This window comes from Agelaius phoeniceus, chromosome 24, assembly GCF_051311805.1.
Source record: "Agelaius phoeniceus isolate bAgePho1 chromosome 24, bAgePho1.hap1, whole genome shotgun sequence".
NCBI lineage: Eukaryota > Metazoa > Chordata > Aves > Passeriformes > Icteridae > Agelaius > Agelaius phoeniceus.
The window spans coordinates 280,655-348,175 of record NC_135288.1 but is presented as its reverse complement, the minus strand read 5'-3'; the positions used below and the strand labels follow the sequence as shown (position 1 = coordinate 348,175).

Here is a 67,521-nt window from a genome sequence, read left to right as displayed (position 1 = left end):
TCTGATGCTGGGACTGGAAGAGGCTGCTGGAGGGCAGAACTTTATTTCCCATCAGCCCATGAGATGATGGGCATGTGTAGGTCACCCCAAACACCTCAGAGTGAGGGATGCATTGAGGTGACTCTCCAGTCTAGGTGCGAGCTTTGTTACCAGCACCTGAGACAGCTTGTCCTGCCCTTGTCTTAGTGGCCCTCATTTCTGATGTGGGGACAGTGGGGTGGTGGTGCTGATGGCTGCCGCATGCCCAGGGTGGAGCGGGAGACTGCAGCACGCATCTCTGAGGAAATCGGCAACCTCATGAAGGAGATTGAGACACTGGTGGAGGAGAAGGCCAAAGAGTCTGCCGACATGAGCAAGTTCATCCGAGAAGGTGGAGAAGGCCTGGAGGGGAGGTGGGATGGAGATGGAGACCTTTGTGACCCCTGCTGCCAGTTCACAGTCCCTCTACACATGGGTGGCAGCAGGAGCAGGTGGAGGGACCACAGCTTCCCCCAGCCACACCAGAGCTGGTGGCATCTCTCCCCACATCCACCAATCCCATTTGTGCCACAGGTGGCCCTTTGGTCTACGAAGGAGCCAGTGTCACCATGAACTCCAAAGCCCTGAATGGTTCCCAGCGTGTCGTGGTGGATGGAGTCCTTTCTGCTGAAGAGTGCCGAGAACTGCAGAGACTCACTAACGTGAGTGCAAGAACAGGTGGAGAAGGCAGGGATGGATAGAGGATGCCAAGGGGTCCCATCCTGCAGCTCACACATCAGACCAGTAACACAAATCGGGTTTTACAGGCAGCTGCCTCGGCTGGAGATGGCTATCGGGGGAAGACCTCTCCTCACACTCCCAGTGAGACCTTCTATGGCGTGACTGTCCTCAAGGCCCTCAAGGTTGGGGTGGCTGTGTGGAGAAACAGGCTGTGGGGACAAGGGAGGGTAGTTTTGGGGGAGATGGTTGCCCATGCCCATATGGGGCTGAGCCCCTGTCCTGTCTGTCCTCCACAGCTGGGGCAGGAGGGGAAGGTGCCCCTGCACAGTGCCTACTTGTACTACAACGTGACAGAGAAGGTGCGGCACATGATTGAGTCCTACTTCCGCCTGGAGGTCCCACTCCACTTCTCCTACTCCCACCTAGTGTGCCGCACAGCCATTGATGGTGAGTGTGGCCCAGAGGAACAAGTCTTTTGTCTTTTCCTGTCTGGATCTCCTCTAACAGCTGGAGTGTTGTAGTCTTGGACCTTTCTTTGGAGACCTCCTTGCTGCTCCCTAACCCACTCCTTCCCAGGAGGGTGTAGGAAGCTTGTCCCTAAGCCCAGTTTGGGAAGATGAGCAGCAGCTCTGCTTGTTGCCTCTAACAGGGCAGATGGCCTCATGCCATACAGGATTTCATCATTCTGAGGCATTTTGGGATGGGCGCTGAGGGAGGTTTTACCTGGAGGGCCATGGAAATGCCATGGGACAAGTGAACAGCGTTTTATGCCACCCAAATGGCCTTGCACAGTCCACACTCCAGCAAGTGGAAGTGCTTTAGGCTAATGCATGATTTTCTTGTCACCTGCAAGCACGGGATACTTGGGGATGGACCCTGTTCTTGCACAGAGGGCTCCTGACATGCCCTGTTCTACCCTAGAGAAGCAAGAAGGCCGGAGTGACAACAGCCATGAGGTGCATGTGGACAACTGCATTCTCAATGCAGAGGCACTGTTGTGCGTGAAGGAACCCCCAGCCTACACTTTCCGGGATTACAGGTACTGGTGGTGGCTGTCAGCTAAGGGTACCATGATTTGGTGGCACCTGAGTTGGGAGGAGCAAGGTAGGAGGTACACCAAACCTGGGCTTTCTTGCCTCTGGCTCTTGCCATGGTGTTGGAGAGCTCTGGTGATGGTTACTTGTCACCTCCACTTGTCCCCTGCTCCCATTAGTGCAATCCTCTACCTCAATGGGGACTTTGAAGGAGGAGCTTTCTACTTCACCGAGCTGGATGCCAAGACTGAGACCGTGAGTAGCTCAGCTCCAAGGATCCATGTGCAGCACCAAATCTAGCTCCTGCCTGTTGGCCCTCTGCCCTGGGAACATCCCCTGAGCCACTGCAAAAGATGAACTTGGACTGAGGGGAACCAACTCACCCCTGACTGGGGTCTTCTGGTCTCCCACCCTTGACAGGCAGAGGTCCAGCCGCAGTGTGGCCGTGCTGTGGGCTTCTCCTCTGGCTCAGAGAACCCCCACGGGGTGAAAGCTGTGACCAAGGGTCAGCGCTGCGCTATTGCCCTCTGGTTCACCCTGGACCCTCGGCACAGTGAGCGGGTAAGCTCCCTCCCAGCAGTGCGTAGGGGTTTTGGGTGGGACAGTGGCTATGCTTACCACTATGGGTCTGCCCACAGGAGCGTGTGCAGGCAGATGACCTGGTGAAGATGCTTTTCAGCATGGAAGAGGGGGATTTGGAGCCAGAGCCAGAGAAGGAATCACCAGCTGCCATTGTGGTCGGGAAGGATGAGCTGTGACATCCTACGGGGACCAGGACATCTCTGCTGGGACTAGTCATGTCAGCATTGTGGGTTCAGGCTGCATAGTCATAAGGGTAACATACAGGATCCCCTCTGTCCCCAACCCAGTTGGAGTGGGGTTTTGGGGAATGCTGTGTACTACCCCTGCAGCATCCAGTGTTCCCCTGTGGAGCTGATCTGGGGTGTGTGATGGAGGCTCAGGGGTGGGTGACATGGGGAAAAGGGAGGGATGCTTTGTTAGGGGTGGGGCCCTGGTGCCAATGGGTGCAAATGTGTGCCTTTCCTGAACTTGGAGTTATATAAGTGCCTTCTGCAGAAAATGGGTGAATAAAGGTATTTTTTTTCTAAGCTGTTGCTTTCCAGGTGGGGCCTGAAGGCTGGTGTCACCCTTTTGCTGTTGTCAGTGTTGGGGTGCAACCTTCCCTCCTGGCAAGCATCTACCCAGGAGTATTGTAGCCCTGTAAGCCTCACAAAGGTGTTTATGGGAGACAAAGTGTCCCAGGGGCAGTAGCAGCAATGCAATCTCTGGCTGAGCATCCCCTGGACCTCGCTCCCATAACGTGGGAAGGAACCCACCATTCCAGTGAGGAGGGAACTGTCCTTGAACAAGAAGGACATTGAGCACCCTGGCACTCCCAGACAGGGCATTGAATTGTTCCTACATATGTCTGGCCATTACCATAACCATCCCGGGAATGTGGGCAAATAAATCCTGCCCCATGTGCAGCCACCCAGCACCCCTATTTCACTTGGAGGGCCATTCAGCATTGGGGTGGGCAAGGGGGGATCTGGAGGATGTTTTCTCCAGGATGAACATACAGTCCCAGTGGAGGCTGCCCACCATCCCAGTGTCCACCCCCAGCTGCCTGAGTTCGTGAGCAGACTGCTGATGAGGCCATGGCAGTTAACGATTGCCAGGTCCTGGGGCAGCAATGTGCTTGGTGTCACCAGGGTGGTGACACATGTTCCCCACACCCCCGCAGGTATACACCACTGACAGTGGCTTCTCTTGTTGGTGCCATGGTGGCATGGTGTGTCTGAATTCCCTCACTGAATGAACTGTTTCCCTGCTCCCTGCTGAATTCCTGGAGTGACCCCTGGGGCCCCTGGGGGCTCCCAGTCCACGGCAGGGGGTCAAGGATGGTAACTTCCCACTAACCCACTCCCTCCTCCTGTCGGGGAGCCCCATTTTCACATATCCCCCCACTGTCGTTGAGTGGTTTCCATCTCTCTCAAGACCCAAATCTCTTGTAGGACCCAAATTCCTTCCATGCCCCAAATCTTTCCCTTAAGACCACATTCTTCCCTCTAGAATTCAAATCCCTTGCCTCCAACCCCAAATCACTCTCCTCAGATTCAAATCTCTCCCCCTCAGACCTAATGCTCTTCCCTGGGCCCCAGTGCCCCCCCCCCCCCCCCCCCCCCCAGGCCTCTAATTGCCGCTTCCCGGTACCCAATTCCCCCTAAGCTCCAGGTAACCCACCCCTTTGGCCCCAACTCTCCCACTCGAGACTCAAAAAATCCCCTCTGGGACCTAAATCTCCCCGCACAAGACCCATGTCTCTCCCTTCACCTTAAATCCTCCCCCGACATTGCCCTCCTCCCCCCGCCCCGACCCGTCTTCCCCCTCAGAGCCCCCCCTCCGGCCTTGTCCCTCCTCCCACGGCCGTCTCCGTCCGCCGGGGCGGGCCTGGACGCGGCGGCGGCGGCGGCGATGGGCGGCGGGGCGCGGGAGCTGGCCGGGTACCTGGCGGCGCTGGCCGGCTGGGTGGCGGGGCTGGCAGTAGCCGTGTTGCCGCAGTGGCGGCAGAGCTCGTACGCCGGGGACGCCATCATCACGGCCGTGGGGCTCCACGAGGGGCTGTGGATGAGTTGCGCCGCCCAGAGCACCGGGCAGGTGCAGTGCCGCCTGCACGACTCGCTGCTCTCCCTCGAAGGTGGGTACGGGGGCCCGGGGCCTCGTAGGATGAGCCCCGCTTCCTTTCCTGGATGCAGTCCGCCCCTCCCCGTCTCCTCCTTGGTCTGAGCTCCCCTGGGATCCTGAGATGCCCTTGCCCCTTTGTAAGTCTGAGTCCCGCTGTGGGTTTGACCCTCCCCATATGGCTCTGAGCCCTTCTCTGTGTTTGAACCCACCTCTATGAGTTTGAATACACATCCTGAACAGGTCTGTATCCTCTTCATGTCTGGATGCCTCCTTCCCCTATGCATCTGAGCTCCCCTGGCTCTTCCTGGAGCCTGAGTCACCTTCAGGTCCAAGTCCTTCTTGACTCCACCCCTATTGTAGATCTGACCCCCCCTCAGAAGGGTCTGAGTCCACTCATCCACTGAACTGAGCCTTGATGTGGGTCCAAGCTTCCCTCTCTATCCGTGAATCTTGGGCCCCCATCCCAGGACTGAGCCTCTCTTGACCCTGTGGGTTTGAGCCCATTTGTGTGGCTGGGATGCTCCTGGCCCCAGCAGGTTTGAGCTCCAATGTGGGCATCACATTTAGATACCAACAGTGCCCCATGGGGACATCAAACACTCCCCCCGCCCCAGCAGGTTTGAGCTCCAATGTGGGCATCACATTTAGATACCAACAGTACCCCATGGGGACATCAAACACTCCCCCCGCCCCTGCTCCATGACGTGCATCACCCTTTTGGCATTTGGTGACTGTGGTGCCACTCCTGGCAAGGTGTTTCCTAGCCCCGCACAGTCATGACCAGGATGAGGGTGGAAGGGAGGAAGGTCAGGGAAGGCATTGGGAGCAGTGCCTTGAGCAGAGCTGAGGTCCCCATATCTACCAAATGGGGAGGATATGACATGGCAGCTACACAGCAAGGACAGGGTTAAGGACAGATCCATCACCAGCATGGGACACAGTGACCTTGCTTCCAGTGCCCAGCTGTGGTCAAAGGCACCTGCTGGGAGCAGTTTTTCTTCCCCTCTTGCAGTTCACATCCAGACATGCCGGGCTCTCATGGTCATTTCTCTCCTCCTGGGCTTCTTTGGCATCATCGTGAGCGTGGTGGGCATGAAATGCACTAAAGTTGGGGAGGAGGATCCTGTCACCAAAAGCCGCATAGCTGTTGCTGGAGGTGTTCTCTTCATTCTCTCTGGTAAGGCAGCTCTAGCCTTCATACATCACTGGTGCAGGAATCCTCAAACACCTTTCAACACTGATAGAGGAAGGGGAGCAGTTTGGTGAGGGCTGGATGTCACTGACAGCCAACATTTGATGTCTAGTGGAACAGCTAGGCAACCATCTCACTGCAGGGGCTTTGAACTAGGTGATCTTTAAAGGTCCCTTCCAACCCAAAACATTCTGTGATTCCACGATTCTGTGCCCAGGTCTGTGCACACTGGCTGCCGTGTCGTTGTATGCAACACAGGTGACCTATGAGTTCTTCAGAGAGAGCACCATCCCCATCAACGCTAGGTAAGAGCCTGGCTCAGGGGGTGCCCTTCTGAATCCTGTCTTGTCCCTGCACTTCCCATTGGACCTTTCCTTTCTGGTTTTGGTGAGGTACAGCATTGTGGGCCAATGTGCCCCACGGGTGGGACCTCTGCCAGCCCTCACTGGCACCTTGCAGAAGATGTCCCTGATGCTAAAGCTTTAGCTGTTACTAGCTGGGACTGGGTAGTGGTGCACATGTGGAATTTCAGCCCAGGGGAGGATTATAAGCTGGGGACATGTGGTAGCTGGATACAGCCAACAGGAAAGATGAGGATGGAGAGGGAAGAACTAAAATCTGCCTTGACATCACCTTGATCACCTAATCAGAGCTTCAAGCATCCTGTTGCCCATCTCAGTTTGCACCTGTGCCTCTCTGCCCCTCCCTGATGCTCCCTTACCCCTTTCATCACAGGTACGAATTCGGCTCTGCTCTCTTCGTGGGCTGGGGGGCTGCCAGCCTCTCCATGTTGGGGGGGTCCCTCCTGTGCTGTTCCTGCCCTGCCAAGGAGCGCCGAGGACAGCAGTACCATCAGCAGTCACGGCCCTCCACAGCCCGGGAGTATGTCTGAGCCCTCACCCTACGCTCCTGCTGCCCAGTGCCTCCCTTCCCTCCCAAAAAGAGGCAAGACCCTGGTGTTCCCACCCTGCTTGGACCCTGAATGCCCCGTGAGACCTTTCTCCTTCTTCCAGGTTTCAGCACCATTTTCAGTGCCAGCCTCTAAAGTGGAGGTTTTAAGTGTCACACCTCTCATATCCATCACTGCTGTGTTCTCCTCAGCTGGGTGGGGCGGTACCCCCAGCCCCACATTGTGGCCATGCCATCTCTGTCTATCACAGGCATTCTGTGGGGATGATGCAGGGAGGCTGATGCCAGTGGCAAAGGGGCACAGAGCCAATTGGCCAATCCCACAGGGGTGTGCCACACGGAAGGGGTTTCTACCATGGCCACCCCTCTCTCACATCCTGTTTCCAGGAGCAAGTGGGGAGGAAAGCCAGTGTTTGATTTTCCTTGGATGAGGTCTTTACTTCTAACAGCACCAGCCCAACTTGGGGTTCAAGCATCCCTACACCCCGTTCTTGGCAGAGGGATGCTTTTAGGATGCAGCATTACCCTTCCTCATTGCTACTGAAAAGCAACAGTTTAAAATTATTATTAATTATTATTGATTCCTTCCTGGAGGCCAGTTGCTCCAGCTGAGCTCTGCCAGCCCAAACCTGCCTTGGACTCATTCCTGTCCAGGACCAGGCTGTGCCTTGTTAAACAATAAATGGGTTTGGGCAAATTAAAGCAGCAAAAAGGGGGTCTGAACATAAATTATTTGGTTTTGGTTGCAGATGGACAGAGCCCTGAATTGAATTTTGGTGCCTCCCTGCTGGGTCCAAATCCCTCTTCCCCTGCCAAGATCCCCTAGAGCAGACAGTGGAGGTTCCAAATACAACCTGCTAATTGTCTACACCACTTTGTACCTCTATTCTACCGTTACTAATTGTTTTGCAACTGCCAAAGCTCCAATTTCATCTGTAAATCCTCCAAACTCTCTGTACTCCATCCCTCCAGCCCTGCTGCAGGTGTTGCGCCAGCCAACCCACAGGGAAGGACGCTGAAAATTATCCAAATAGCTTCATTATCTATTTTTTAATTTTATTTTTAAACCCAAATATGAAGAGAAAGCTGATTTTTTAAAAATTTTGAGTTGCTTTATTTTATTTTGCTTTATTTTATTTTATTTTGCTCTATTGTGTTTTATTCTACTTTTCTCATTTTTATTTTCTTTCCTTCTGTTTCATTTCCTTTCCCTCTATTTGATGATATGCCCATGCCCGTGTCTGGGTCCCTGGCTGCGCTGGAGGATAAACAATGCTATTTTTTCCCCGAAGGGGGGCGTGATTTCTCTCTTTCTCCCTGGCATGAACTGCCTTTATCTCTGTTAAGTTGCAGTCCCCCTGTAAAACTGTCCTGCACACCTCATGGGAGAGCAGTGCTTGTAGGCTGGCATCACCCACCCATCAGGTGCTGAACGCAGATTTTGGGGTTCGAAAAACAACCAAAGCCACTGCAGTAAGGATTGAAAAGGAATCTTATGCTTTAAAACAAACAAAAACAACCCCCCCCCCAAAAAAAAAAAAAAAACCACCAAAAAAAACCCCACACACTAAAAAGGCCTTTTTATATTTCAGTGTAAATAATGATTTTTATTCTATTAATATAAATTTCATTAACTTTTCCTTGGGATGTATGGCCTTGGAATTTTTTGTACTTAAAATTGTGACTTGGTGGTATTACCAAATTATAATATTTTAAATCATGGGCATCTTTCTGGAACTGTCTCTGATTTCCCCTCACTCCCCATCTGGACTGGAGCCACTTCTGCAGTGTGGCAGGAGCCTTTCCCCCATCCTCAACGGTTCTTGCCCTCCTGTAAATATATTGCATCTTTTGCCGCGTGTTGCTCTTAAAGGTGGGGATGTGGTGTTACAAATTTCTTCAGATTAAATCCTTGGGAATCCAGCTTGACCCCTCCACAAGTCTCTTCCCAAGGCTGAAATGCCACCAGCATCTTCCACTTATGGGCCCTCTTATGAACCCTCATAGCTGAAGTCTCCCTGTTTTCTCCCATTTCCCATTAATTCAGAGCTGACTTGTGCCTAATTGGGTAGTTACTAATTTAAGCCGATTTTTACTCCACTATGCAGGGACGTGGCCCCTGCTGTGCATGTTTTTCTTTAGAGGTCATGTTTTCCATCCAGGTTTTTGCATGTCTGCTGTGTCGTCTTAGCCTCCTGCATCTAGTCCAGAAATACATCCCATCCCACCTCAAACCCAGGGATTTGCTGTCCTTGGTGGCTGCTGTGACATCTCCAATAGTCACCTGAAGGCTCCCTGGGGGTGGACATCCAGTCTGGAAGCACATCAGAGAGGGGGATCTGCCTTTGTTCACAGCACAGGCAGGCTGAAACTGTTTCCCCCCCTCCAACCGCTTAGTCATTAAACCAGTTGTTGGGAGTTGGGGTTTTTTTCCTTTTTCTTTTACTCACAGATTTTTCTTTTTCCCATAAATTGCTAGGAAACTAACTACTGGGGACTTATGGATACTTACGGGTACTTAAGAAAGACAAAAGACTGTGTCTGAAGTCGGGAGAGGAATGGAGCATCTGGCTATACCTTTTTTCCCTCGGGGAGTTTCTCTCGGGGGGACAGAGATACCGCCAGAAAGGGGGCAGGTAAAAAAGACGGGGTTGGAGGCAGCTGGGTGCTCTCTGCTCGTTAGCATCAGAGGAGGACAGCCAGGCTGTCGCTTACTGCAAGAGAGAATTCACCGGCACCGCCACAGTTCAGCTCTGAGGGACCGATCACCATCTGCTCGTGTGCCCTGGGAATCCTGAACCTCGCCTCTCGCTGCCCTGCTCGGAGCCGGGCCCCCGCTGCCCTGGCCCCGCTGTTTTTTCGGTCCGGCCTCTGGGTTTCTCCACGCTGTGGCCGGCGCCGTCCCTGAGTTCCAGCTACCACTGTGGAATTCTTAATACATCTAGTCCACCACCCCGGGATTTTTTTTGCTTATTTCTGCCAGCTGTGACAGTAACTGCACCAAAGGGGAAAGTGCCAGCAGTCCAGAAGGCTTTTACTGGGTCCCTGCTTCTGTTTCTTGTTAATGTTATTGTTTTGTTTGCCTTGTTATACATACTAGTAAAGAATTGTTATTCTTCTCCTCATATCTGCCTGAGAGCCTCTTGATTTCAAAATTATAATAATCCAGGGGTAGGGGGTTTACATTCTCCATTCCAAGGGAGGCTCCTGCCTTCCCTGGCAGACACCTGTCTTTCAAACAAACACACCAGATTAATGAGCAGTATTGAGGTTTTGGGTCATACCTCTTGCTTTCAGCCAAAGCCCTGTGAAATAACAGTCATTTTTTAAATAGGCAGAAATGAGGGAAAAGGGAAAATTACCCCCACACATAGGCATGCAGAAGGGCTTTTCTCACACATCTGAGATATGGCTGTTTGAATTTGGTGGTGATTTTAATAATTCTTATTCACTGTCCTGCCCCTACAGCATCTGCTGAGTCCTCTCTAGTTCTCTGAGATGATCCCATCTCAGAAAACATCTTTCTTTTTTTTTCCCTTCCAGCCACAGCAGGTTTTTTTAGTAAAATATTTGCTGAAGTTCAAGGTTTGGGTCTTGCCAGCACTTTTTTAACACATGGTTGTGACAAACCTCATAGTTTTGACAAACCAAAATTTTTTTGGCAAACCCAAGATCCAATTTTCACTGTCATTAACCCGGGAAAGGAGCTTAATCATTTGACCACTGTTATGTGGAGTCGTGGGTGGGAGACAGACACACCAACACAGAGTCACCAGCAAAGAGCATTGAGCTGAATGCAGCTGCCCTCTTTATAGGGCGTTTGAATCTCCCAGCTTAGATAGCTGATTGGATGGGACCTCTCTCCCCCAGCTCTCTGGCCAGTGGTATATCTGCATCTAAGCTTGAACAGGGTTGGCTGAGGTTTTTGTTACCTCTTTTCTAGAATGAGCCAGGGCAGACGAATGGGATTTGTTATGGCCAGATTTACCTTGTTCAGCTACAGACTAGCTGTGCTGTGACAGACTGCTCCTAGTTCTGCTCCTCTACCTGCCTCTTTTTACCCCCAAAAAGGTTTCAGTTGGGGATTAACAAAGCGGATTAGTTTGATATATCATAAACTGAGTGTTTAGACAGAGCAGAAAATATAAATACACCTATTCTATATGTGTTGCCAAGACCATGGAGGTACAGTTTTGTATCACTTGTGGTCACACAGTATTTCATGCGTCATAGATGTCCAAGAACGATTCTTGATCTATAAGGGTTAGAAAATGAAGGTTAGCAAACCCTTCTGAACATTTTTGGCCTTAATTCACTGCTGCATTCCAAAGCATTAGGCTTGCCATGTGCCAGAATTCTGGGAAAATAGAATAACTCAAAGCCCCAGGAATCACACATCAGGCACCTCGGCATCTCTGCAGGGCTGAAGGATTTGCCAAGATTGGTGTTTTGCCAAAATGCCCACAGTAAAATGCTGCAGAGGATTATCTAGAGGAAAAAAAAACCCAAAAAAACAAAACACAACAAAAGCAAAACCCACCCTAAAAACCCAAGTGCACCTCAACTATGACCCACGAATGGAAATGAGAGATGAGGGTGAGCGGTGGCAGAGCCATGAGGCACAGCTGAGCCCAGGGATGCTCAGAGGATGCTGTAACACAGATCCTGTGTAATCCAAACAGTAGGGGATTAGAGAACAAACCTGAAGCTTTTAGGGCAGCTTCAAGTGCCAGACAGCTGGGATGCTGCTACTCAGGTTCAGAGGCACATCCTTGGGGGCTGACCAGACAGGTACCTGAGCTATCACTGCTGCAGGAGTTTTCACTTGTTTTCTGCTTAATGGGAAAAAAAGAAAGGTCTTAATTACCAGTCAAAGAGGTTCATTACCACCGTGGCATTCCAGCTCCTTTCTTTGGCCCCTTCCAACCCTCTGAACTCAGGTATCACTCCTGGATCTTACTCCATTCCAGCGTCTTAGGCCACTCAGTTTTAGGCAGTAATTGAAAGGTCTAATAAAAAAACGATTATTTGTCTAGCACACATAGTCCCCCACCTGGGGAGAGTTCCCAGCAGGTTTCCACTGGTTTCCTCATGTGACATTTTTGGGAAGGCTCCATTCCCAGCCTATGACTGCTCTAACTGCAGGGATGCCCATCATGTCTCAGAGCACAAAACCCAGCTGACATACCTTGGACAAACCCTAAATAGCCCAGCACAAGCTCCAGCTGTTGCTGCCTATCCCTGACTCCATTAGATGAGTCAGGATCCAATCCCATCAGCACCTAAAAGCCTTCCAGACTTACATCCCTTATCTCAAATCATCAGCAACAAAGAGATTCTGTCATCACTCCCTCTGCAACAAGGATGAGCCTGCAGTGAAGGTAAATAGTTCATGCTCTCCATGAACACCTTTTATTATTAACAAGGTTTAGAGCTGATTTTTCCCAGCATTAAGATTTTCTTTCTCTTCCTTTTTCTTGATTGTATAACTGAAGTGGTTGAACAGATTTTCTTCAAAGGCTCCAAAACAGCTGGGCTCTAGCAGAAACAAATAATGCTCTGGGGAATTAGCTCAGAAGAGAGCATGGGGAATTAAAAAAACTTACTGTAAATTGGGGTCTAAGAGACTGCCCACTTGGAGTGAAGCTGATGGAAGTGCTCAGACATGATGGGAGAGTGATGCATTTACTACCAGTGAGATCTCAAGAGGGGATGTGGGGGGACATGGGGCACATTGGGTGTGGGGACAACCCTCCTTTCTGTCTTTGCCCCACAGGAAGCCTGTGTCATGCCAGGGTGGGCGGCCTCTGGCTGGAGGTACTAAACAAGGATCATGATGAGTTATCATTTCGGTAATTAACTCATGTAGCTCAGAAACTCATCTGGTGCTGCTAATTAACTCATTTGTATGAATCCCTGTCCAAAGGGTTGTTGCAGTGGTTGCAACTTCAGGCAGTAAAATATTTGGCTTTTGGGGTTGAAAAACATGACAAAATAGGGTTCCTGTCCAGGGTTTGCAGACACAATGTCCCCAGCTCATACCTTGGGCACAGCTCCCCTCTCTCCAGAGTCCCTTCATCTAGGCATGGAAAACATCCATCTAGGATGGAAAACAAATGGTGCCCTCCCTTCTCCTCTGTGGAAAGCCTTGGCAGCTCCTCAGGGCACCCACATCATGCCCCAGCAGCCTTTGTTCCCCTTGGAATGGGAGATGTGTCTTTGGGCTTGTGCTTAAGATTAGGACGTCTCCATGGGACACTTGTTTGTACTCCAACCTGGACGTTCAACACCTCATAGCTTTTCTTGGAGTGAAAAGCTAAAGTAAGAAAAGGCAGAGAATGTATCCACCAAGTCATATGGCAGGGATGGAGGTGTCTAGCGGTTCTCTGGAGACATATTTAGGTCACAGGTTTTCCTAGCAGCAGTTATTTGACAGTGGTTTCCAGCATCTATTGATTGCCAAAGGGCAAGTACTGATGGTTGGCATTTTCTATTTGGAAGAGAGGGAACCAATGTGGGAATGTATCCACTACAAAATTACTGTGTGTCTAAAAGCTCTCTCTACATGTAAACCTTGTGGCCCAACCTTGGCTGAGGATATTAGAGCATTTTGACAGCAAGTGAGCACTGTGAGACAGGACCCAGATGACTTCTAAGTATCCATAGGATGTCTGGCCCCGGTGGCACCTTGTCCTTGTAAGATTGGGTGTCTGGAAGTACCCAGAGCAGAGTTGGTGAACATCTCTGTGCCCTTGCAGGTCTCCCCATGAGTGCAGCCCTACAGGTGACAGCATTCGGGCTTGCTCTTCTCTCAACACTCTTCCTACTCCTGGCCACGTGCACGGACTGCTGGATGGTCAATGCTGATGACAGCTTGGAGGTGAGCAGAGTAGCCACCTTTAAGGTGAGCAAAGCAACCATCATCCTCAAGGTGAGCAGCTGAGAGCAAGATGGGTGCCTTGCCATCCATGAGGTTGGCTCCACAGGCTTAGAAAAGGGACATGGTGGGGCAAAGCCACTGCTTTTTAAGTTGAAGGATTAGATGATTATGGAGGTAGAGGGATGGAGCAGGAGAAAACAGAGAGCAGGTATGGGCAGAGAGTCACCAGGACATATCCAAGTGTAGTAGTGGGAGCCTGAAATCTGCCTTGCTGGGCTGGGAGATCCATGGGAAGCTGGGGAGACCCTGGTGCTTTTTGCATGAGTGCCTTTCTCCTGCTTCCAGGTAAGTCACAAGTGCCGGGGCCTTTGGAGGGAGTGTGTCACCAACATGCAGGATGGGGTCAGGACCTGCGACCAATATGACTCAATTCTGGCTGACCACCCAGGTGAGCTGACCTGGCCTGGAGGCACTTATTAAGTTCACAGCTCAGAGTCTTCTTGAAAGGCAAGAGGGAAAGTGATTTTCATTGTGCCAAGCTGCCCTTTGTCAGTCAGCCACAGCAGCCTAGGGCTGCTCTTGATCTCCTCCACAATAGCCTGGTCTTGGCAGAAACTTGGCAGTTAGACCTGCCATGGGGTCATCAGGCAGGAAAGATGCTGTGAAGCTGTGCCACCACACGACAAACATGCTCCAGCATGTAAAGCCTAGGATTTGCAACCCACTATGCTGCAGGCAGAGCAAGGACCATTCCCACTGGCCAAGGACTCATGCCCACAGCTCAGGGACAGTCACATCAGGGTAGGGACATTTCTTCTGGCCTGCACAGGGCATACCAAGCCCTGCAGAGAGAACCTTTGTGTTGGGTCATGACATGGAACAACACAGATTCAGGCAGTGGAGAAGGAAAGTAGTTGGTATGGACTAAGGGGGGACTGCCACCTTGCTCTGGGGGAGAAGCAAGCTTTGCAGGGCAGTCCCATCACAGCTAGTGAAATGATCCATGGCAGCTCTAGTTTTTCACTGGTATATTGACATTTGCTGTTTAAAACACCTGCTACACAACTTGAAGGAAAAAACAGTGTGAGCAGCAGTGTCCTCTGCTCAAGAATGGCTTGAGCAGGCAACGACGTACCAGGTGCTGATGGGTATACCTTGAGTTGTTTGGTTTCTTGAGCTGGTATAATCATGGGTTAAAGTCCTCATTAAGTTTCTGATGAGCTTTTTGAGCACCTTCCCTTGGCCCATGGCAGGGATGGAGTTGGTGGATTCCAATGTGATGGCCACTGGTGAGCTGGGTGAGTCAAAAAGAACATGGGCAGAAATCTGGAGACCCCTGTTCCTCTGGTAATTCCTCATTCCTGTTTCTGGTTGTTTTTAACGTTTCTGCCCAGTGAAGATCGTGGTGACACGGACCCTGATGATCACGGCAGATCTCCTGGCTGGCCTGGCTTTGGCCACACTGGTCCTTGGGCTTGACTGCATCACCTTCTTCAAGGAAGATCCTTGTGTCAAACTGAAGATGTGCTATGGAGCTGGAGTCATACTCTGCGCTGGGAGTGCGTGACCGGGAGAGCTTTGGAGCAAACAGACTTCATGTCCCACAGGGAGCTGGGGAGCATGTTGGGAGCTAGTGGCACCCCCTCAGCAGGGCTTGGGGAGCATGGGGTGTTGTATGGTTGTTTCTAACAAGCCCCTTTTCTCCTAGGCATCCTGGGTCTCATAGGCTCTGTGTGGTATGCAGTGGATGTCTACGTGGAGAGGGCCATGCTGGTGTCACACAATATATTCCTGGGAGTCCACTATGACTTTGGGTGGTCGTGCTGGCTGGGGATGGCTGGCTCCATGGGCTGCTTTGTGGCATCTGTCCTGCTGACCTGCTGCCTCTATGCCTGCACAGGTCAGTCTGTCTCATTCCACCCCATCTTATCTCAAGTAGCTTTTTGCCCTGCAGATATAAGGGGTAAAGGACCAGCTCAGAGGGCACACAGGCTTCTTGCAGGGCCCAGCCTAACCAAGGGGGACCCCTCTGTGCCCAACCTGTGCCCCTTGGCTGGGCTACACAAGGCAGAACAGGGCTGAGTGAGGGGCCTGATAAACCCTATAAGGGCATGAAGAGGGTGCAGGGATCCATCCACTCTGTGGGCCTCCAGGTCCTGATGAAGGTGTGCTGATGTTTACTCAAAGCAGTAGCTGTGCTGAAGTTGAATCCCTGTCATCAGCCAAAGCCTGAGACAGTGGCTACAGGGATGTGCTGGTTGAAATGCAGCCCTCCCACCAGGGACATTGGGCAGATGATGCTTCTCCAGACATCATCTCCAATCTTTATGCCTGGTCCCATGGGGTGGAAGTTAACCCTGCTGGCTGTCTCAGTTAATTTCTCCTGCCGTGTCCCCATGCTGTGGCAGTCCCAAGTCACCCTGCAACTGCCAGCCATGACACAACCCCAACTCTTTTCTGGTAGCCCCCAGCAGCCGCTGTCAACCCCAGAGGCATCCCCAGCCCCGGGGCCGAACAGCCACCCGGACAGCCACCAGCAAGATGTACGCCATGGATTCCCGTGTGTGATGGCCACCGCACCTCCTGCACCCTGCCCTGATATGGGACACTCTCCATGCCAGTCCAACCCCATTAAAGCTCTAGCACCTGTACTGAGACATTTCTGCAGCTGCTTCCAGGTTCTGATGTAGCCAGCTGACTGCTAAAAGCAAAAGTACTGCAGCAGTCAGCCAGGGAAGGGTGTTTTCCCCACTTCCAGCCAGGTTTAATGAAAATAAATCCCAGAAAAGTATTTCTTTAAGGAAAGATGCCCCTGTTCTCTGGAAAAGCTGTCAGGACACTGAGGGCAGAGTAATTCCTCTGACATTGCTCAGCCCATGCTTTGGGAGAATTCAGTGGGAAGTCTTTTCCACACAGAGCAGCACTGACTCCATGTGGCTGGTAGCCCTCCCACACCAGCCCCACTGGAAACCTTCCCTGGGCTCAGACTCAGGGCGGTACGAGGCTTGTGCTCAAAAACTGGGTAAAACCAAGAGTCTGGAATACTTAGTTATCCATGTTTTCATAGGGGATCATGAAGGAAGACCGAAGCCATACACAGAAGGAGGTGAGTCAGTCTGAAGCCTGATGGAGATGCTCTACTAAGAGTGTGGTTTTTAAGTTCACACAAAATGGGAATTCTGTTTTCCAAATGAATTATTATCTTTCAGCATTTGTAAACCATTATGAAAACAAACCAGAACCTGAAACCCACCAACTCAATCCCCACCACCCTCAATTACTGAATACTGGTTGTGGCCTCATTCCCTTACTTCTCACCCCAAGCTAAGCACACAGACACTGTTGCAGCACAGGGAAACCAAGCAGAATCTCCCTGGCACTGTCACCCTGAGAGGAGGAAAGTCAAGCTCCAGGCCCAAGCAGATGGTGCTGCAGGGGCAGTCAGTCCCCAAAACAGACAGGTGTGAAGACTCACAGTCCCACTCCTGCAGCCCAGCTAGGCTGCAAAGCACCTGCATCCAAAACCTAGAGGAGCTGTAAGGGTCTTCTTGAGCCATCTGCCCCCTCACATGCAGTCAAAAGGCAGCAAAGCTGCTTTTTAGCACTGCTTCTCACACTTCTGCAAGATGGAATGTCTAGGGCAAGTCTGTCCTGTTTCCCAGGACCCCAGGAATCTGGGAAAGGAGAAAATCCAAACACTGAGTGGTAGGAAGGAGCAGAGATGAGATTGTGCTGTCAAACAGCAGTGTCTGGAGGGCAGGATGCTCACAAATGGCACAGCCAGGGGATGAGCACGTGTGAGCATTAGCAGGCGTAGAGACCAAAGCCTGGAGCACTAGGATTGTTGGGACACCTGGGATGACTGGGACACTGGAGCCCACAGGAAAATTCTTAAGGAGTACAGAGCTCACTAGTATGCAGAAGGGTCCCAAAAACTGCCATTGGACAGCGACCCCCTCCTGCAGGTGCTCTGCAGTGGTTCTAACGGGTGTTGTCAGACATGGCACAGCTGTGAGCTCCATGCTGAGGGAGCAGCCCCCACTCACCAGGTTCTCACCATGGCAGTGGGGTGCAGGCAAAGCCAGTTTTGTCATAAGGCACAGCCCCATCTCCATGCTTATGCACCCAGCTGGCTCTGCAGTGCATTCATGGAGCAATTGTGCTATAGCACAGCCCCAATGGCAAGTTTGGGACTTTTTTGGTATCTAGAACCTGGCACAGGCTGCCCAGAGAAACCATGGCTGCCCCATCCTGGAAGTATTCAAGGCCAGCCCGGACAGGGATTGGAGCAACCCAATCTGCAAGCTGCAAGTACGAAGGTGTCCCTGCCCCACTGACAGGGGATGGGATGAGGTGAGCTTTAAGGTTCCACATTCCTCCAACCCAAACCAATGTGTGATTTTACCATTTTTGGGGGAGGGTTCCCCCCTTTTTTTTTAAGCACCATCACACCAAGTCAGGTCTGCAAGTGCTGTATTCCAGCAAGGACACAACCAGCAAACAGCTGGAAACGCACTGGGCTAGCACTAGAAACTCCCACCCCTCTGTGGCTGCCCATCATTCTCCAATGTGACTCAATTGCACCTCCAATGGTTTTTTTACTTCAACTTTTCTGCTTTACCCCACCAGCCTGTATGCCTAAAGAGTAAAGCAGTCATTTTTTTCCCCAAACCTTCTATGAATACTGAAAACCTTTAAAACACCCAAGCACACATGGTAACTCTTTAAGACCTTTATTAACAGATGCTTGCAGTTTGACTTGAAAAAATCAGGCGTATATTTCATACAAATTAAAAATGAGGTTCTTAAAAATCTCAACGTGACCAGATATGAAACAATTTACAAACTTTTAAAGGTATATTGAGAAAAACCAGGCTTTTAAAAAACGCGTTTATCATTTCCAAAAAGAGAATTCTTTAGGTAAAAATAATAAAAACCCCATGCTGCATAGATAATGCAGATAGTTCTAGTAATCTGGTCAACAGCAAAAAGCAAGCACTTAAGGTCTTCAGTTCCAATTCTTTTGTTCATTTCTTATTGCTGGAATTTCATTTTCTTCTTCATTTCTTGAAGTCTTTTCTTTGATGACTAAACTGAAAAAGAGGGAAAAAAAGGCTGATCAGACAGGTGTCAAAGGGTTACGGGGTGCTTTGTGTACCAAGGCTCACCCACAACTCAAAAATTGACCCTAAGCTGCCTGTCACAAGCTCACAGCGCAACCCTCACCAGACACTTCTCCTTGTCCACCCCACCCCCCACAACCACACCAGCCACCTTTGCAAAGGAACAATGCCAAGGACTCCAAAGAGTCAGTCAACTTAAACCCACAGGGATCCCTCCCGTCATGGGGAAGGCTGCTTCCACCAGGCTTTGCTAACATTCAGCCACTGCTCAAAGCACAGAAACTAAACCCAGTATTTTCCAATGCTACCAGACAGCAAGAGGAACCAAGGTGACTTTGTCATATTCTTCTGAAGCCTATGTTCTAAGAATTCATCCAGGAGGTGCTGACCACAAAGATGAATACTAGGATACAGCAGATGTTCACCAAAAGTGCACAGAGATCACTGCAGCACAGTCTGGACAGTGAGTGAATGATCCATCTGCAAGTGGAACATGAAGCAGTAGAGCCCATGCAGATGAAGTCCCCAAGCTCCCATAGTTGGGAGAGGCTGCAGCTGCTGCCAACATTGAGCCGTCTCCCAGCCCAACTCCTCCAGCCCCTGTCCATCCCATCAGTGTGACCACACAGACTGCTCCCACTACAGCCTAAATGCTTCTTTCACTTTCCTGCCCTCCAAGTAATAAGGAACAAAATGAACCGGATACACACATGGGTGACAAGAAATGCAGAACAAGTAGAGTTTTGGCAATGAAAATATTCCCAAATTAGCAGAACTGTCTCTCAGGAGTCAGCACCAAACAAGCTTCAATCACAAACAGGTTCCCTTGCAACTAACCCAGCCTCTGGCCCCTGCCCTGCACACAACCCTTCCAGAATCCACATCTTAGCACTGCAACACAACTCCCACATGCTCTGATAAAGCCACAATTTCTACCAGTTTTTCCAGCACTTTGATTAGATAAAAAGCTGCCCCTGAGACACTCCTGCTAATTCTGCATCACCTTTGTAGAAATGGATGCCAAGGTCTCAATGCCATCCACCTCCCTGTAGGGATTTAGCACAGGCACTGATGGAGCTAGGTAAATCCCAGCATGTAATTCCCAGCTTCTCCTGACTACTTTCAAGTCTTTACATTTGCACTGCTTGAATTTCTGGGTGAGCAGAGACTGCTGTGCACCTGAACTACTGCACACAGCCAAGATTTTAGGTGTAACAGTACTCCATCAATGACAATTGAAGCTTGTAACTAAGTCCTCCCAATCAGTCAGCATTGATGCAACAAAGCCTCACAATTCAGTTCTGCAGACACAATCACAGATCAGTTACAGCATGTGTGAGCAAGAAGAGTCCAAACATTGTAAGGCACAAACAAAAAGCAACAAAAGAAAGTCAACAAATGGCATCCCCAGGCTCCTGTCACGCACCCGGATGATGGTAGAGATGTTAAGCCGGTATTTACTCAGCCCCGCCCTGCTCAGCCTCGGGAGCGGACGTGTTCTCAGCTGGTGGTTCGGCTGTCTTCGTCTCTTTGCCATCTTGTGGTTTAGGGTTCTCTGGGCGTCTGCGTCGGTAGTTGAAATTACGGCGGTACCGACGTTGAGGTGGCTGCTGACTTTGGGTTTCATCCCCTTGGTTCTCTTTATCTTCTTCATTTCCATCCTCTCTAGGCTGTCTTTGACGAGGAGGACCCCTGAAAGTCAAGCTAGGCTTTAACTATGCAGCACCTGAGCATCACCATGTCCCGGCTCTGTTGCTGAACAAGGCTAAAACCAGCAGCTGATCTGCAGCATACCTGCGAAATCTTGGTCTGTAACCCCGGTACATGTTTTGCCTGACTGGTCTGCCATCTCCTGCACCCTGGTTGTCAGCACCCTGCAAGACATCAGGCCACAGACCTCCTCAGCCCCAACCAGAAATGTGCTAACTCCACAGCTTGTCACACTGTGAGAAAGCAGCTGGAAGGTCATCAGTTCAGTCAAGGTGGACAGCAGTTCTAGGGAAGAGGTGCACACATGATGGAGAATCCTCCACTTAATCATACAAACTGGAACACTCTGGTTTTTAGAAGCTATAACATGAAGACCTTCAGCTACTTCATCTCACGCTACTGCCAAACCTTTCCAAAATCAGCTGGAGTACCTACAAGAAGTGTCAAAAGGTGCATCCCATCACCCTGCTCCAAAGCAACCAAGCCCGTTTAGCATCATATGTCAGGCAAATGTTACCTCCACTATCTCTCCCTGTACGGGAGGGTTGGTGTATTGTGGACGACGCCCGTAGGGCCTACGCATATAGTAAGGTGGGTACCGCCGCCTGCGATAGGGACGGCGTTGCTGGGCTTGGCCTTCTGGTATGTTCTCTCCTCCTTCATTCTTTTCCCCACTCTCACTGTTCTGGTAGTTCTGCTGATAGTTGCGTGGAGGACCCCTACGACGTGGATATCGTCTGTAATGGTTACGATCTGCTGCGTATTTACTGCCCTGCACTGGAACTCCACCAGGTCCTGTGACATTGGCTGCCTCCGCACCCTAGAGTGGAAATAGCATTAGGGAAACAGTCACCATCCCACCAGCTACAGCATAAGTCTAGTACTGAGCAAACATTTACATCCACATTGTGAAGAAATGAAAAACCATTCACCTCCTTGGATGTCATCAGGCATCAACTCAAACCACAGGCACCACACCAAAGCCTGCAACCTGAGTTTTCCATGTGCGCTCTGACACCCGAGAGATGTGTTTACCTTTTCTCCCTCAACCACATCAAACTCCACGGTCTCTCCATCTCCTACGCTGCGGAGGTACTTCCTGGGGTTATTCTTCTTTATGGCAGTCTAACAACACAACAGTGCAGGCACAGCATAAGAATACAAAGGAAGACTTTTTTTTTTTTTTAAGATTACTAAATACTCAAGTTTCTTTATCTGAGGAGAAAGACCTGTACTTCTGAGAAAGCAATTGAATAATTGGGAAAATCCAGGAAGTCATAAAATGTACGTGTATTATGCTCTTGACTATTTGAAATGCGCAACAGCTTTACCATTAACTGGAAGCACCTGTCAACATGCTGTCTGCTGGCTAAAAAGGCAGTTTGAAAACAAAGAGGAAAACTCTCACACCATACACTGGCTAAAGCACTCCTATAATCAGAGTTTAAAATTCAACATCACTATGATAGTTATACATTCCTCTGATGCCTATACATCAATATATCACAGCCTTTCCAATCACCCTCTTGGATTTCCAGCCCTCCTTATTTCCCACACACCACAGGACACAGAAGCTTCTGTGTTCCATACTCTGTAAACATAAAAATGGCCAGGTATCAAGAGATCTCCTCCTCCAAGGCTTCCAACACCATAGTTTCTACTCCAGGTCTAACCAATTAATCCTAAATCTACTCCAGTTGTGTATTGCACAACAAGGATTGGTCTTTTCCAGGCATCAGCACCAGACAATCCTCTGTATCAGTGGCCCACCTGTCAAACAACATTACTAGAACAGACTCAGTTTTCAGTGCTCTGCTGTACTGGATGACATCTTCAGCAGAGAAGTTAATACTCAATACACACCGTCCTCAGGCATGTCCTGCTTATCGAACACTTTAAATGAAGGGCAGTAACAGTGTAACAACTTTAATATAAATTCCTGCCACACAATTTGATTGGATTTCTTCTGCCTAAATTGTACAAAATCAATGGAAAACATGCCCACAAGTCTCAGTAACCTTAAGGAAAGCCTTATTACAACAAGCAGCCAGTCCAACAGCTTTTTGTGACACCTGAGGTATATAACAGGAATGGAGAAAAGCATACACAGCTAGACTTCTCAAACAACCTGATTTCTTTCTGATTAGAGCCCTATGACGGCTTAATTGTAAAAATATTACACTAAAACAAATCATTACCAAACTGTTATTTCAGAAACATAGATACCAGCTACATGACAAGTCCTGTAACACAATCAGTAAGTCAAGGTCACTTACAGGTGGCCTTATGTGCCCATCGGGTCTGAAAGACTCCCCTTAGGGTGTGTATAACCTCTCACAAACCACTGCCTCTAAAAGCTGGTAATTCATACAAAGAACAAGCATGAAGCTGAGAGATTATAAAACCAAAACACTTTCCAGGCATTGTTTTTCCCTTCCTTTGTGTTAACATCAGCAGCATATCCCTAACTTGAGACAAAAGAATGACTCCTAAATGCCAGAGTAAAGCAGGCTCCACTAAGAATTTTTTGTGGTCTGCTTACTAAGGAGATCCTGAGCCAGAAAGGGCAAAAAGCAAATTGCTGATCACAGCCTCTTAATTAGACAAAGAACTAAACCAAGGCAAACCTGCTCCATAAAGTAAGACACAGGTGTTGTGTGCATTCTTGGTCTATTTTCCAGAGGCTTACCTATTTGCCATACATCATATCTAAGGATACATATCAGTTAAATCGAAAAGCCTGTACTAAAATGTTGGTAGACTTTCATGGAAAGCCTATAGCAATAAAATCTGTAATTCTGCCTAGGAAAAAAAGTTTCATTGTCACTTCATCCCTAAGTTAAATTAATTTCTCTCCCTGCTGCAAGCTATTCATTTATTTCCAGATGCTTACTTAACCTCTTCATGAATCCACAAGATGACTGAACTCCAAGCAGTTATCCCCAGCCCATACTAGCAGCGAGTGCAATTCTCATCACTGTACAACCTCAGCCCACTTCGCTGATGTGCAAAACCCCAAAGTGCAAGCAGGTTCTTCTTGCAACGCAACCAAAAATCAGTTGTTTGTGTTTAAGTAACAGTGAAAAGGCAAGGCTCTTCCACAACTTCAATCATACTTAAATGGGTCAGGAACAGGCAATTTCTGAGAGAGAATATGTTTCAGTTTCAAGGAAATCTTACCTGATGGACAAACACATCTTCCTTGGTGTCATTCCTGCAAGACAACAGGAAATTGAACTTAATAAAATGCACAGTAAATTAAAAATTCAGTTGTTTGGTACAAAGGCAAAATGCAGATCTATCATAACAGGCTTTCAGCATTACTGCTCAACCTGCTCCAAACTAGTTCCTACTGTGTGTAGGAAAGAGATCAGCTTACACAAAGTGCAAAGCGCATGCTGAATGGTCAGTAAGGCACATTCCTCCTCACTGCTGCACACCCCTCTATCCTTCACATCCCATCATCAGAGATGTTTGAACACTCACTCCCTCCCTCCCAGCAGTGCTCTGTGGGAGACTGGCTACTGCAGCTTTTGGAAGCAGCTCTGCCCTTGCCACTGTAGCCTCACAACCCCTCAGCCTCAGTGTTTCACTTACCTGAGGAACAGCAACATCAGCTGCCCATGAAGGCAGCACAGTTGGTCAAGCCTTGGTCTCCCCTCTCAATAAACAGAAAAGAGCTCAGTTCTGTATCTATAAGGACCCAAGAGCACCGATCCTTCAGCGTGACCCTGGCAGAGCTTTCGCAACTGCCATGAGCCTGAACAACCACAGCTCAGTACCAGCTTCAGTCAGGAGTTTCTTTTCTGCTCTGAAGAGGTACAACAGAGACAACCTTGCGCTGGTTAGGGCTGCACAAGCCATCTCCCCCACTCCTGAAGCACTCCAGCTCCCACCACACTAACCCACCCTCACTGCAGTGTTAAGTTTCATTACAGCATGGAACAGCCTGAATCAACAGCAAAATGGCTTTTATTTCCTAGTTAAAGACATAAGTAAGCTTGTGTGAAAAACATGCTCTGAACTGAAGTGCTCATGGCTAGTGGAAACAGAATACTTGGGATGGTTTTTAGTAAGATAAAGCCAGGTGCTCCTTACTCCCAGCTTTAAAAAGTGAGATTTGACAATTAAACTTCTTCCAGAAACTCCATCCAAGCTACAGCTATTCCATCAGACATCACCAGTAAAAATAAGTCCCCTTGTTTCCTCTTGAAATTGATGCCTACAGACCACAAAGGTTACTGGGAAAAGGCAGCCAAAAAGCAGAGCCATTCCTATGTCATCTCCAAAGCCCCAAGAAAGCAGCACTCAGAAGCCCTTGCAAAGCCAAAGCTGAAAGACTCTTCTTCAAAATATAATGCCCAAAACGCTGAAAACCTTCACAAGAGAATAGTAACATGCTTCTAGTAAAAATGCTGAGCACCTTCTTTCGGCCTCAGCTGAAAAACAGTGGTAGGAAGTGCTCATTCACAATATGGACGCCTTGTACTTTTTTACAGGTTGAATTTTGGACAACCAGACCAAATACTTGTTTTTAAAATCCATTTGCAAAGCAGTTTCCATTCAAGAGGACATCGGAGTTTTGGCTGGACAACTAACAAGGTCACACAGAGCTCACTGAATCAAGTGAAAAACACACCATGTCATTTTTACAGCCTCATGACACTGGCCACATCACTCCCAATGCTGTTTTCCAGCAAGCACATCTGGAAGCAGCAAGCATGCTGTCATGTGGATGATGGAACAACAGGACCATCACTTTTTCAAAGAAAATTTGGAAGGGTACAAGAGAAACACCCATTCTGAAAGTCAAACAAATAATTCAACTGATCTTTGCACTATGCCACTCTTCCATTCACATCTTTTATCCACTAAAATATATTAGAAAAAGGGAAACAGACAAGCAGACAGACTAAGAAGATGCCAAGTCCAGCAGGGCACCAAATACCATGCCAGACAGTGTAGCTCCAGCTATGGCACAGACCAAGCCAGTGGCTTTTGCACATCCACTTGTTATTTTGGCAAACACAAGAAACAACCATCAAAGACCCAGAATTCAAACTCCTTCCTATTTTGGAACAGAATCACACCTCTAACACTAAGAACACACAGGAAATACCTGAAGTGAGCATGCAACTACATCAAAGCTCATTTCAGTTCCATAGCCTCATTTTATCTGAAAGCAGACCTGGCTAAAACAGAGCCATGCAAGGGCAGGAGCCCCTGCACAGCTTCCCTACAGCCAAGCAAAGATTCCAGAGCTGAGGAAATGTCCTCCCCTTCAATTACCAGGCTCTAATCTCTTGATAATACGAGATCATGCTGAGTTTCTCATTACAAATGGCAACCTCAGGGATTAAACAGCTGCCAAAGTAATGACTGGGGAAACTACTCGGATGTCTCAACTAGCTGCTGCTGCTTCCTTGCTTGACTGACATCACAGAACATTTTCACTGCCGAGGAAACAGGAAAAGCCTTCCCTCGAGGTGGGGTTTGTGGCTGGGATTTGGGAGGCGTTTCCAAGGCCAGCGACACGACAGCTCTCAGCACTGGTGACTCCTCAACACTGGGAGCTGAAGCATGGCATGAAGAACAATGCCAAGTGGGCAGACTGGGAGGCAAGTTTGTAAAGCTGCAGACACAAAACCAATTAAGGAGCTTGACAGACAATTTAGACTAGTTCATAAAGTAACAGGCAGTTCCAAAAGGCAGTGTTTAAACCAAACATAAATAAAAGTTCCAATAAAAACACTGTATTTGCTTGCCTAAAGGGGGATTTTCCAGTATGCAACCTCATTCTGAGACTGGGAAGTTTAAGTACCACGAATTAAGGGAAACAGCTCTGGCAACACTCCGGGGAGGCCCCCCCAACTAATGGGGCCAAGAATTGCCCATTTTTAAGAAACTTGTTTGCAGAGCACTTCCTCTCCTTGACAGGTCTACTTCAGGTACTTAAATAAGTCCCAAAGCGTTCAAATTATTCTTTCACATCAACTACTGTCATAACAAGAATCTTCTAGGCACTTGTTTCATGAGACCAGTCCATACACTCGAGTGTGGCAGTAGACTGTGTGAACTGTGCTCCTTTTGCTCATTTTCCTGCATGTTGGGGGTGTCCTCATTAGAGCGTGTTTTAACTACCAAGTGCTAAAAGCAATTTTTGCTTACATTGACTGAACTTCACGCAGCAGTTTAAACAAATACTGCGTGTGCTGACAGCCAGTGTACTTTTATATCCTTAAGGGGAAAAAAAAAAAACCCGAACACCATAAAAGGATGAACCATAATGTAAGACACATCGCCGTGGAAACAGACTCGCTTCGAGAGCGCAGCTCTTGCCTAGGTTAAAGGACTCAAAACCCAACCAGGCAAGCCCCGAGCGGGTCAGAAACCCCGGGGTGGAGAGAGGGCGCATCTCATCAGCTCCTTCTAAGCAAGAAGGGCGAGAGGCGGCAAAGGCACCGCCGCCCCCGCCCCGCCTGTCACCCGCGCGACACAAGCGCCGTGCCCCCCTCTCCGGGCCTCCCCGTAACAAGGCCCGCCGCGTCTAGGCGCTCACCTGTTGATGAAGCCGTAACCGTTCCTCACGTTGAACCATTTCACTGTTCCCAAAACCTTCGTTGCTGCGGGAAGGGGCAGAGTGAAGAGGGGAAGGAGGGGAGGGAGCGGCGCGTCAGGGGCACGTGGCGGGGCGCGCGCACAAAGGCCCCGCGTGGCGGACATCTTGCGCCGCCCCGCCCCCACCCGGCACGCGGGGCCGGCGGCGCGCGGGGAGGCGAAGGAGAGGGGGGCGACTAACGGCCGCCGCGCGCGCGAGCTAGCGAGCGAGGACACGAGCCGGGGGCGGGGAGGGGGCGCGCACCGCCCCTCGGGGGGGAAGGGAGCGCGCGCCACCCTCAGCCATGGCGGGGGAGGGGCAGGGGATCGGGGCTTCCCACCCCACTCCGGGACCCCAGGCTGCCCTCACCGATGACCTTCTTGTCCCCGCCAGCGGGAGGCGTCGCCGAGGCCAGGCCGCTGCCCCCGTTCCCGGTCCCACCGTTTGGCTTGGAGTCAGCGGGGGCGGCGGGGGCCGCCGCGGGGACGGGGGCGGCGGGCGGCTGGGTCTCGGCCTCGCTGCTCATGGCGGCGGCTGTTCGGTGCGGACGGTGGTGGTGACTGCTGTTTGCGCCGCCTCCCGCGGTGTGATGGTGACTGAGGCCGGCCGTGGGGGGGGCTGCTCCCTGCTCCGGGCTCGCTGAGCTCCGCTCTCCGCTCCCGATACCGATCGAACTGGCCACAATGGCGGCGCGCACCGGCTAGCCACCCCGCGCGCCCCGCCCGCACGCGCCGCAATTCGCCACCCGGCCCGCCCGTTAAACGGAGAACGACCCCATTGGCTTTTCCTCAACCCGCCCCCGCCCCCCACCGAAAGCCTATTGGCGGTGACACCTGCTTTTCCTCAGGAGCGAGCGCTTATTGGTTGCTTCGCCCGCGGCTGCCAAGCTAGCTTTTCTCACCGGCCGACCCGGGGTCCCCGCCCCCGCCCCTGATTGGCCGTTCCGGCCGCCTCTCCCGCCCTCAACGGGCACGAACGGGGAAGTGCGCGCGACCATGTGGCGGCGGCTCGTGTCCTATGCCGCCTCCGACCCCGCTTCCGCTTGCTGCCAAGATCCAAGGCAGAGCGATCCTGCGGGCGGCTCCGGTCCTAGCGCTCCGGGGGCGCCCAATCCCGTTAGTGATTGCCAGAAAAGGCCGGGGAACGTTAAATTCCAGCGGAAAATGACGGATTTGGAGCCGTGTTAGAGCTCCCCAATCCACGTACGGACGTGCAGTTACAGCACTGAGCTGACCCGCGCGGATTCAGCCTTTCCCTAAGCATCCCATCCTTCACTTCCCGGAGGGGCGCGGGCAGCTCCTCACCCTGAGCCCTTCTACCCACCCAGGCTGTCGGGAAAGCATTACTTACCCTGCTGGAGCCTTTCTCCAACCACCACCGCTCAGCTCCTCTTTGCCTCCTTACCCCTATGTCCTCGCCTTACAGTGGCCTGGAGATACCCGACATCTCTTGCTGGATTCCCCAGAAGGAAGGTCGAGAGGAAAACCCTGTCCTTGTCCAACAATTAAATTTTTCTTAGGCAGTTGAAGAATGTGGTTGGTGGCCAGATTCCTAGCCCTGTTTTGGCTATGTCATTTGTCTAACATGGCAGGAAGGAAAGGTCATCAGCAGCCACCCAGAATGTCTCTGGGAGATGACCCACCACTCCACCATTTTTGCAACCAACTTGTATCCCCTTGGGATCAGCCCTCTCAGCACTGCACACAAATCGCTGCCCTGTTGGCCATCCCGGTCCCCCATATTCCACCCCAGCCAGGTGAGGGACTCCAAGAGGCCAAGCTCAACCCATTAGGAACACTGGTCTCATCCTGCTCTCTTGGGAACTCTTTCACCTAATCTTTAAATCAGTTAATGAAAGGAAGGGCTTGAAAACAGTAACACAATCCCACAAGGATCTGCACCAGGATGATGACCTGGATAAAGAAGCTAGAATGAGGTAAAAATTGGATGCTGCTTGGTGACTGTCAGTTTTGTATGAGAAAAAAAAAAACCAAACCCTATTTTAAAAGTAATAAACTAACAAAAAATTTTAAATTTTATTTCTTTACATTATCAGTAAAAAAAAAGTTATAAAAGAAAAATATTCTAAAGAGTTTAATTCTTACTCCTTTTTTCTTTTAATTACTGTTAATAAAATTTTCTTTATACCGTTTTAAAATTTTAAGCCTACTTTACCTTTCTCCTGATCCTATCTTCCTATTTCACAACAAGAAATAAGTATGTAAGTAATTAGCTGACACTAAAACCCACCACACTCATCAATGTTAATTAAAAAAATCTCAACATTAAAGAAATCCTAAATTAACAAACCAAAACCACTACAGTGAATCGCCTGAAAAATAATCTTACTATAGAATCAGAATTAGGGAATACACCAGGCAGTGACCCATGATGGAGAAAACTCCAGGGAGGAAATCTGTGGGGATGTGTCAGGGCCATGCACCTACAGCCGAAATCGTGGGCCCCAACAATGTCTTTGGGGTGTAACACTGCAGCATCCACAGCTGGAGGAAGATGCTGGAGCTGAGAGGAGGTTCATCATCTCCTCTACAGGACATTCCAGGATTTGCTATGTACAACACAAGGGTGACATCTTCATGGCAGAATTCAAACAAAAAATGTGGGTTTTGAGAAGACTTTCAGCCAGCAGGTAAGGAACATGGCACAGAAACTGGAATCCTGCATACTCCACATTGAAGGGAAATATAATGGGATATAATTAGCCATTGTAACAACAAAGAGGTAGTAATTGATTTGCCACTCTTAATTAATCTGGGGAAGCTCTGTGACCCCTGTATGCAGGAAGTGAGGCCAGCTGATGGCAGTGGTATAAATACATCAGGCTGAAAAAGTGCTGCTAAGCCTGGACCAGAAATAAACTGGTTTCCCTGGTGAAAAAATGGTGAATTTGGGTACCAGCAGCCAGAAGTGCAAACCTCAGCACAGCACTGGCAGGCATAGCTCTCTGAGGCACCTGAGCCAGCCTGTTGAGAATCTTCAACCGTCCTCTTACAGGAGAGCCTTCTCCAAAGCATGTGTGGGGCTGGGGAAGAAAGGACTACGGTGTCTGTGCTTTTTTTATCACCTGATGTTCTGCAGGTACAGTGATATGCCTCAGGCTGGAGAGAAGTGAGTGTTCTCAGCTGCTGTGCAATCCTAGGAATGAGGACATAGGAATCCTGACAGCCAGAGCCTGCTGCCAGGATTTCAAAGAGCCATGAGAGAAAAGAGCACAGCCAAGCCTATGGGAGCTTCTTCCAGCATGTCAGTGCTCAGCAAGGCCAAGCTCAGGCAGAGAGTGCACCCTACACCCGCTGCCCAGGCACGGATGGGATGCCTCCACATGGGATGAAACACCTGCATGTGGCAGAACAGACTCTGTCCTAACTTTCATCAGGCGCTTTACCTTTAAACAGCTGGATGAAAAGCTCCTGCTGGAACCCAGCCCTGCGCAGGTGCTGGCTTGTCCCCTGCCAGGAGGGTGAGCTCTCAGCCCTGTTCTGGGAGAAGAAAGACAGCCTCAGCTGCACTCTCCTCAAAACACAGGACAAGCAGCCCCAGTTTCATTCCTATACCATCGCCATTCTGGTTTTCCCATATGACAAGCCTGCTCCAACACCTTTTTAAGTACCCAGGTGAACCCCTCCTCCAACACATGGCACATAACACCTCAACTGCCTGGTGCTACCATGTGCTAGGGGAAGACTGAAAGACACCTGTTTAAATCAGAACTCTCCTCAGAGCACAGCACTCATGGTGGTGGAATCTGTGCTATACCAATTCCTCATGCCTCAGAAAGGCTGTACATACAAAGGTTCTGGAGATTCGCAAGATGCCAAGAACCTTTCTGCCAGCCAGGCAGTTGTAGTTACCTGCCGAGTGGAAGAGCTGGTGCAGCACAGCTCTGCCAAGCTCCTTCCACCCCTTCTTTCTCTCAATTCCATGCAGTAAATGTTCCTGACTGAACCAGCCAGGGATAATACATGTTGCTGAAGATGTTACAGCCCTTCTCACCTAGAGAGGAATCCATTCCCACTAATGTTAATTGATGTGCACTGCACATGTTTAAAAAATTCTTTATTTACATTTCAAAATGTAAAAAAAAAAAAAAAAGAAAAAAAAGAAAAAAAAAGACAGCCATTATTAAATAATTTCAGGAGAACCTCAAGAGGATGGATCTGGCCTGTGCAGAAGTCTGGGGCAGTAGGTGAGCTGGCTGGAATTAGAATTGCACAGAGCCAGCACAGGTCTAATCACCAGTAAAGGAACACTGAAAGGAAGAAGAAACAGGTAAGTCTAAATACAGGACAGCCGTTCCAAACAGATCCTACAACAGCCAGGCTGTGCAGTGACACTGGGGGCCACACAGTGATTTTAAATGCATGCCAGCTGCTACACACACCAGCTTTCATCATCCAGAGCACTCAGGAGTTCTCCTAAGTCTGCCGGCCAGGCAACCCATCTACTTCTGAAGTTAAAAGCAACAGTGCCTGTTTCTCCCAGCTGGTTTTCAAGGATTTTGACAAGTAGCTGATGTGGCTGTGTGACATCAGGCAATGCAAAAGCTGTTCTCATCTCCAGTCAGATGAGAGACATGAGAGTGCAGCAAGGCTGCAAATAAGTAAAGTGGCACCAGCCTTGCACCTATGAATGAAAAGCTTCCAGGCTCAAGCTGGGCATTGGCCAGAGATCCAGTACTCCAAACCAAAATGATAAGAAAGTCTGGGACTGAGTACAACCCTAAAGGGAACCTGACCCCTTCAGCATAGCTCTGCAAGAAAAGGAGCAGCCTTGCTGCAGGCTTTTTTCAAAAGCCTGTAAATGCCCCCAGAAGTACCAGGGGAATGGAGGAATGATTACATTCCCTGTTGTCACTTCATCAAATAGCAAGAGCTCCAAAGAGTTTGAAGTGCTGCAGGTCTCTAAGGCTTTATTACAAAAGAAGGAACATTGTGGGGAATTCCAGTTGCCTTTGGATATCATTTAATGGAAGGTCAAAAACTGTGAGTATGTGCTTTTGTCCAAACTGCCTCCTGAAATGTGGAAAAAATCAGCAACCAAAAGGCTAATACAGCAGATTTTTGACAAGCTGAAGCCCAACACACTGAAATCTAGACAGATTTGTTTAAATACCTGTAGTTTTTACAGTAAATTGAGCAGACAAATGGAAACAGAATACTTACTGTATGTTAGCCTGAGACTATTGGTTTAACCAAAATGAAGCCTGAATAACATAAGTAAATAGTGGAAACATCTCTCTTCAGATAAAGACAGTGGTACTCTTTTCAAGTCAAGGTAAGACTATGCAAAATGGTATTCCTTGGTCCTTCAGTAATGTTGGTCCTACAGCTATACTGAGCAGGAGGCTTAAGTCCTCCCTTTCTCTTCTCCTTTTCTTGATCCCTGCCTGTCCCACCCATGGATAATCTGCTTTTTGTAGCTGTTGGAAAGTTCTCCAATATGCAGGTCAAAGTGAGGCTTCCCACCAGCTAGAGTGCCTGGGTAATGCCAGAGGGATTACTGCTGTAATTCCCTTTCATCCACTTTCTACAATCGAGGCTTCAAGGCAGCCTAACCCAATCCAAGAAAAAGCTCCCACAAACCCATCTTCTCCTCAACTACAGCTGCAAAATCTTATCCCTGCTGTGCTGCCTCTGGTGTTTGTGCAGCTTGGAGGAAAGACAGTTCTGGGACTTCAGCTGACAAAAAAACAAATGCTGTTAGAGAAGCTCTTTCTGGTCTTTCAGTGAGCTGACACAGCTCTCTGCAGGTTCAAAGAAATGTGAAAATAAATCAAGAGAAAAGTAAGAAGCAGAACAGCCCAGAGTTCATGGCACTGTGCCTGTGAAGATTGAGACTTACCACATTGCTTTTTCATCGCTTCACATTTCCCCACACTGAGAGATCACAACTGGCAACTTGGGTTTGTTATTGGGACCTGTAGGCACGTTCTGGGGACAAACAAATACAGAACATTAAAATTTATAAAAGCACAGCCAACTCAGGCAGTGACAGGTACTGGAAGATTGGCTAAGAGAGATCTCTGTAACATGAGGAACAGGGAATTCCAGACACAGCTCTGAGGAGCAGAAAAGCACCATTACACATTTGGCAACAGGCCCAGCCATAAGCTGGTGAATTCCCTCTGTAAGCAGAGGTTTGGGACACAGACCAGAGGCTGGTCCTTTGAATTGGAGGGAAGGAATAGAGTAAGAACTGGAGAGCTCCTCATGGAGATACTTGAGGCTGCTCTGGCTTTGATACTAAAAGCAGCTGCCACAAGCAAAACAAACCTGTGCTCACACAGAAAGGAAAAAGACCATGGCAAAGAAACCCTCATTCTGAACGTCCTGATGCGCTAGACTCAGCTGTTCTCTGAATCTCTAATTTTTGTTACTTTGGTCTCACTGTACCGATACCCAAAGCAGGCTCACCACAATGCTCCAGCAGATTATACCACACGGTACTACTCCTTCCATGTAACCTCGTCTCAAAGCCCAACAGCTCTGTGTTTTGCCCCACTTCCTAGATTAGAGACCCTTATGCACATTATCCCACATGTGTCATGGAGTCAATGCTGGCTGTCTCAGAGAACTTGCTGCTATTTGTTAAATCTACTCAATATCTTGCCATGACACCCAGGCCTGATGTTGGCAGCAATCATCACCCGGACTGTATTTATCTTCAGCTCCTGGAAGCCTATCAGGAGATTAGCTTAATTTTTTCTTATTAAACATGCTGATCATAGATCAGCAGAACTGATGATGTTGCATCCACTGAATAATCCCAGTCAATGGCAAAGAAGTGAGATGCTTTACGCTCTTGTCTGAGCTGCTGATGGAACAACTTTTTAATTCAGCCTCTGAACAAATGCAAAGCAAATAAAGCCAAGAGCACAATCCCCGCTCAAAGACTATCACAGTCACAAGATCCTAGCATTTCCAAAGCCAACTCATATGACAGCCTGTGCTTCAACAGATTTCCTGCTACATTATAATGATGACAACCAATAATGCCAGTTATCAACACTGGTATTCACTGGTATCCTGTAAACAGACAGCAGGACAACTCTACTTAATCATGTACATAACTTTCCAATGCAGACATTCACAAGGAAGTAGCCATATTCAAACTTACTTCAATTTTTCTCATGACCAACAGCCCATCGACAATTTTACCTAGAATGAGAAAATTTATCCACTTCAATATATCTGATTTTTACCTTTGTTCCCCCCCACTCATCACAGGTACACATATTTCTGTCCTTCCTGAAAAGCCCGGGGCAGTGTGTAGCTATTGGGCACTTCAGGATATGTTACTGATCTCTAAACTCATAAAGGAAACAATCCCTCTTCAAACATTCTCCACATTCAGCACAGATTAAATGCCTCTTCCCATCACAGGGGTAGTGTGTATAGAAATTCGGGGGTTGAGACCACCAGCTTAAGACTGGTCTGGAACTCCTACAGTTCAACCAGCAGTAAATGCAAGTTAGCAGATACGGTTTCACAGAATTACTGTCCAAAACTCTGGTGAAAGCTCAGCCCTCTCTGATAGTGGACAAGAAAGGAATACTTCCACTCATCTGTGCCCTCTGCACACGCACAATGATTTGTGTGCAAATACAGTACACTGAACACTGATCTGGATAAAAGCTAACCTGAAAAAATGATTCAACAGTGATCCAACAGGTTGCACAGATCCCTTGGATAGCACAAGTGAGGAGGGAAGAATGAGCAGTCCATACCCAGAGGTGGCTGGGCACTGAACAGGCACCCCAGGGAATGATTACAGTCCCAAGGCTGCCAGAACTCCAGGAGAATTTTGACAGAGTTCTTAGGCACAGAGTGGGATTTTTGGGGTGACCTATGCAGGGTCAGGAGTTGGTCTTGATGATCCCTCTGGGTTCCTCCCAGTTCAGAAGATTCTGATTCTCAGTACTTATTTTAACAGCTTCCCTGCAGGGATGTCTGTGTGCTGCCACTCCAGGACTTTTACTGCAGGTACTCACCGAACACAACATGTTTCCCATCCAACCAGTCACACTTGGAGCACGTGATGAAGAACTGGCAGCCATTGGTACTCGGACCACTGTTTGCCTGAGGTTGAGAATAGCAAAATACAAGTATACTATTTCAGACTGAACAAAACTGAAGGCAGACACATAAAGAAGAGGTGTTATTTAAGTATGTATTATTTTAGCTTATTGCTAGACAAACCAAAGGAAACAATACATATCTGCAGGAGACCCTGTGCTGGGATGTAGCATGTCACCACACCTGGTCACACCAGAATGCGCAAGCGCCATGTCACTATTTATTATACTTCTACAAAACTGTGCCAAAGTCCAGGCTTTAGAGCAGACTCCTGAAAAAAGGCTGAACGTTTTGGTGATGAGTATTAGCTGCAGCATTACCCTGAGGAAAACTGAACACCAGAAACCAGGGCAAGAAAAGAACCCAGCTGATTTCTGATTTTTGGGAGGTTTCCTCAGAATACAAATAAAAAACTTTTAGTGATCATGATGAGAAAAATAACAACTGTATTGGCACAGGACTCACAGGAACCTTGGGATGCAGATGTGAAATTTAATTCACACCCAAGTACAAAACCCCAGAGCATTTGCATTCTGTTAAGAAAACATCTCTGCAACACTGAATGCCACTTGTCACATTGACAACCAGAAGCTACTAAAGCAAGTTTCTGTCCTGATGAGTGAACTGGTCAAGTTTTGCAGCTGCAGGACTGCAAAGGACAGGGTCATTTTGGCTTTCTAGTTAATGCCAGCCAGCTTCAAAAGAATCCAGCTGGGATCCATGGTTCCTGGGATCCTAGGTTTGACCCAGTATAATGACTTCAGAGCCATGCCACTTTAATACAAAACTGGCAATACTGGAGTGAATCCCTTCTCTCACACCACAGTACACTAGCTGTTTAGCTGTGCCATGACATCTTTTTGGGCCATGTTTTCAACATGGATGAATAACTAACCCAAATTACTAAATGTCCTAAGCAAGTGGTTTTAAGGGCAGAGCAGCTGAAAGAGCTGAGGAAGAAGCAGTTGTGGATAGGAACACTGAAGCACTGGCTCCATTTGCTTTCTATTCCAAAAGTCAGGGTATTGTTCCTACCAGACAATGTGCAATGGTTGCAGTTTCTCCTACTATGTTGAATAGGAAGGTCTGTTTTAAAAGATACCATGGTAACACTGCTGTGGCTTTGGAACTCCCAAATGTCTCTGTTTCATCCTTGCCAAGGTCAGTGTTTGATAAGAGTATCAGGAAAGACGAAAACACCACCAACTCACCACTGTATGAAAGCTGCAAGAATTAAGCTCTTCTGAAAGCAAAATCAAGCTAAGCCTGTCCCAGTGCTCCAACAGGCAGCAAAGAAAGGATGCTGCAGGATCAGGACTATTGTGTTACTCAACATATTAACCTAAAAGTAGCTGCTTGACTAGTAGCTACAAAGCAGACCTTGTACCCAATGGCAGATTCTGTTGCCAAGCAAATACTATATACACTTAGGAAAAGGGCACAGAGAAAGTTCCAAAAGATTTTAGTCTGTAATGTCATTATTTTATACTCACCATAGAAAGCAGGCCAGGTGCAGAATGTTTCAGCTTGAAGTTTTCGTCTGCAAAAGGACCTCTATATATACTGGCTACTCCAGTGCCGTCTCCCTGCATGACAGAGGTACCCAGTCAGCTACAGCATTTGTTCTGTAGCAACTGCTACAGAACAATTCAAATTAAAAATTAATTTAAAATCTCTAAGCAAGAGGAAAGGGCAAAATGGACTTTGTATTGCCATTTACATACACCAGCAGTGAACACATTCAGCGTTTCATTTCAGAACAAGAAATGAACCAGTTTCTAACTACACAGTTCATTGTTCATCATTCATATGTTGGCAAAAGCCTATGCAGGTGGTAAGTTTAAGTCCAAACCTCCCAGAGTGAAGTGGAGGCTACAGATTGCTTAGTACAGACCCATCAGGACTTGGAAGGGAAAAGGCAGGAGACACAGAATATGGGATGGTGTGACAAAGAAAGCAGAAGTGGTTGCATGGCAATGGCAAAAGTTGGCTTACAGTGGTTTTATATATTTCACCTTATTTTCTGTGACTTTATTGGAAATAGGAAAACAATCTTTCTGTTCTACAAGGACAGTTTCTAAAATAAAGATTTTCTGTTTATGTTGTACTTTCTACTAAGTCCTTTTGCTCTACTTGCCCAGCCCTTTTTTGTTTCCCTCCTGCTCTCTGTAGTTTACTTAAACTTTTGGCTCTGAGAAAGAAACTTGCAACCTGTCTCAGGGGTCAGTGTGACTGCGCTTGCTCCCCAGGTGGCTTTGTAATAAATATAACATATAAATTGCAAATACTGGAGCAATGTGTAAAGCTTATTGAGATGCAGTGGAAGTAATACAGTGCACTGGGGCATCTGAGCAGTGTCATGATTAGCAACTACCAGAGTCTGGTGTTGCTGAACCACCTGCTGTGTGGTGATTTCTCTAAGAGACTTTCATACAACCAAGTTTTATATTAAAAATCTTTATTACTTCCCTCATATTTTGAAACACTTCTAAAAATAAAATAATTTTACTGGATCCTGGAACAGTGAAGAGATCCTGTGGCCCTTCAGCCTTACTCATATGTTCTGCTTATCCCCATGTCAGAGCACAACCACCATTGTGGGTGCAAAGATTCTTCTATTTTGAGAAAATTTAGTAACAAAAGGTTAGTTTTGATTTAAATGACTTCTTACATTATGCACATTGCACACTGGGTTTTGTACTTAGGGTTTATCAACAATGTGAATTGAAATTCACAGAGGTGTTTTGTCTGGAGGAGGTCCACAGAAGGGGGAAGGAAAACAGGGCAAACAAATTTTTTCAAGTTTTGAAAGCTTCCAGGGTTTTGGCAGGTTACTGCAGAGAGAAAATATTTTGGGAAGAATGTGTGTTCCCCCAAGGCTCCAGATTTGTTTTCAAGTGGTTTATTATCTGTTGCAGTAGGATGGCAGCAATGCTATGAGGATACCTCCAGTTACTACTGGATACCTCAAAAAAGAAAGAGAGCTCACAAATCAGCACAGACCCTTGGAAACAGCAGCATGTTATACCTTAGAGGAAAAGGACAAAAAGAGTACAGGAGTACATACATTTACGAAGTCACCTCCTTGGATCATGAAATCCTTTATTACCCTAAAGAAGTAAAACAACACTTAGTTCTCAGTGGCCAAAAGCCTCAAGAAGCTCAGGATAAGATGAAAAGGGGTTCTGCCTTGCTGTGCAACAGAAGTTAACAATCTGTGAATGCTGCAGCCTAAAATCTACAACAAATATTAATTAATGGTTGATACAAGGTTATTTAAGACTCATTGCTTTTCAACAGGCAAAGTGATACCGTCACAGATGCCGTATCTGACGTGGCACACCAGAACCAGGGGATTCCTCCCAGTGGGGAGGACAGCATCCCCAGGTCCCCCAACGCCACAGAATTACATTCGCCATGATCCGCAAATATCTCCAACACCACTAATAGCTCCTGGCAGGTCACAAAACCCCGTATGTCTCAGGCTGCTATTCAGTGTCAAAACAACAGCAGATGATTTACCTGTGGAAAGTACTTCCTTTATAACCTATAGGGACACCATCTTTCCTGCAGGGAAGTGAAAAGGAGAATTATTGCAACCTACTAGATATCCCAACACAAAATTGTCCCAGCAATTCAGAGTCCCAAAGGGTTGCTGTATACATTAGCAGCTGCCTTGAAATACAGCCAAGTGCCGCAGCCTCTCGGCTGCTGCTGTTGGGAGGCAAAAAAAAGCCTCAAGTGGGCTCTGCAGATGAAATGACTCTGTTCCCTCCAACACCCACACCATCACCTTTACAGGATCCCACTGCAATGTGCAGCATGAGCAGGTGGGCTTTGCAGATAGGGCTTTTTAGAGCCACCTGAGCACAAAAAAAGTCATATCAGAAAGAGAAACCTGCCATCTCTGTGAGTCTCCAGCCTCTCACAATTTCCTCAGAGCAGATTTCTCTTCCATTTTGTACTAGCACAACATGAAGAAGTTCAAAACAAACCCTTTCTACCTCACCCAGCCCTGTTTCTCCAGTGGGACACTTAAAGGACATTATAATCCACTTACCTGAATTCACCTGTACAAAACTGCCTGGCAAACAAAAAGAGAGCAGAGTGTTAGGTGCATATGAACTCTGAGGGCTGCATCAACAGGTGCACAGGATTTTCCTTATTGCATCAGAGATGTTCCCAGAGAAACAGGAACAGGAAATGGTAACTCCTTCCCCCTGACATTTCAAACATATTCTGTACTCTTTGTAGTGAGGAAGTCAGAGAGCTAACACCAAGGTTGTAAGAAACTGTGAATGTGGGGCAGGCACTGTGTTTGACAGAGACCAGGGTATGTCCATCCCTCCAACTGAAGTGGGATTTCACATGGTGCATCCCTCAGTTGATGGCAGGAGAACTGGGTGGCCAGGAGACCTCCACCATGGCACAAGGCACTCCCTGCTCTAAATGCATGGAGCAAACCAGGAGGCTTCACAGAAGAAGCAGAGGAGGACCCCTTCCAGCCAGACAGGGTCCCCTGAGAGACCAGGATGCCACACAGCATCTCTGAGAAGAGAGAGATATAAAGTAGGTGAAGCAGTTTGGGGTGGGTGCAGCGAATCAGTTTGCCACCAAAAGCCATTCTTGCACCAGAAAGCGTTTGCAGTTCCAGTCCAGGCTGAGCTGCAGGAACGGTAGCTGCTCGTTACCTGAAGTTCTCTGCTGTTTTGGGTACAACATCTGCGAACAGCTCGATCTTCATGCGGCCGACCTCCTGAGGAGACGAGGGCCAGGTGAGTCTTCCAGGTCCCCTCGCACAGACGCCTGCCGCCCGACCCCAGGCACTCGCACAAATCCGGTCACCTCATTCACCCTCATTCATCCCCACCCCTCCAGGCTCCTCCTTCCCCTCTCCCCTGCGAGCCCTTCCCGACGGGCCCAGTGACCCGAGAGGCCCGCCATCCGGCTCCTGGTGCCGCCCCTCCCAGCGCTTCCAGTTGCGGCCCCGCAAGCCTCACGTTGAACCCCGGGCACCGCCCGTGCTCTCTCATCCCCACAACACTCCGACATCCCCAATTATCCCCGCAGTCCCTCCCCGGGCGCCGCCGCTCCCCGTCCTGGAGCACCCCCACCTGCCCGCCGATGGTTACATCGAAGAAAACCACGGGGTTGTTGGGATTCGCTGCCAGCGCCGACATTGCGACTACCACTGCAGGAAGCGGAAATGGGGGCGGAAGTGGAAACAGCGACGAAAGGCGAGACGGGCGGGAGATGGGGGTGAGGTTGTCCGGGACGTCTGGGATGTGTGTTCTGTGTCCAGACCGTGTCTGTGGTATCCGGGTGGCGTCGGGAGCTCCATCCTGCTGGGGCAGCTCGGACTCCCCAGAGTAGACCGCTGCTCGGTTGGGAAGGCTTGCCCGTTCATCTCCCTGCCCCCTGGGCGCACGCCGGCTGAACATGAGCTCAGTTGTGCCCACATGGGCAAGGAGGCCAATAGTACATGGGCTGTACCAGCCAAGCGTGGCCTGTGGAACCAGGGCAGTCACCACCCAGCTGTGGTGAGGCACCTCTAGTCCTGGGGTCAGTTCTTGGTGCTTCTCTACAAAAAAGACATTGCGAGGCAGGAGTATGTCCGGAAAAGAGAATGGAACTGTGGAAGGGTCTGGAGCACAAGGAGCAGCTGAGGGAGCTGGGAGGACTCAGCCTGGAGAAAAGGAGGCTTGAGGGGACTTTCTCACTTTCCACAACCCTCTGGCAGGAGGATGCAGTCATGTGAGGGTCAGGCTCTGCTCTCAGGGAACAAAGGACAGGACAAGAGGCACTGGCCTCAAGTTGTTGCAGGGGAAGTTCAGGTTGGACATCAGTAAGAATCTCTGTGGAAAGGCTCATCCAGCCCTGGCACAGACTGTCCGGAGTAGTGGTGGAGTCCCCATCCCTGAAAGGGTTTAAAAGCCATGTAGATGTGGCACCTGGGGACATAGTTTAGTGGTGGCCTTGGCAGTGGTGGGCGAGCAATTGGTTTCAATCCTCAGGGTCTTTTCCACTAATTCCACAATGGCAACAGTTAGATCTGTGCTTGTTTTCAAGGTTTGATCAGCTGAACACTGCCTTTGAGAGGTTTACAGGACATCCTTCAATGTCCTGACCGTGCTTGAGCAGAAGTCATGCTTTCTGTGGCAGAAAGATGAGCAAGGTAGGTAAACAAGTGCACTGCAACTTTTCTGCTTGGAAAGAGACCTTTCCTGGACAAGAATCCTGATTTGGAAATTGTTATGTATGCATTTGTGGAAACCCAGGGCACCGGGAATATTTCCCTGTCTGCTCTGAGGTGCCCTGACCCCCAGGAGAGCACTGACTAAACTGGGCTTGTGTAAATTGGCAGATGCATGCTCTTTGAGAAGGGCCAGTTGTGAAAAGGGGCAAAATGGACATCTGGGAGCATAAAGATCAGTCACTGCCTGAAAGGGACAGACATGACTGGAAAACAGTGATCTATTTTCCAAAGCCTTGTGCTGCTTCAGTCTTCTGCATGTCATGTCAAGTGTGCCAGAAAATGACAGGCCTGAAGCCACAAGGAGACTGCAAGAAATCAAGGAGGTGGAGAAAGCCCACACACGCTGAGGAGGGGGAGACTTGAATAGAAGCCAGCTAGACATTCCATCTCCCAGGAAGTTCAGGGTACCCTCACCACCAGCTGGGACATGGCCATGGGAACCTGCTCATCTGTTCCCACAGGGAGAGAAAGAGCCTCCTGATGGTAGAAGCTCGGGGGAGGATGGTGCAAGAATGGAGAAAGGGAACTTTTTCATTCATTCTCAAGAGAGGAGGACTAAAAAGTAGCAACATTTGCAACACTGCAACAGTTGCCTCACTCTTTGCCAATGATTTCAAGTGCATATAGCTTCTGTACAGACCTGTTCAGTACTGGTCACCAAGCTTCCCAGCATAACCTGCCAGTGACCATCAAAGGCTGCAGATATCTCAGAAGAATGTTGACCGTTAAACCTGACATTTATGATTGAAACAATAAAACCATCAAACCAAACCTGGTCCCAAGTGGTTGCTTCTGATTGTTCTATAGAGAGTTTGACCATGCAAGAAACAACAGGGTTTTTTAAAATTTGTTTAACTCAAGACTTCCTTTATGAACACTCCCCTGTTATGTAGAAAGGTGGGAGCTTTGTACAATTGTATTGAAAGAGCATGCAGAGATCTCAGGGAAAAAGAATTCTTAGGAAGTGTCTCCAGAGCTCCTGGATCAGAGGCTCAGCTCCCCTCTGAGTGGCTCACGTTCTCCCAAGTGCAACACCCAGGGAGAGATATCTCTGCAAGAGACAGGGAAACCCAGTGACTGCAAGCATGGACACTGACAGTTCCCATCAACAGGGCTGTTTGGTTAAGCAGGTGGGTTTCCACTCAGAAATCAGCTTCTGAGGCAAAACCAAGACAAATATTTAAGCATTTCTTACCACAGAAAGTATAAAGCACCAGCTCCCAAGCCTGCTGTGAAGTTCATTCCAAAATGAGGAATGATCTCCACTGCCAGTGCTTGGGACTGCTGTGCCCTCTAGCAACTAAGTCCAATGAGAAAGGTGTTTGGAGTAGGGGATGTGAGCAGGAGCAGAGTCCAGATAAGCATCCAAGTGCAGGGATCTTTCTTGGCACTAGTCACATTCTGTGTAAAAGTCACTTCTTCAGCAGCCCCGGAGAAAGGGAAAGATACTTTACTATAGAATTACCAAGATTAATGATTTTATTATTTAGCTACATGTATTGCATCCGCATAAACCAGTTCTTTCTGCCTTGTCCTCTTATCTTCTCAGGCACACATGACATCAAAAAACACCCTTGCAAATCATGTAAAAATTGCAATACAAGCCAGGTTACTCTTCCCCATCATCTGTTCAACCAACAGTGTCTCTCTCCAGGGCCTGCACACTATGAGTGCCCTCAGTTTCCACTTTCCATCTTTTTCATGTCCTGTCTCCCTGGGCTCTCCTCTCTGCTGGGCACTCTTCTCAGTCACTCCCTGACCTCCCAATGCTTTTCACTGTAATTGTACTGGCAGATGTTCCCTAAAAGCACTATCCCAGCTTGGTGATCTGCACATTTTCCTCTTCTCTTGCTGCTGTTTGATGCATTTTCTGGATCTTATGAGCCCTTGTGCCCTGGCTCCCTCCTGCTGTTAAACCCAGTTCCTGCAAGAGAAATGACAGTCAGTGTCTCCTCCATGGTGCCTTACCTGTGTCTCTCTGATCTGGACAGCTGGTGGGAACCATCACAGCGCATCCTGGTTTGTCTCTGGGTGTGGAACGTGGTTTCTCAAGGAGAAGAGGGAAACTTACAGTAATGCCTTGGCAATATCCTGCTTGTAGAGCTGATTGGAAGGCAGCTCTCCAGGCTGCTGGTGAGGCAAGTTGGTATCAAGTCCCAAGGCTGGTTCAGGGATGCTCTTGAGTATAAGTGACACATTGTCAGCTCCACAGCTTCTATGGGCAAGCCATGTCAGTGCTTCACCACCCTTGCAGGAAAGAATTTCTTCCCAGTGTCCCATCTAACCCTGCCAGATAATAGTATGATGCCATTCTCCCTTTTCTTGTCACACCAGCCTGTCCCAAGTTGCTCTCCAGCTCTTCTGGAGCCCCTTTAGGCACTGGAAGGGGCTCTAAGGTCCCCCTAGAGACTTCTCTTCTCTGGGCTGAACATCCCTGGCTCTTAGTCTGTCCCCAGAGTACAGCTGCTCCAGCCCTCAGAGCAGTTCCATGGCCTCTGGACAGCAGGTCCACATCCTTCCTGTGCTGGAGAACCCAGAGCTGGAGGCAGCACTGCAGATGGAGTTCTGTCTGAGCAAAGAAGAGGGGCAGAACCCCCTCTCACCTGCTGCCCATGCTGTGGGGATCAGCCCAGGACGCAGTTAGTTTCTGGGCTGCCAGTGCACATGGCCAGCTCATGTCCAGCCTCTTACCAGCATCCCACATCTTTTTTGGCAGGGCTGCTTTCAATCTCTTTATTTCACAGCCTGTACCGATACTGGGTGTTGCCCTGACCCATGTGCAGCACCTGCACTTGGTCTTGTGGAATCTCATAAAGTTCCTATCGGCCCACTGATTGAGCCTGTCCAAGTCCCTCTGGGTGGCCCTATTCTCTAGGTGTGTCACCCGCACTGCTCAGCTCAGTGTCATCTGCCAGTGTGCTGAGGGTGCACTTGATCCCACTGTCTGTTTCATTGATGAGGATATTGAATAGCACGGGTGCCAGTACAGACCCCTGAGAGACACCTGTTGTCACAGATGTCCATCAGTACTCAGCTATCTGTCCATCCATTCATCTGTCCTTTTGTCCTTCCGTCCATCCATCCATCCATCCATTCATCCATCCATCTTACCATCTGACCATTCTCCCATCTATCCTATCCCCATCCATCTCGCCATCCTTCCCTTTGGCCTGGCCATCCCTGCTCTCTCCATCTGTCCAGCCATCCACCTGTGAGAGCCTGGAATGTTTATGGTTAAAGACTCAAAACAGTTGTGCCCCATCTGAAGTGCTACATTATACAGTGTAGAACTCCTGCTCCAAGGGAGGTACCTGGGTGTTCCCACCAAGCCTGGCTATATATTAACCTATTGACCATTGCATTTTGCAGGCTTCCTCCACCCCTGATGGATCAAGACTGTGAACATCACTTTGACCAACTTGCGTTAAAATTGCAACAACCAGGTTTTGTCGCTGGACCTGCTTGTGGGTGATAACTATATAACCATTCTGTTCTTATCCTTTCTTTCTCTTTCTTTTTCCTTATAAATTTTCTTTAATGTTATTTTTATGCTTTTATATTACTGATAGGAAAGTTGAATGCTAATGTCTTTACAAACAATTCCATGGGCGTGGGTATGGATATTAATGTCTTTGAAATGAGTCTTAATGTCTCTACTAACTTGAAGCCACAGGTTTGTTGCAGAACCCAGACTGACTCCTGAAATGGCAAATGGGTCTGCAAAAGTCTGAGTTTCTGAACTTGGGCCAAAATTTTATGTTTAAGGGGGGAATATGTGGTAGGTGATTAGGGAAGGCTGTATGTTCCTGGTACCTCAGCCAATGGGGAAAGGAAGAGGGCAACATGTGTCTGGGAGTTTAGGATAAAAGGAGGCTGCACCCTCCAGAACTTCAAGAGAGAAAACCCAGTGGGCGTGTGCCCCAGTGGACTCTCTCCCTTTATTCAAATAAAGTTGCAGGACTCCTCTGTCTTCTTTATGGACACTGGCTTTTCATTGTATGATTTTCTGCCCATTACTATAGGTAATAACTGAAACAGCTACATTTTAAAACTTGCTAAAGACCTTATTCTACCTAATGTTCTAAAGTTTGCAAAAAATAGTTTGTTCTTGAACTTCCTGAGTACTTTGTTGTTTCTCCCACACACTGCCCAAAGTAAATCAAAGAACCTTCCCCTAAACCCTCCAAGTAGACCGGTGCATGACATCACCCCAGCCAGTCGTCCAGCTGTGCATCCATCCCTCATCCTGGCTATCCCTGCTGTCCATCTGTCCAGACAATCCCTGCCATCTCTCCCCCTGGCCTGGCCATCTCTGCTGTCTGTTTATCCATATGGCTCATGGCTGGCCAATCCTGCTGTCCGTCTACCCATCCGTCCGTCCATCCATCCATCCATCCATCCATCCATGGAGGAATGGCTTCGTGACAGGGGCCATGTTCTGGACCAAGAATCGGGAGGATGCAGCTAATCTGGGTCCCTGCACCTGCAAAACACTGTGTCCTTGAGCATAGCTGTGGTACAATAACAAGTAGTGAGAGAGACATGAGAAAAGAAAGATGTAACCCCTAAGGTATGAGGAAGAGCTGATATTGTAGTATAGCCAATAGATTGCTTAGCTTGCAGAATATGTATGAGCTTATTACTTGTTGTGCATAAAAGTCTGATGCTCTCTTCAATAAAGGAAGCTTGCTAAACACTCATATTGAGCGCCTAAGTTTCCCTCACTGTGACATCCATCCATCCACCCATCCATCCATCCATCCATCCATCCATCCATCCATCCATCCATCCATCCATCCATCCATCCATCCATCCATCCATCCATCCCCCCAGTGGAGAGAGGGAGGTATTTGTCCATCCATCTATCCCATCTATCCCTAGCCCCCACCCTCTCAAGAAGCCTTCTCCACCCAATTTCCCCCATGATCCTGAAGGGGACAAGCTGGACGATGACTATCACTGCTGCAAGAACAAGGGCAAAGTGACACCTCGCAGGGGAACAGAGAGGGACAGGTGGGAATCCCCACCTCCAGCAGGCATAGGATGGAGATGAAGATGATGATGGATACCATTCTGGAGCAGGACAACCCCTACATGTGTGACAGCGTAGGGGAGTTTGCAGTGAGATGAACCCGCAAAATTGACCCCCACCAGCACAAGTACAACGGCATGATTGGGAGCTGAGGAGCTGGGATAAAAGTGTGGATGGGTACTCAGAACCCAGCTTGGGAGGATTCCAGACCCCATTTGGAGATCCCAGGACTGCTGGGGGAGCCTCTGTCCTACTGGGGGAGTTCTTGGGGGTCTTGGCCTCTTTTAGGGGGCCTCATGTGTTGTGGAGGGGTCCCACGGGTGGTGGGGGGAGGTTTGCCCCTTGCTGTATTTGAGGGTGCTGTGTGGGGAGATTGTTGGAGAGTGTCCTGAATGCCTGTGTCGCCTCCACTCTGGATTTTGGTTGGGGTCAGCGCTTCTGGGTGAGTCACCACCAGCTGCTGCTGACAGGGGCTTTGGGGCAGTTTTTGGGTTGTTTTGTCCTTCCCCAAAAATCTCCTTGCAGGGATATCCGACTGGTCTTGGGACTTTGTGCAGCCAGCAAGCTCAGTGCTGGTGGTGAAGCTCAGGGTGAGTGGAGCTGTTGCTGCCCATACCATGCCACCAGCAGCACCCAAGAGCAGCCACAGGCAGTTTGTAAGCAGGCAGTGCCAAGTGCTGGGAAACCCTCTGTGGGCTCCATTCAAGGCTAAGGAATATTCTACTGAGGAACCACTGGGTCTGGCTGTGCTGAATCTGGCTTCCCACTCCAGTTTGGGGAATGTCACAGGGTGAGTAGAAGCCTTAGACAAGCCTTGCCAGTTTAAATTTAAGAAATTACTATGGCCCACAAGTTCTAAGGATAATGCATTAGGTCTATTTATAAATGAGTTATTTATTAAACAGAAGGCGATAACATGAAAGATATTAATCAGAATTACTTACTACTCAGTATAAAATTAAAGGATCTACTAGTAGATTATATAGAACAGTGCACAATATTAAGGTACCATTATTAAAGCTAGTAAAAGAAATAGTACTGATTAGGAGTCAAATGTAACTTGCTACCGAGATGATGATAATGTACACAGAGTTCTTTTACTCAGCCTCCAGGGGAGTAATTGGAAAGCAGGCATCCCTGATATGGAGACAAACTACACACATTTCCAGAAAAATGTGCAGATTTTTGCTTTGTGAAAGTAACTTTTATAGTTTGTGAAGTGTCTGTCAGTCAGAAATGCAGCTTATCTTGCTAAATTTCACTTCAACAGTAAGGTGTTTATTGGCAGTTGGGAGATGCCAGACTAATGTTAACCCTATGGCACCAAAATAATTCATACAAGACAACTTGCCCTGTTTGAACTATTGGACCACTTAACAAGCTACAGATAAATTTTGTGAGATGTGAGATGCCCTGCTACAGGAGAAAAAGCAGAAAACACAAGTTTTCTGGAGTTCATGTTGTTGTTGAGCCTGGGGATGGGGGTTGCCCATGCTGCAATGGTGAAAAGTGACAGGCCTTTGCCAAGTGCTCTGCCAGCCCTGGGTGAGAAGCTGGGATACCCCTCAAGTCTTGGCAGTATCAAACTCCCCCGGCAAATAATCAGTTGAAATTCTCAGTTTTGGGCAAAACTATTTATTGGGGAATCAATGTGAGAAACATAGCCGGTAGCACCTGGCACAGTATGTTCTGCTGCAGCCCTGACTGTGGTCTCCACCAGCAAGGCGCTGGGTTTTGGTGGTTGGGGTGCTTGAGGGTGAGGAAGAAGAAGGTCTCTTGCAAGCTCTGGACTGCTGGAATGTATGCAAGGGTTGCTGTGGAATCTCAGTGGTGCTGGGAGTGCCACTGGCTCTGTGGTAGGAAGAGCATGCTGAGTACTGCAGGGGCATCCCAGCCCAGCCTCTGGAGCCCATTCTCCAAATCCCTGGAGGCTTGGGGTTGCGCCACATCACCAGAGCTCTCTGTGGTGGGGAACAGGGCAGAAAGCATGGGGACAGGGTGAGTGTTACCTCCTTTTTTGTGGGAACCTCAGGCACCTGGGGACCTGTGGCACCAGGAAACCCAAGTATGTAAGGGACCCCAAGCACCCTTTGTCCCAGAGTCCCCATGCCCAGGAGCCCCCTCCCTGTACCTTGGCACAGGATGAGCTGTAGCATCTTCCAGGCAGGTTCTGTTCCATGATGCCACCGCCTGGGCTGCCATACCAGTGGCTGTACCATTTCATTTTGCTGGGAGACTGTGGCACACCCAAATGACCCTTGGTGAGCTCCATCTGGGGACACCAGTGATGCTGACAGCATTGGCTTCCACAGTGGACGAGACTGGGGGCTTGACAGATGTCCTGCTGACATTTGTCACCAGTGTCCCCAGCTGGCTCAGCCAGGCTGAGCCCATCCATCTGAGCAGTGGCTTTCTGGATGCCTCCCTGGCTGGCAGGGATGAAGGCACCTTTCTCTGTGCCTGGGAAGATCTTGACTATGCTGGAATCCTTACAGGATGCCCTCAGGTCTTCCTGACTGAGCTGGTAGTACTGGGTGGCCTCAAAGCTGGGCTTCACCTCCTTCATGGAGATGAAGGGATGATGAAGGGCAGCACTGGGTGTGATTCGCTCATGCGAGTCCCAAGTGAGCATCCTCTTGACCAGCTCCACCATCCTGTACAGATCACAGTGCTTGGCTAGCTCCTCCTGATCAGGATCAGGCCTCAGGCAGACATTCACCACTGCCAACTGATCCAGTGAGGAAAAGATATGCTCCCTCCTCTCCATCGGCTCTGCCATCACCTTCCCTGGTGGTTTGAGCTGCCAGGTGCCAGTGGAACATGGCACACGTTGGAAGAAGGACTGTGTCTTTTGGGCAGCACAGAGCAGCTCACCCCGGGGTAGCCCCAAGGTAGAGCAGATGTAGCATACCTGGTCATATTCATCATTGCCAGGGTAGAGTGGCCAACCCAAGTGAAGCTCAGCCATCACACAGCCCAAAGACCAGATGTCCACCTTTTCGCAGAAGGGCAACCCCAGCAAGATCTCTGGTGCCCGGTAGAAGCGGGTTTGGATGTAGGGCTCCTGGACATGGCAGACCTCAGGGAGGAGGATAGCCGAACCAAAGTCAACAAGCTTGATGCGGAATGGATAGCGTGCATGGTCCACTAGCATGATGTTCTCTGGCTTAAGGTCAGCATGGATGATGGAGAGCTCCTTCAGCTTGACCAGTGCCACCAGCACCTGTGCTGTGATGGTTCGGATGTGTCGGACTGGCAGTGGTGAGAAGTTGTTTTGCTTTTGGAAGTCAAAGAGGTTTTGCTGCAGCAGCTCAAAGACCAGGTAGGTCCAGACCGTGTCACTGAAGGACTCGAGGAAATGAATGATGTGAGAGTCCTTTGTGTCCCCCTCCCGCAAAGCCTGCAGCAGCTTCAGTTCATTCTTCACTATTTGGCCATCGTGATCACAGTTCTTCAGGATCTTGATGGCCACCATCTCCCCAGTGCTCCTGCACTGCCCCTGGATCACCTGTCCAAAAGTCCCCTTCCCCACCATGGCCATTATGTCATAGCACTCGGCACCTACCACTGGTGTCACCATGGTGGGTTGGCTCTTCACCAGGGGCTCAGGATCCTCCAGCTCAGCATCCAGTGGAGACTGGAGACACCTAACTGTCCCAACCCAGCCTCACAACACTGTAGGTTCCAACATCACCATGACAACACATGATGTCACAACAGAAGCAACCTGGGTGGAGGAACCCCCTCAAACCAACACTGCCCCCCTGAATCCAGCCCTGTTGTCTCCAGATTCATCTGCAAACCCAATAACACATTCCTGGTTCCCCCAGAAAGGATCCCAGCCCCCTGAAAACTAATTTTCAACCCCCTAACCCCTTTCCCTGGTCCACCAAAATCCATCCAAGTCCTCCATGACCCATACACAGTCACCCAAAACCAATTTCAAGTCCTCTAAATACAGTCCCTTGTTCCCCAAAACCCATTCAAGCCCCCCAAGATCTATCCCAAATTCCCCGAAACCCATCCAAGGCCCCCAAACCTCCCCTAGTCTCCCAAATCCATCTGAGCACCCCATGATACATTCCCAAACCCCAAATCTCCAGCCCAACATAACCCACCCTAGGCCCCCCAAACCCAGCCCTAGCCCCTTGAAATCCACTTCTGTTTCCCTAAAACACAGCCTAACTCCCCTCCCTTATTGCCAGCCCCAAGAAAACCTGTCTCTGACTCCCCAACTCCATGTCCAGACTGTACAGACATTCTCATTACTTTTTGGGCGTTAACATTTATTTCAGCCAAGCCAAGCGCAGGGAGCTATTAAACACCTCCCCTGCTTGAAAGTATACACAAAATCTTTGATCACCTACCAAAAAAGATGGATTTAGGGGAGTAAATGAGTTAAAGATGGTTTGGGCCAGTGATGCTCCACTACTCCATCAACATTTTAAGGGATTGCCAAAGATTCCCATGCTTGGTGGGGGGTTCATTGCTCACCAAAGAGTTGGGAGCTCAGTGCCAGATTATGCAGCTGAAATTTAAGGGTTCCCTCACCCCTGAGTTTCCCCAGACTGAAACATGGGGTGACTTCCATCATCACTGGCTGCTGGTTGAATTGGGGACCCCTGGGGAAGAGCTCAACATTCGGCAACAGCCTCTTCTTCCCCTTGTAATGGGTGATGTGGGTTCTGGTGGGGACTCTCCCAGAGGAGAAACCCATGCTGGGCACCTACTGCCAACACTGGACTTTGCCCTCTGCAGCCCTGTTGACATGGGGCTGGAAGTTCTCCACCTGTTTGGTTTCTCCTTTTGCCTTCAGTTTTACCACTGCTGCTTTCTTCATACTGCCCATCCTCATCTTCCCCTCACCTTCCAAACCACTCCCAACCAAAACTATATCAAATTTTTGCAATTTGATTCTCAATCAGCATCCCAGAGTTGTATCCTTCCTGGTGGTCTCCTTCATTGTTCCATCCATCCCCAGTGGTGCAAATTCAATACTGGCAGCTTCAACACCTGCATGCTGGTGGGTTTTGGTATCCTTTCCCTGACTGGATCCTCTGGTTGTTGCACTGAGACAGTGCAACCCACCAGTGGAGACAATGAACCACTGGGTCAATGGCTGCACTCACTCATCTCCCATTATTCCCCTGGTTTTCAGTTTGAACTGGATTGTGCCTGGAGACTATGACTTCTTCCTTCCTGCTGTGGCAGTGATTAAGCTCCCAGGTTTTTCCCCATGTCTCATTATTTTGGGGTCCTGTTATGATCCCATTTAAACCCATAAGAGTAAAGAAAACGAAGTCTCTGTGTATAAAGCAGAAAGAATTTGAAGGTTCAAAATATACCCAAAAAATGTGATTAAAGCCAAATGGGGTTAGATGTTGGTGCCAAAAAATCTATATATTTTATTTAATAGTAGAAGAGGGAAGGAACGAAGTGGCAGAAGGAAGAAAGTGGCAGAAGGAAGAAAGTGGTTAGAAGGAAGTGGTAGAAGGAAGTGGTGGAAGGAAGTGGCGGAAGTGGCAGAAGTGGCGAAAGTGGCAGAAGGAAGGAGGGAAGAGAGAGAGAGAGAGAGAGGAAGGAAGGAAGGAAGGAAGGAAGGAAGGAAGGAAGGAAGGAAGGAAGGAAGGAAGGAAGGAAGGAAGGAAGGAAGGAAGGAAGGAAGGAAGGAAGGAAGGGAGAAAGAGAAATGTAGTAAACCCCATAGATTTAGGAAAAGCACCATGGAGGATATGAACAATAGGAATGCTGAAACAGCAAAAGAAAATTCCTGTTTTCCTGTCCTCCACCCCTTAACCTATCTCTGTAATCCTATAAGGCAATGTCATGTTAACCCCTTACCCATTGGTCAAGCTTGGATCCTTTCCAACCCTATAAAAGAAGCATACTGTACCCCATTAGAGGAGAAAGAAGAAGAGCAGAGACCCTTCACAGACCTCCCCAAATAAAGCCATCTTCGTGGAACAGCCTGCGCCTTCTCCTTCTCCTCTCTCTCCGTCTGCTGCAGCCTCCAGCCCAGGGCACCACTACCTAGCAAGCAGAGCTGAAATCCTGAGAGCTTGCAATCACTATAGAGCTGATAATCACCATGCTTGCTAGATGGTAGCCCTGCGGCCTTGGCATGAGCAAGCTAGCTTCGGGCACCCGGTCCCTACCCAGGGAGTGAGCTCCTGAGCCCTAGTGCTCTGCATTATGATAAGGCCAAATAAGAGGCTTTATTAGAGAAAGAAAGAAAAAGAAAGAAAGAAAGAAAGAAAGAAAGAAAGAAAGAAAGAAAGAAAGAAAGAAAGAAAGAAAGAAAGAAAGAAAGAAAGAAAGAAAGAAAGAAAGAAAGAAAGAAAGAAAGAAAGAAAGAAAGAAAGAAAGAAAGAAAGAAAGAAAGAAAGAAAGAAAGAAAGAAAGAAAGAAAGAAAGAAAGAAAGAAAGAAAGAAAGAAAGAAAGAAAGAAAGAAAGAAAGAAAGAAAGAAAGAAAGAAAGAAAGAAAGAAAGAAAGAAAGAAAGAAAGAAAGAAAGAAAGAAAGAAAGAAAGAAAGAAAGAAAGAAAAGTATGTGTGAGGGGTGGGGGGACAGGGAGAGAGTGACAGGGGTTAGGTAGAAACATATCACCTTTTTGGGGGGTCCCAACAATGTCTTGTTGCTCCCCTTCATCTGGTCTTCTTGTTGGTGAGTGTCCGCCATCACCGCACTGTGCCACACCACAATGAAAAGTATGGAATCCAGTGCATTAATATACGTTTTGGGCAGGTGGGAATGCCCATGTGCCTCCCTTGCAGGAGGTCACTGTCCCTTGCAATATTGTGAATTTGTTGCATCATCTGCAGTGTTCTGGTGCAGGTTCTGGGGACCCCTTGGGGGTGCCTTTGATGGACCATGGCACCCCTTGTGCTGTGGATAAGCTTTGCCTGGGACAAAGGGCCCCTGCAGCTTGGGGTTCTCTGCACAGTAGAGGGTGGGTGATAACTGCCTCAAACCAGAGGCATTTTCATCACACACCTAAAGCCTTTTCCCCCCCACCCTTTGGTGTGAGGACCTATGGGAACCTGGCAGCTGATAGCCCTGGGGCTTTGGTCTCCACTCTGAAGGCGTTAAGCTTGATCCCTGTGTGAATGTATTCTTTTCTTCTAGACCTGAGTTTACTTTATCTTATTTCCATCCGTGAACAGTTCAGTGCCCCAATCAGACAGCCTATTCAGGGTGTGGCGGTCTTCTTTGCAGCTTTTGTAATGCATTTTTCTATAATAGGCAAAAGTTATCCATGAAAATGTTTAAGTCATAAACTATAACATTTCAGTCTCCAACAGGTCCCCCCAGTCCAGATAGCAGGGTTGGATCTCCCAGATTTTGGCAACTTCACCCATGCCACCCAGCTCTGGCCAGACCCAGTGAGCAGTTTAGGCAGTACTGGCACAATGGATGCCCATCACGAGCAAAGTAATATTGTTCTGCTTACAGAGAGGGAGCAGAGTTTTAAGACTCTGTGGATGTGACCAAGTTGTTATTCTATATCATATACGTCATCACTAGTTCTGGCAGGAAAACCTGGGCACCCTAACTGGAAGTTGGCCATTTTTCCCTCGTTCTGCAAAGGTGTCAGCATCAACCTCTATGGCCTCAGTTCCTTTGCCATCTCACTGGTCCCCTCTCCCATTTTTCCTCCTGAGTGCAGCCACAGACCATAGTGCTGAAATGGACAGCCCAGAAAACACTAATTGACTGCAGTGCTGAACTGACAGCACTGGCAGGGAGACTACTGCAGAAAAGGACTGGCAGGAGAGACCTCACAATGCTGTATAAGTGACAGAGGCATCCATGCAAAACTGAGCTCAGCAGAGTGGCAATGCAACCCCTACTTGGATGACCTGGCTTCCAGGGGGTTTATTTTGTCACTGTTTTTCATTATTTCAGGCTAGCTAAGCAGGAAATGTTAGCCACAGGAGCTTCCCTGCCATCTTGCTTTAGTTCCTGATGACCACATGGGTGTTGTGTGGGAATGCTTGCCATATTAGTCATGTGGACACAATATATAGAAGCATCTACCATCTTTTTTTGTTCCCAGTGGTAAACACCTTTCTGTGGGTGAAACACTTTATCTTTTTGTATACTTTTGCTATTAAAACTGCCATTGTTATTATTGTGAGAAACAGCCACTCACTTTAAAAATTATAAAGAGTTTATTAAACCTTAAAAAAATACAACAAAAGGACTAAAGAGAGAAAAACTGCAGCACTGGGAACTGCCCTCATGGCTGCCTACCATGTGGCTGGCTCATCTTCAAGATGGATGGTCTTTTATACTCTGGGGCGGGGAGGTTGCATCAGCCAACCCTGGCCCCTCCCAAAGTCTGTCAGTTGGCTCTTCTTTGCCATTTATCAGTGGAACATGCTTTCTTGTAACTTGATTGGAGGGTCAGGGGTTGTCATGCCGTGCCTGCCTCACAACAAGCTTTTCCATTCCCAACTGCCCCATGCAAGGGGCACATGTGCACACCTTCTTTCTACTGGTCCTAGTCAACCCTGGCTGTCTGATGGCAACAATACAGGGGTGGTGGGGATGGGGCGGGGGGTATGGGGAACTATGGGGAGAAGACATTTAAACTACAATAACATAACATCACTAAAGCTTTTCTTAATATTCACACAATATTCATCCCTTAATTGTGAGAGCCATTCTTCTTATTATCCATCATAGATAATGGATAATCCATAAACAAAACCCCCTTTTCTTTTTTATAAGTTATTTGGCTTGAGCAATTAACTAATTTTTTTTTTCATGAACTACTCCTGTTTTTTCCTTAAGTCAAGTTTGATTATGGATTAGTTATAATAGTATCTGTTGATATGGGTGAGGATAGTGGAAAAGGGTTTTAAATAAAATGATTGGTGGAGTTTGAGAACAAAGGTCCAGTATGGCTTTTACCCCCACCTCCCATGGGGGTTGCTGCCTGCAGCTGGGTTATAGTCTTCTCGATGGGGAGTAGAGGGGTCAACTTGGTCTTGCTCTCAGTTCCCACCATACTTTAGTTTTAAGTGAATCCTTTTAAGACTTTACACTGTTCCTCCCCTTAACAGATACTTGTAATTTTAATAGGACAATTATATTAATGACTAATACAATTTAAATTCTCCATTAAAAATGTTACTTAATGTCCTGGTTTAGGGCAAATTTGGAGGAGAATTTCCAAATTAGGGCCCCTCCAGTAAGCAAACCCACACAGCCCCTCCCCCCAACTGCTTCGGGAAGGATTCCTCAGAGAGAAGTGGAATGAACCTGTTTATTTAATAGGCACAGCACCCCCCAGCACACAAAATGAACAATACTGGATGACACCACTCTGAAAAGAGATGAAAAATTCAGGAAGTCTCTCTTGGGGGGTGGTCACTCTGTTCTCAGTCCCTCCGGCGCTGGGGCAGCTGCTGCAGGCCACAAGGTGGAAACTCTCAGTGTTTCCCAGGTCCCAGTCTGGAGCAGGTTCGAAATGGTCAGAAAAGGAAAGGAGAAACAGTCCAGGAAGAAATTTGGACAGTTTAGCTAAACTAGCTAATGAGCAAAAGCAAACAGAAGCGAAGCAAGCAAGAGCGAGAGAGAGCAAAGCGAAAAGCAAAAGCAGCAAAAGCCAAAGCTGCAGTCTCTGTGTCCCGCCAGGCTGATAAGAAAACCAAAACAAAACATTCCCTCTTCAGAGCCAGTCTTAAAGGTACAGAACATAATATCCAACATTAACAGAACACATGAATGGGGATACAAGCATCATAATTTCATCCTAGGACACTTAAACAGTTATTTAAACCATGTAGAGTAGTCCTGTGAGGCTTTCACTTGTCTTTCACAAAGTATAGCAACAAGGGAATAATGCTAATCTATCAATATACAAGAATGAGTTTACTCATAAGTTTTAACAAGTCTACAGCAAAATTAAGACACAAGGTAAGAACATAAACTAAGTTGAACTCAACATATTCTAACATAGTGTACACAGGGAGTTGGGGCTACTGTGATCAGTAGAGCTCAGTAGTGATACATATATGTAGACACACACAAACACACATGTTTGTTTTCTCAGGTGGGACAGCAGTCAGAGGCACAGAGCTGTGCATCCAGAGCCGTGTTTATGGGCGTGCTTAGCCCATGTCTGCACGTAGGGGTATTTGCAGAGCTAGTAGACACACTTGTTTACTGGTATAGAACCTTGGTGTACAGTGGTACCAATCAGCAGCATACACTTGCACACACACACACACAGAGCTGTGCACACTCTACTTGCACACGCCAGCACACAATTGCCACAAAGACACTCACTTATGTACACTCTCTACTAATGCACATACGCTCACAAACACGAGACTTGCTCATATGTAGAACTTGTGTATATTAACATGAGCATATAAATCTGTGCACACTAATATGTGTAATGTCATCAACACACATATCTTACACAGGGCTATGCTCACACTTGTAGGGCCTGTGCACATTCACAAACACAGGGCTGTACACCAACTTAGTCATACCTAAGAGGGGGTAATTTAACACTTATGTATATAGTAATGCACACATCACGTGTATACCTTGGTACTTGTGTGTGTGCACCCGGCACACACAGGTATTGCATGTGCAGACTCACACACCTTGGTACACATGTACACATAGATATACACTGGTACATACTTGTAAAGCACTCCCTGGAGCTCTTCTGGAAAAAGAGTAGTAGGACATCTACTGTTTGTTACACCCTGTCACTTCCAGGCAGTATTTCACCCTCTGTACCTTTGGTGTGGGATCAGACAGTGTTGTTTTAAAGGAAAGGTTAAAGAAAAGCTGTGTTGGATTCTTGCCTCTGGCCTCTTACCCTACAACGGCAGGAGGGCACAAAATTGAGCACTTTTTGTTGTTTTGTCTTTCCTAGAGGCTTGATCAGCACTAAGGAGAGGTCATTTATTTAGATCATGGAGATTTGGACAAGTACTTCTCTTGCAAAGAACAAGTATAAAATAATTGACTTATCTCTTTTATAAGGAAAAGAGGTTTCTCCTTTGAAGTGAATACAAACTAGAACCAGAAAGAAGGGCATTGAAAAGAGAGAGAACAAGGCATAGAACTGGTTATCACATGTTCCCAGAATGATGCAAAGACTGAGGCACTTTCCAGTAGATGAGACTGAAGGCTTTGAAATGAAGAGATGTCAAATTTCCAAATACTCTCAGTGTTTCCATGGTATACATTACTCTGTCTCATCCAGTACTTCTATTCATTACAGCCAAGTACAGATTTCTTGCATCATTTCTGAAGATGGAAATACAAAGAGAGCTTGGGAGAGGGCTTTGCAGCCCACTGTCTGCCAGTGCAATTGGAAAAAAACAAAGGTCATAGTTGCTGGCAGAATTAGTTTTGGAGAAATCCAGTAAACTTTGCAAATTCCTAGCTTGGCACCAAATAGTCTGCCAGGTTGGGTGGCTGCAAACAGACACCATTATCCATGGGAAAAAAAAGGATCTGGGTATCACCACAGACACGGCATTTGTGGGTCTAAGGAGTTGCATGCTCCTAGTTGCTGGCAGCTTTAGTTTTGGAGAAATCCAGCCATGTTTGCAAATTTTTTGCTAGGCACCGCACTGTCTGCCAGGGCGACTGGCCACAAAGGGAGGCGATTTTCCCTGGGAAAAAGAAGTCATTTCTGAAGGGTCTGGGGATCAGCTCAGAGGTGGGTTTTGGGGCTCTAAGGACTTGCAGGGTCCTAGTTGCTGGCTGCTTTAGTTTTGGAGAAATCCAGCAAAGTTTTCAGATTTCTAGCTTGGCACCGTACTGCCTACCAGGCTAAGTGGCTGCAAACAGTGGCCATATTCCATGGGAAAAAGGAGTCATTTCCCCAGGGTTTGTGTGCCACATTAAAGGTGGCATTTGGGGCTCAAAGGACTTGCACGGTCTAGTTGCTGGCAGCTTTAGTTTTGGAGAAATACAGCAAAGTTTGCAAATTTCTCACTTGAAACTGCACTGTTGCCCAGGGCAAGTGGCCGCAAATGAAGGGTATTTCCCTTGGGAAAAAGAAGTAATTTCCCCAAGGTCAGAATACCAGATTACAAGTGGCATTTGGGGCTCAAAGGACTTGCAGGGTCCTATGTACTGGCAGCTTTAGTTTTGAAGAAATCTAGCAAAGTTTGCAAATTTCTAGCTTGGAATCGCACTGTCTGCCCGGCCAAGTGGCCACAAATGGAGGCCATTTCCATGGGAAAAAGACGTCATTTCATCTGTGTTTGTATTTCAGACTAAAGGTGGAGTTTGGGGCTCTAAGAACTTGCAGGGTGCTTGATGCTGGCAGTTTTAGTTTTGAAGAAATCCAGCAAAGTTTGCATATTTCAAGCTTGGCATCGCAGTGTCTGACGGGGCAACTGGAAAAAAATGGAGTCCATTTGTCATGGCCAAAAGAAGTCATTTCCCCAGTGTCTGGGTCTCACCTCAGAGGTGGCTTTTGAGGCTCTAAGGACTTGCAGGGTCCTAATTGCTGGCAGGTTTAGTTTTGGAGAAATCCAGGAAAGTTGGTTCATTGCTAACCTGGCGCCACTCTGTCGGTTAGAGCAAGAGGCTGCAAAAAGGAGGCCATTTCCCATGGGAAAAAAAAGTCCTTTCCCCATAGTCTGGGTATCAGTTAAAAGGTGGCCTTTGGGGCCCTAAGGACTTGCACAGTCTTAGTTGCTGGCAGTTTTAGTTTTGGAGAAATCCAGCAAAGTTTGCCAATTTCTCACTTGGACCTGCACTAATGGCCGGTGGCTGCAAAAGAAGGGTATTTCCCTTCGGAAAAAGAAGTAATTACCCCAAGCTCTGGGTACCAGATGAAAGGTGGTCTTAGGGTCTCTAAGGACTTGCAGGGTCCTAGTTGCTGGCAGCTTTAGTTTTGGAGAAATACAGTAAAATTTGCCAATTTCAAGTTTGGAATTGCACTGTCTGCCTGGGCAACTGGAAAAAAATGGAGGCCATATGTGATAGGCAAAAGAAGGCATTTCCCACTGTCTGGGTCTCACATCAGAGGTGGCTTTTGGGGCTCTAAGGACTTACAGGGTTCTACTTGCTGGCAGCTTTAGTTTTTGAGAAAATCAGCAAAGTTTGCAAATTTTGAGCTAAGCGCCGTCCAGTGCCCATGGTGAAGTGACTGCAAAAAAGAGGCCATTTAACATAGGAAAAAGAAGTCATTTCCCCAGTGTCTGGGGATAAGATAAAAGGTGACCTTTGGGGCTCTAAGGACTGGCAGGGTCCTAGTTGCTGGCAGCTTTAGTTTTGGAGAAATCCAGCCATGTTTGCTAATTTCTCGCTAGGCACCGCACTGTCGGCCAGGGCAACTGGAAAAACATGGAGTCCATATGTCATGGGAAAAAGTAGTAATTTCCCCAGTGTCTGGGTTCCAGATGAAATGTGGCCTTTGGGGCTCTAAGGACTTGCAGGGTCCTAGTTGCTGGCTGCTTTAGTTTTGGGGAAATCCAGCAAAGTTTGCCCATTTCTTAACTGGTGCCGTTCCGTTGGTCAGAGCAAGTAGCTGCAAATGAAGGCCATGTCCCATGGGAAAAAGAAGTCCATTCCCCAGGTGCCACTGGCAACGATTTACAGACTCGAACAGGACGGAACATTTGAAAATCAGTGTCTTGAGCCGTTTTATTTCAACATCAGTCTCAACACTTAACAATGGAGACACTCGATGTGAACAGCTCACTGATTTAAACACAATGCCAAAGAAACGTAATGTTACAACACAGCATAAAGCAAAATCTTTCCAAGTTTCAGCCAATCACACATAGAGCAAAAGCATATTGACATTACTTCTACCCAATTACATGGAGCACACGTAGCTTCAGTTAAAACAATAGCAGCCTATTTTTTAACACAATGGCTCATTCATGTTAGCCTTCTAAAATATACATTAAGTAAATTTGTTGCAACCAAAAAGGACAAACCACATAGGCTTATTGTTCTATTTCTCATGTCTAAGCTGCAGCCTAAAACTCTTTCTGCTATCTTGGCATTTCTCTGTCCTTGCTGGCTTTTTGGGGCCTGCTTTTTTACCATTTTCTCAAAACCCTCTAACTTTATGGATTCCAGCACCCAGGGTCAAGGTATCAGTTCAAAGGTGACTTTTGGGGCTTGATAGCCTTGCAGGGTCGTACTTGCTGGCAGCTTTAGTTTTGGAGAAATCCACCAAAATTTGCTCATTTCTAACCAGGCGCCGCCCTGTTGGCCAGAGCGAGATGCCGCAAACAGAGGCCATTTTCAATGGGAAAAAGTAGTCCTTTCCCCAGGGTCTGAGAATGGGTTGAAAGGTGACATTTGGGGCTCTAAGGCCTTGCAGGGTCCTAGTTGCTGGCAGTTTTAGTTTTGGAGAAATACAGTAGAGTTTGCAGATTTCTAACCAGGCATTGTCCTTTTGGCCAGGACGAGAGGCCTGAAATAGAAGCCATTTTCCCTGTGGAAAAGAAGTCCTTTCCTCACGGTCTGGGTATCAGTTGAGAGGTGACGTTTGGGGCTCTAAGGACTTGGAGGGTCCTAGTTGCTTGCAGCTTAAGTTTTTGAGAAATGCAACAAAGTTTGTCCATTTCCACCTTGGCACCACTGTGTCGGTCAGGGCAAGATGCTGCAAATGTTGTCCATTTTCCATAGGAAAAACAAGTCCTTTCCTGAGGGTCTAGGTATCAGATGAAAGGTGACGTTTAGGGCTCTAAGGATTTGCAGCGTCCTCTTTCCTGGCAGCTTAAGTTATAGAGAAATCTGAGAAAGTTTGCCGGTTTGGAGCTCGGCACTGCACTGTTTACATGGGCCAGATGCTGCAAAACGGAGGCCATTTTTCTGTGGGAAAAAGAAGTCATTTATTCAGGGTCTGGGTATCAGTTAAAAGGTGACACTTAGGGCTCTAAGGATTTGCAGGGTCCTAGTTGCTGGCAGCTTTAGTTTTGGAGAAATCCAGCAAAGTTTGAAGATCTGTAACCAGGCACCTCCCTTTTCGTCACGGCAAGATGCTGCAAACAGAGGCCATTTCCCAAGGGAAATAGAAGTCCTTTCTCAGGGACTGGGTATCAGTTGAGGATGGACTTTTGGGGCTCTTTAGCATTGCAGGGTCCTAGTTGCTGGCAGCTTTAATTTTAGAGAAATCCAACCAGGTTTGCCCATTTCTAAACTGGCACGGCCCTATCGGTCAAGGTGAGTTGCTGCAAACAGATTCCATTTTCCATGGGAAAAATAAGTCCTTTCCCTAGGATCTGGGAATCACTTGAAAGGTGACTTTTGGGTCATTAAGGACTAGCAGGGTTGTATTTGCTGGCAGCTTTAGTTTTGGAGAAATCCAGCAAAGTTTGCCCATTTCTAACCAGGTGCCACCCTGTCGGTCAGGGCGAGATGCTGCAAACGGAGGCCATTTTCTGTGCTAAAAGAGAAGTCATTTCCTCCGGGGCTGGGTATCAGTTTAAAGGCGACGTTTGTGACTCTATGGCCTTGCAGGGTCCTAGTTGCTGACAGGTTACTTTTGGAGAAATCCAACAAGGTTTGTCCATCTCCACCTTGGCACCGTCCTGTCAGCAAGTGTGAGTTGTTGCACACGGACTCCATTTTCTATGGGATAAAGAAGTCCTTTCCCCAGGGCCTAGGTATCACGTCAAAGGTGGCCTTTGGAGCTCTAAGGAGGTGCACCGTCCTAGTTGCTGGCAGCTTTAGTTTTGGAGAAATCCAAAACAGTTTGCCAGTTTCCAACCTGGCGTTGCCCTGTCGGTCAGAGCGAGTGGCTTCAAATGAAGGCCATTTTCCGTATGGAAAAGAAGTTGTTTCCTCAGGATCTGGGTATCAATGTAATGGCGACGTTTGGTGCTCTAAAACCTTGAAGGGTCCTAGTCGCTGGCAGCTTTAGTTTTGGAGAAATCCAGCAAAGTTTTCAGATTTCTAACCAGGTGCCACCCTGTCAGTCAGGGTGAGTTGCTGCAAACAGATTTCATTTTCTATGGGAAAAAGAAGCCCTTTTTCTAGGTATCAGATGAAAGGTGACATATTGGGCTCTAAGGCCTTGCATGGTCCTCGTTGCTGGCAGCTTTAGTTTTGGGGAAATCCAGCAAAGTTTGCCAATTATTAACCTAGCTCTGCCCTGTTGCTCAGAGCGAGTGGCCGCAAAGAGAGGCCATTTTCCTTGTGGAAATGACATTGCTTCCCCAGTGTCTGGGTATCAGTTGAGGGGTGACGTTTGGGGCTCTTTAGTCTTGCAGGGTCATACTTGCTGGAAGCTTCAGTTTTGGAGAAATCCAGCAAAGTTTGCCCATTTCTAACCAGGCGCCGCCCTGTTGGCCAGAGCGAATGGCCTCAAATGGTGGCCATTTTCCATGTGGAAAAGAAGTCATTTACTCAGGGTCTGGGTATCAGTTGATTGGTAACTTTTATGGCTCTATAGCCTTGCAGGGTGCTAGTTGCTGACAGGTTTACTTTTGGAGAAATCCAACAACGTTTGTCCATTTCCATCTTGGTACCACCCTGTCGGCAAGGGTGAGTTTTTGGAAACAGATTCCATTTTCAATGGGAAAAAGATGTCCTTTCCCCAGGGTCTAGGTATCAGATGAAAGGTGGCCTTTGAAGCTTTAAGGAGGTGCAGCGTCCTCGTTGCTGGCAGCTTTAGTTTTGGAGAAATCCAGCAAAGTTTGCCCATTTCTAACCAGGCACCGCCCTGTTGATCAGGGCAAGATTCAGCAAATGGAGGCCATTTTCCTTGGGAAAAAGAAGTCCTTTTCTCAGGGTCTAGGTATCAGAGGAACGGTGACATTTGGGGCTCTAAGGATTTGCAGGGTCCTAGTTTTTGGCGGCTTTAGTTTTGGAGAAATCCAAAAAAGTTTGCAGATTTCTTAGCAGGCGCTGCCCTGTCAATTAGGGCGTGATGCTGCAAACGGCGGCCATTTCCCAAGGGAAAAAGAAGTCCTTTCCTCATGGACTGGGTATCAGTTGAGGGGTGAGTTTTGGGGCTCTGAGGACTTGCAGAGTCCTAGTTGCTGGCAGCTTTAATTTTGGAGAAATCCAACAAGGTTTGCCAATTAAGAGCTTTGCACTGCACTATTTGTCTGGTCCAGATGCTGCAAAATGGAGGTATTTTTCCATGAGAAGAAGAAGTCATTTATCCAGGGTCTGGGTATCAGTTGGAAGGTGGCGTTTGGGGTTCTAAAATCTTGAGGGGTCCTAGTTGCTGGAAGCTTTAGTTTTGGAGAAATCCAGCAAAGTTTACCCATTTCTAACCTGACACCACGCTGTTGGTCAGGGTGAGATGCTGGAAACAGATTCCATTTTCCATGGGGAAAAAAATGTCCTTTCCTCAGGGTCTGGGTATCACTTGAGGGTTGACGTTTGGGGCTCTGAGGATTTGCAGGGTCCTAGTTGCTGGCAGCTTTAGTGTTGGAGAAATCCAGCAAAGTTTGCCCATTTCTAACCAGGCGCCACCCTGTTGGCCAGAGTGAGATGCTGCAAACAGAGCCCATTTTCTTTGCTAAAAAAGAAGTCATTTCCTCAGGGTCTACATGTCAGATGAAAGGTGGCCTTTGGGGCTCTAAGGATTTGCAGGGTCCTAGTTGCTGGCAGTTTTAGCTTTTGAGAAATCCAGCAAAGTCTGCTAATATGGAGCTTGGCACTGCACTGTTGGCCTGGGCCAGGTGCTGCAAAACGGATTCCATTTTTCTTTGGGAAAAAGAAGTCACTTATCCAGGGTCTGAGAATCAGTTGAAAGGTGATCTTTGGGGTTCTAAAACCTTGAAGGGTCCTAGTTGCTGGCAGCTTTAGTTTTGGAGAAATCCAGCAAAGTTTGCCCATTTCTAACCAGGCACCGCCCTGTCGGTCAGGGCGAGATGCTGCAAACGGAGGCCATTTTCCAAGGGAAATAGAAGTCCTTTTCTCAGGGACTGGGTATCAGTTGAGGGGTGACGTTTGGGGCTCTAAGGCCTTGCAGGGTCCTAGTTGCTGGCAGATTTAGTTCTGCAGAAATCCGGCCAGGTTTCTCCATTTCCACCTTGGCACCGCCGTGTCGGCAAGGGAGGGGGTTGCCGCAAATGAAGTCCATTTTCCTTGGGAAAAACAAGTCCTTTCCTGAGGGTCTAGGTATCAGATGAAATGTGACGTTTGGGGCTCTAAGGATTTGCAGGGTCCAAGTGGCTGGCAGCTTAAGTTATGGAGAAATTCAAGAAAGTTTGCCAATTTTGAGCTTGGTACTGCGCTGCTGGCCTGCGCATGTTGCCGCAAAATGGAGGCATTTTTCTGTGGGAAAAAGAGGGTTGGGGTATCAGATGAAAGGTAACGTTTGGGTCTCTAACATTTGCAGGGTCCTAATTGCTGGCAGCTTTAGTTTTGGAGAAATCCAACAATGTTTGCAGATTTCTTAGCAGGCACTGCCCTGTCAATTAGGGCGTGATGCTGCAAACAGCGGCCATTTCCCAAGGGAAAAAGAAGTCCTTTCCTCATGGACTAGGTATCAGTTGAGGGGTGAGTTTTGGGGCTCTGAGGACTTGCAGAGTCCTAGTTGCTGGCAGCTTTAGTTTTGGAGAAATCCAGCAAAGTTTTCCAATTTCTAGCCTAGCACCAGTTAGCCAGACTGGCCTCAAACTGAGGCCATTTTCCGTGTGGAAGTAATTTTCCCAGCATCTGGGTATCAGTTGAAAGGTTTTCTTTGGTGCTTTAAGGCCTTGGATGGTCCTTGCTTCTGACAAATCTAGTTTTGGAGAAATCCAGAGAAGCTTGCCAATTTCTTACATTGCGCCGCCCTTTCTCTGCTGAATGACCTCTCGGACGGGTGTGTAGCTTCTGAGAGCTCGTTATCTCTGTCTTTGTCGTCTCTTGTCGTGTGCATTTTAGCGATAAGATTTTCCACAATTTCTCACAAGGAGAAACTATGCCAGCACAGAAAACGCCTTTCTCTCTTGTCCTGGTCATTGCACGGAGGGCTGCATAGATTTTAGCAGGATGCACAGGAAAGTGGGTATGGGACTCCTTCTCTCTTCGAATATGACTGTGAACGTAAAAGACAGGACAGTGGAAAGGTCCTGTCCTCTCTCAGTTTGAAGGCTGTGCACACAATGGCAGTGTTGTGCGACTCCGTTCCTCTCCTTTTGGGACCTGCTGTTCTCTCATTCTCCCAGAGGCGAAGAAGCGGCTTCTTCGCGCACAGAGCATTGTGCCTGTTGCTGTGTGCTCCAGAGCGCGGCTTATGCCAAAAGACACTCAGGACTGGCGCTTAGCTTCAATAAGCTCTGTATCTTTGTCTTCTGTGTCTCTTGTCACCTACATGTTAGCGAAAAGCTTTCCCACTATGTCTTGCAAGGAGAAACTGTGTCAGTACAAAAGAGGTCCCCCAAACTTTCCTTAGATTTTGAACAAAGAGCTACATAAAGTTTAGCAGGCTGCACAGGAAAGTTGTTTCAGAACTTCTTCCTTAGGAATGTGAATGTAAATGGAAAAGGCAGGAGAGTGGTAAGGTCCTGTCCTCTCTCAGTGTGAAAGCTGCACATAAAATGCCAGTGTTTTCCAGCTCCGTTCTTCGCCTCATGGGACCTGCGCATTCTCTCTTTCCCGGAGGCGAAAAAGCAGCTTCTTCGCGCATAAAGCACTGTGCCAGTCACTGTGCACTCCGGAGTGCGGCTTCTGCCGAAAGACGCTCGGGACTGGCGCTTAGCTTCAATGTACTCCATATCTCCATCTTCTGCTTCTCATGTCCCCTACATGTTAGCGAAAAACTTTTCCACTATGTCTCGAAAGTAGAAACTGTGCCAGCACATAAAACGTCCCCCGATCTTGTTCTTGAAGTTGATCGGAGTGCTGCATAAAGTTTAGCGAGAAGAAAGTTGTTTCGAACCCCTTGTATTCGAATGTCAACGTGAATGTAAAAGGCAAGAGAGTGAAAGGGTACTATCCTCTCTCAGTTTGAAAGCTGCGCACACAATACCTGTATTGGGAGGCTTACTTCTTCGCCTTTTGGAAGCTGCCACTCACTCTGTCTCCCGGAGGCAAAGAAGCAGCTTCTTCGCACTCAGAGCACTGTGCTGCTCGCAGTTCTTTCCAGAGGGTGGCTTCTGCCGAAAGACGCCCTGGACCAGCATTTACCATCGGAAAGCTCAGTATCACTGTCCTCTGGGTCTCTCGTTGCCTATGTCTGAGAGAAAAGTTTTCCCACTAGGTCTCTCAAGGAGAAATTGTGCCAGTACAGAAAACAGATCTCCCAATCTGGCCCTAGAATTTCTAGTGAGGGCTGCATTGTGTTTAGCAAGAAGCAAAAGAAAGTTGCTGAGAAGTCCTTCCATTCAAATGTTTATGTGAATGTAAAAGGCAGGAGATTGGTAAGATACTGTCCTCTCACAGTTTGAAAGTTATGCACACAATCCCTGTGTTGAGAAGCTCCATTCTTCTCCTCTTGGATGCTGCTGTGCTCGCCGTCTCCTGGAGGCGAAGAAGCGGCTTCTTGACACACAGAGCATTGTGCCGGGTGCGGTGTGCTCCGGAGCGCGCCTTCTGCTGAAAGACGCACAGGACCGGCACTTCAAAAAACTCTGTATCTCAGTCTTATGCGTCTCTTGTAGTGTACAACTTAGCAAAAACTTTTCCACTATGTCTCTCAAGATAAAACAGTACCAGCACAGAAAACGTCCCCTGACACTTCCCTAGAAGTTGAACGGGGGGCTGCATAAAGTTAAGCAAGCTTCGCAGGATAGTTTTTTTGGAACTCCTTCTATTCGAATGTTAATGTGAATGTAATAGGCAAGAGAGTGGAAAGGTGCTGTCCTCTCTCAGTTTGAAAGCTGTGCACATGATGCCAGGTATGTGTGGCTCCGTTCTTCACATCTGGGAAGCTGCTGCTCCATGAGGTGAAGAAGCAGCTTCTTTATGCACCGAGCATTGTGCCTGGCACGGTCTGCTCCGGAGCGCAGATTCAGCCGAAAGATGTCCAGGACCAACGCTTCGCTTTGGAGAGCTCCATATCTCCGTCTTCTGTCTCTCTTGTCGCCTACATGTTAGTGAAAAGCTTTTATACTATGTCTCGCAAGCTGAAACTATGCCATTGAAGAAAACGTCTTCAGATCATCCCCTAGAGGTTCCACAGAGGGTTGCATAAGGTTTAGCAAGAAGCAAAAGAAAGTTTACCAAGAAGTCCTTCCATACAAATGGTAATGTGAGTTTAACAGGCAGGTGTGTGGAAAGGAACTATTCTCTATCAATTTGACAGCTGAGCAAAGAATGCCGGTGTTGTGTGGTTTCGTTCTTCGCCTCTCAGGATCTGCCTCGCTCTCCGTCTCCCGGAGCTGAAGAAACAGTTTCTTCACGCACAGATTACAC

The 67,521-nt window shown here is 48.2% G+C and overlaps 6 protein-coding genes and 1 long non-coding RNA gene across 16 annotated transcripts in view; 4 read left to right on the top strand and 3 right to left on the bottom strand.

Annotated features, from left to right (window-relative positions):
• Positions 1–2,842, top strand: part of P3H1 (prolyl 3-hydroxylase 1) — an 8,097-nt gene extending 5,255 nt beyond the window's left edge. Inside the window, exons 8-15 of one of the 2 annotated variants that reach the window (XM_054647901.2) lie at positions 249–370; positions 553–680; positions 786–881; positions 996–1,146; positions 1,621–1,738; positions 1,913–1,988; positions 2,154–2,294; positions 2,372–2,842. In XM_054647901.2, the coding sequence (XP_054503876.2) occupies positions 249–370; positions 553–680; positions 786–881; positions 996–1,146; positions 1,621–1,738; positions 1,913–1,988; positions 2,154–2,294; positions 2,372–2,491 (952 nt within the window). In that variant the 3' untranslated portion in view covers positions 2,492–2,842. Of the gene's footprint in view, positions 1–248; positions 371–552; positions 681–785; positions 882–995; positions 1,147–1,620; positions 1,989–2,153; positions 2,295–2,371 lie in introns of both variants that reach the window. The other variant, XM_077190198.1, reaches the window with a different exon arrangement.
• A 1,089-nt stretch (positions 2,843–3,931) lies between these two features.
• Positions 3,932–9,644, top strand: CLDN19 (claudin 19). Of its 6 annotated transcripts, none has more exons than XM_077190313.1 (5): positions 3,933–4,431; positions 5,431–5,595; positions 5,828–5,915; positions 6,346–6,492; positions 8,999–9,644. In XM_077190313.1, exons 1-5 carry the CDS (start codon positions 4,209–4,211, stop codon positions 9,039–9,041), a joined length of 666 nt encoding a protein of 221 aa, XP_077046428.1. In that variant the 5' UTR covers positions 3,933–4,208; the 3' UTR covers positions 9,042–9,644. The 6 variants fall into 6 exon arrangements, with proteins under 6 accessions (XP_077046430.1, XP_077046425.1, XP_077046428.1 ...); XM_077190314.1 differs by having other exon boundaries at positions 3,934–4,431; positions 6,346–6,599; XM_077190315.1 differs by lacking the exon at positions 5,828–5,915 and having other exon boundaries at positions 3,932–4,431.
• A 2,052-nt stretch (positions 9,645–11,696) lies between these two features.
• LOC129129882 (claudin-16-like) lies at positions 11,697–16,034 on the top strand. The gene is made up of 6 exons (XM_077190297.1): positions 11,697–11,900; positions 13,278–13,399; positions 13,745–13,847; positions 14,794–14,958; positions 15,108–15,299; positions 15,864–16,034. The coding sequence occupies exons 2-6, from the start codon at positions 13,286–13,288 to the stop codon at positions 15,965–15,967; spliced, it is 678 nt and encodes a 225-aa protein (XP_077046412.1). The 5' UTR covers positions 11,697–11,900; positions 13,278–13,285; the 3' UTR covers positions 15,968–16,034.
• A 2,082-nt stretch (positions 16,035–18,116) lies between these two features.
• YBX1 (Y-box binding protein 1) lies at positions 18,117–27,530 on the bottom strand. 4 transcript variants are annotated; one of them, XM_054647849.2, is made up of 8 exons: positions 27,200–27,528; positions 26,792–26,855; positions 23,413–23,446; positions 21,268–21,357; positions 20,750–21,052; positions 20,317–20,396; positions 19,949–20,226; positions 18,117–18,487 (listed from the first exon to the last, which is right to left on the bottom strand). In XM_054647849.2, the coding sequence occupies exons 1-7, from the start codon at positions 27,354–27,356 to the stop codon at positions 19,980–19,982; spliced, it is 975 nt and encodes a 324-aa protein (XP_054503824.2). In that variant the 5' UTR covers positions 27,357–27,528; the 3' UTR covers positions 18,117–18,487; positions 19,949–19,979. The 4 variants fall into 4 exon arrangements, with proteins under 4 accessions (XP_054503824.2, XP_054503823.2, XP_054503825.2 ...); XM_054647848.2 differs by having other exon boundaries at positions 18,117–18,492; positions 27,200–27,527; XM_054647850.2 differs by having other exon boundaries at positions 18,117–18,492; positions 19,949–20,214; positions 27,200–27,524.
• Positions 27,531–28,897: 1,367 nt separating this feature from the next.
• Positions 28,898–40,160, bottom strand: PPIH (peptidylprolyl isomerase H). Its single transcript, XM_054647972.2, has 10 exons — positions 40,041–40,160; positions 39,618–39,682; positions 38,987–39,010; positions 38,449–38,493; positions 37,994–38,036; positions 36,420–36,512; positions 34,842–34,929; positions 33,968–34,008; positions 32,693–32,781; positions 28,898–31,100 (listed from the first exon to the last, which is right to left on the bottom strand). Exons 1-9 carry the CDS (start codon positions 40,104–40,106, stop codon positions 32,713–32,715), a joined length of 534 nt encoding a protein of 177 aa, XP_054503947.1. The 5' UTR covers positions 40,107–40,160; the 3' UTR covers positions 28,898–31,100; positions 32,693–32,712.
• Positions 40,051–43,498, top strand: LOC129129891 (uncharacterized). The gene is made up of 3 exons (XR_013185096.1): positions 40,051–40,185; positions 40,996–41,101; positions 41,291–43,498. It is a non-coding gene; the product is annotated as an uncharacterized LOC129129891 (long non-coding RNA).
• A 4,540-nt stretch (positions 43,499–48,038) lies between these two features.
• Positions 48,039–49,794, bottom strand: HIPK4 (homeodomain interacting protein kinase 4). Its single transcript, XM_054647617.1, has 2 exons — positions 48,573–49,794; positions 48,039–48,175 (listed from the first exon to the last, which is right to left on the bottom strand). The coding sequence occupies exons 1-2, from the start codon at positions 49,792–49,794 to the stop codon at positions 48,039–48,041; spliced, it is 1,359 nt and encodes a 452-aa protein (XP_054503592.1).
• Between the last annotated feature and the right edge of the window lie 17,727 nt (positions 49,795–67,521).

What these genes read in the sequence shown, in the direction of transcription:
- YBX1 (XM_054647849.2), bottom strand. Translation starts at nt 27,356, where the DNA reads ATGAGCAGCGAGGCCGAGACCCAGCCGCCCGCCGCCCCCGTCCCCGCG. An exon ending in ATGTGGTTGAGGGAGAAAAG is followed by an intron (nt 21,053 to 21,267) that starts GTAAACACATCT and finishes TTTCCACTCTAG; the next exon opens with GGTGCGGAGGCAGCCAATGT. An exon ending in TACAGACCAAGATTTCGCAG is followed by an intron (nt 20,227 to 20,316) that starts GTATGCTGCAGA and finishes GTTAAAGCCTAG; the next exon opens with CTTGACTTTCAGGGGTCCTC.
- PPIH (XM_054647972.2), bottom strand. Translation starts at nt 40,106, where the DNA reads ATGTCGGCGCTGGCAGCGAATCCCAACAACCCCGTGGTTTTCTTCGAT. An exon ending in CACCTGGCCTGCTTTCTATG is followed by an intron (nt 34,930 to 36,419) that starts GTGAGTATAAAA and finishes TCTCAACCTCAG; the next exon opens with GCAAACAGTGGTCCGAGTAC. An exon ending in TGGGAAACATGTTGTGTTCG is followed by an intron (nt 34,009 to 34,841) that starts GTGAGTACCTGC and finishes TTCTCATTCTAG; the next exon opens with GTAAAATTGTCGATGGGCTG.
- LOC129129882 (XM_077190297.1), top strand. Translation starts at nt 13,286, where the DNA reads ATGAGTGCAGCCCTACAGGTGACAGCATTCGGGCTTGCTCTTCTCTCA. An exon ending in AGTCATACTCTGCGCTGGGA is followed by an intron (nt 14,959 to 15,107) that starts GTGCGTGACCGG and finishes CTTTTCTCCTAG; the next exon opens with GCATCCTGGGTCTCATAGGC. An exon ending in CTGCCTCTATGCCTGCACAG is followed by an intron (nt 15,300 to 15,863) that starts GTCAGTCTGTCT and finishes CTTTTCTGGTAG; the next exon opens with CCCCCAGCAGCCGCTGTCAA.
- CLDN19 (XM_077190310.1), top strand. Translation starts at nt 4,209, where the DNA reads ATGGGCGGCGGGGCGCGGGAGCTGGCCGGGTACCTGGCGGCGCTGGCC. An exon ending in CTCGCTGCTCTCCCTCGAAG is followed by an intron (nt 4,432 to 5,430) that starts GTGGGTACGGGG and finishes CCCCTCTTGCAG; the next exon opens with TTCACATCCAGACATGCCGG. An exon ending in TGTTCTCTTCATTCTCTCTG is followed by an intron (nt 5,596 to 6,345) that starts GTAAGGCAGCTC and finishes CTTTCATCACAG; the next exon opens with GTACGAATTCGGCTCTGCTC.
- HIPK4 (XM_054647617.1), bottom strand. Translation starts at nt 49,794, where the DNA reads ATGGTGACACCAGTGGTAGGTGCCGAGTGCTATGACATAATGGCCATG. An exon ending in TGAGCCAGCTGGGGACACTG is followed by an intron (nt 48,176 to 48,572) that starts GTGACAAATGTC and finishes TCCCCACCACAG; the next exon opens with AGAGCTCTGGTGATGTGGCG.